This window comes from Rana temporaria, chromosome 2, assembly GCF_905171775.1.
Source record: "Rana temporaria chromosome 2, aRanTem1.1, whole genome shotgun sequence".
NCBI lineage: Eukaryota > Metazoa > Chordata > Amphibia > Anura > Ranidae > Rana > Rana temporaria.
Window position 1 is genome coordinate 197,183,453 of NC_053490.1, and position 72,089 is coordinate 197,255,541.

Consider the following 72,089-nt stretch of genomic DNA (forward strand, 5'->3'; position numbering starts at 1 on the left):
TCTTAGGCCCCATACACACGGGAGGATTTATCCGTGGATACGGTCCAGCGGACCGTTTCCGCGGATAAATCCTCTCGAGGATTTCAGCAGATTTTAATGCGATGGAGTGTACTCACCATCGCATTGAAATCCGCGCCGAAATCCTCTGGCGATGACGTGTCGCGCCGTCGCCGCGATTATGACGCGGCGACGTGCGCGACGCTGTCATATAAGGAATTCCACGCATGCGTTGAATCATTGCGACGCATGCGGGGGATCCCTTCGGACGGATGGATTCGGTGAGTCTGTACAGACCAGCGGATCCATCCGTTGGGATGGATTCCAGCAGATGGATATGTTGTGCATGTCAGCAAATATTCGATCTGCTGGAATCCATCCCAGGGGAGATATATCCGCGGAAAAAGATCCGCTGGCGTGTACCATCTATCCGCTAAGATCTATCCGCTGAAACCCATTTGCTGGGATTTATCTGCGGATGGATTCTATGGTGTGTATGGGGCCTTAGACTCAGCTTCTAGCTTAGTTTTAAAAGTTTTATTTATTGTGTCCACCACCTCCTCCCAGTATCTAAATAGCTTAGGACATTTCCACATCATGTGGATAAGATTGCCTGTCGCTCTGCACCTTGGGCATTCGTCAGTACTTCTCCACCCAAGATTAAACATTCTCCTGGGGGTATAGTATACTCTATGCAAGAGGAACAAGTGTGATACCTTCTGAGATGGGGAGATCGAAACCAATAACCCCCTCTTCAAGATCGCACTCCACTGTTCCGTGGTCATTTGACCTAAGTCTTTCTCCCATCCTGTCCTGCTCTTAATGGGGCCTGCCCTACTTATGGTTTTAGCTCCCAATCTAGAGTACAGCTCGGATATCAGGCCTTTAGTTGTTTTTGGAGAGGTTATTTTCAGGAGGGTGGGGGCCGAGGACCATACAATGGGTTGTAACCCAAACTGGGCTTAGATAGCATGTCGTATCTGTAGATATCTGTAAAATGTTTTATTTGTTATATTGAATTCCTGAAGGATTTCATCTGTTCTCCATTGTACAGTTGGTTTAAACGGCTTATCCCTTGTCTCTCCCATTCTTTACATCTCTCAATGTCTTTTAATTCTCTTAAGTTTTGATTGCACCAGAGGGGGGCGAATATTGTTATTCCCTTGTAGCCCATCAATGCTTTTGTTGTTTGCCACACTTTAAGGCTAAGTTTTATAGTTGGACATTTATGGACGAACGAACCCGCCTCAAGTGCCTCCACTATTGTCCTATGTGGTGCCCCAGTTAGCATCAATCTAGCGGAATTCCCCCCTCCCTCCAATCCGCAGTTCGCAAGCTGTTGTAGCTGTGAGGCTAGAAAATATGTTTTCGGGTGAGGTACTGCCATTCCCCCCTCTTTAGCAGGTAACTGCATGGTCTGGAGACAAATCCTAGCTTGTCCCTTCTTCCAAATTAACTCTCTGAAGAGGGATTCTATCTTTTTGAACCATTTTGAGCTATCCAGACTGGGGAGTTATGGAGGATATAGAGTAACTGGGGCAGCCATATCATCGTTATCAGATTGCATCGTCCCGCTATGGATAATGGTAGTCTACACCAGACATCTCTTTTATGTTCCCATTTAGACAAAAGAGGAATTAAGTTATTTTGGACAAAGCTATTAATGTCGCTCGTGATCCATATCCCGAGATATTTCATCATAACTACAACTTTTAACTGGGGGATTCCCTGAGGTATCTGGGCACCAAGGGGGTCAATTGGCAGTAGTGCTGACTTTTCCCAATTAATAACCAACCCGGAAAATAGCCCAAACTCGCCCACTACTTTGATCACATTTTTTAATGAGGTTTCAACGTCTCCCAAAAAGAAGAGGACATCGTCCGCAAACAGTGCGATCTTATCCTCTATAGTCTGTCTGTGGAACCCCTGTATATCTTTAGTTTTCCTAATTTTAATAGCCAATGGTTCCATCGCCAAAGCGAACAGAAGGGGAGAAAGGGGACAGCCCTGTCGCGTTCCTCTCTCTAGTTGAAAAATTTCTGAAAATTCATTGTTGATTTTAATTTTTGCTCTTGGCTGATTGTATAACAACTTCACCCAACTCATGAACCTGGGGCCAAACCCGAATTTCTCTAGGACCTTCCATAGGTAGTCCCATTCCAGACTGTCAAAAGCCTTGGCAGCATCCAGGGCTAAAACGGCTCTAGAGCCCTCTCCCTCTGTTGGAATTTGCATATTCAGGAACACTCTCCTGATGTTGGTACTGGTTGACCTATTGGGGATAAAGCCGGATTGGTCAGGATGTATAAGCCCTTGGATATACCGGTTAAGACGTGTTGCTAATACTTTGGCCAAGATCTTCGCGTCAGTGCATAGAAGTGAGATAGGGCGATAGGATGAAGCCTCTCTTGGATCCTTCCCCTCCTTATGCAAGACAATGATAGTAGCCTCTGTCATAGAGGTGGGAAGTATTCCCTGAGTCAATGCCCAATTTAGTGTCTTTAGGAGTTCTGGTAGCAGGATATCCCCATATCTTTTATAGATCTCTACGGGCATCCCGTCTAGGCCTGGTGACTTTTGAGTTGACATCCCTGCCACTGCATGTTCTAATTCTCCTAAAGTAATTGGCGCCTCCATGTTAATGTTTTCTTCCTCCGATAGGGTCGGGACGGGCAGTCCCTGGAAAAATGTTTCCAGTCCTTCAGTCCCCTCCCTTCTCTTAGAGCTATAAAGGGATACAAAGAATTCTCTAAAGGTATTTAATATCACGGTTTTATCGAAGGAGATTTCACCGTTTAATAACTTAACTGCTGTAACAGTAGAGGGGGGGGGAGTTTGTTCTAATAAGCAGAGATAATAAACGCCCCACTCGCTCTCCCTCTCCAAACTGATTCTGTTTCTGGAATATTCGTTTTCCCTCTGTTCTTTTTAATATAGTCATTTTGTATATTTGTTGTTTTTCTAGCCACTCTTTTAAACTATGAGAGGTTGGGGTTTCAATGTATCTCTTCTCTGCCTGTAGCAACGGATTCCTTGTCTCACTCTCTCCCTCCCTGTTCTTCCTCTTAATCCCTGCTATCTTTTGGATCAGGAGGCCTCGGAGGTAGGCTTTTAGGGAGTCCCATACCACCCCCACTGATGCAGTTCCCTCATTTATCTGAATAAATTCTTTAAGAGCTGATATCACCATACTATGTTCACTCATTAATTCGAGCCAGTGAGGGCTAATTTTCCATTCTCTTGGGTACCATTTACCCCTAGTTTTTATTGTCAGCTCCATTGGCGAGTGGTCAGAGACTCCTCTTGGGCCATATTCTATATTTATTACTAGTGATGCTGCCTCCTCGTTACCCAACGCCATGTCTATTCTGGATAAAGTGTGGTGAGTCTTCGAAAAACAGGAGTATTGACGTTCCTGCGGATAGCGCGTGCGCCAAATGTCACATAGCCCCACTTCATCCAAAAATAGCGCTAATCGGTCCTCTCCTTTTGTTTTAGATCTATTTCCTGGCGGGAACCTATCCTGAATCCTATCTAAGGTTTCATTAAAGTCGCCTATAATAACTATCGGTATTCCTGGTTTGTCCAATGTAAACTCGATCAATTTATGCAAGACTTCAAATTTAAATGGGGGGGGGGGAATATAGACACTAGCTATCACAAATAGTTTATTTTCAATTAAGCAAAATAAAAATATAAACCTTCCCTGATCATCTACCCTGCTCTCTCTACAGGAGAATACCAATCCTTTCCCCACCAGTATGCTCACTCCCCTAGAGTAGGATGAGTGATACGAGTGGTAAGTGGCTTGGAATTTTGGGCCGCACAGCTGTGTAGCTGTACTTGCAGTTAAGTGTGTCTCCTGTAGACAGAGCAGACCGGCACCTCTCCCCCCCCCCCCCAACATATCCAAAATAGTTGCTCTCTTGGTTGGGTCCCTCATTCCACGCACATTCAGGGATTTTATACAGAACGTCTTATCTGCCATGTGTTATAGTTAAGTTTAGCAACCCCTGACCTTTGCCCAGTTTGTATCTTGGGGACCAAAAAAAAAAAAAAGGGAAAAGGGGGGGTCCCGGTAGTAAAAGGCGGGTGGAGAAGGCCCAAAAAAAAAAAAAAAAATTGTATATACTGAAAAAAAAGAGCCAGAAAAATCACGTTCTTCCAGGAGTAATGTGTTACTATATAAAAAACCTCCCCGGGGCATTGCTTTAAACAAAAGTGAGAGCGTAATACGACTCCCCTGACACTGAAGAAGCAGTAAAAGGAAGGGCAAAAAAAAAGAGGCGAAAGAAAATAAAAATAAAAAAAAGGGGGAGCACGCAAAAAGCGTTACCCATCTCGCCATACCTTAAGACAGAAAAATAATGAAAACAATCTAAATAGGGAAATTGCAATTGTGATTAGTGTCAAACGCTTAATAGTGGTGTGTAACCCAACCGTTTCACCCCTGCCCCCCCCCCTCCCCTCCTCTCTCCCCAATACGTCCCTCCCTCCCCCCGCTGCACCCCCCTCCCTCCCTTGGCCCTCCTGGGCCTCCCCTGGGGGCTCTACCTGTGGCCTCCACACTGCACACCATTGTTGGGACCTCCCAACTACCATACCTCCCTATACAAACCACAACCATACTACCCTCCCCCCTCGCCCCACCCCACCCCCCTCCCTCTAACCTTATTTCAGTGCCTCTTACGTTCTCCCCTCTCCTCGTCCCATTTTGTGAAGTTTAAGTGCTTATAATTATGTTAGAAAAAAGATTCCCTGTGTTTTAACTAGCCTGAATTCAGCACATTAACATATAGCAATATTGCTAAATTCATGTATATATTTAAAAGTGCATTAAGTGCATTAAGTAACCCAAAAGAGAGAAAAAAAAAAATCCAAGTTCCTCTTTTCTCTCTCCTTCCTCCTCCACTTTCAATAGACTTTAATAGATCAAAAACATGTACTGAAAAACACAAATAGCTAGATTCAAGTAGGGGCGCGTATCTTGCTAGAGGCAAGTACTGTATTCACATAGCACTTGCCTCCTAACTTACGGCGGCGTAGCGTAAATGGCGCCTAATTCAAATGAGAATGGGGGGGCGTGTTTTATGTTAATGTTTGGTGACCCGACATGATTGAAGTTTTTTTACGAACGGCGCATGGACATATCCCAGTGTGCATTGCTCCAAAGTACGCCACAAGGACGTATTGGTTTCGACGTGAACGTAAATTTCGTCCAGCCCCATTCATGGACGACTTACTCAAACAACGTAAAATTTTCAAATTTCGACGCGGGAACGACGGCCATACTTAACATTGGCTAGGCCAGCTATTTGTTGGAAAAGCTTTACGCCGGAAAAAGCCATACGTAAACGATGGCATTACTGTAAAAAATGTGCCGGTACGTTCGTGAATCGGCGTATCTAGTCATTTACATATTCTACGCCAAACTCAACGGAAGGGCCACCTAGCGGCCAGCGGGAAAATTGCACCCTAAGATACGACGGCGTAGGAGACTTACGCCGCTCGTATCTCAGCCTAATTTAAGCGTATCTGGTTTCCAGAATACGCTTAAATTAACGCTGGCGTAGATTCAGAGTTACGACAGCGTAAACGTACCTGAATCTGGCTATAAATGTACCTGGAATTAGAGGTCGACCGATATGGGTTTTCTCTGGACGATGTCAATATTTAGAAATCGGGGCGGCCGATATATGATGCCGATTTTTGGATTGGGATGGATGGTGCTGGGCGTGGGTGGGGGATGCGTTGTGGAGGGGGATAGATGGATGGTGCTGGCTGTAGAGAATGGATGGAGGATGCTGGCCGTGGGTGGGGAATGCATTGTGGAGGGGAATGGATGGATGGTGCTGGCCCTGAGTGGGGGATGCGTTGTGGAGGGGGATGGATGGTTCTGGCTGTGGGTGGGGGATGCGTTGTGGAGGGGGATGGATGGTTCTGGCCATGGGTGGGGGATGCATTGTGGAGGGGGATGGATGGATGGTTCTGGCCATGGGTGGGGGATGCATTGTGGAGGGGGATGGATGGTTCTGGCCGTGGGTGGGGGATGCTTTGTGGAGGGGGATAGATGATTGGTGCTGGCCGTGGGTGGGGGATGCATTGTGGAGGGGAATGGATGGATGGTGCTGGCTGTAGAGAATGGATGGAGGATGCTGGCCGTGGGTGGGGAATGCATTGTGGAGGGGAATGGATGGATGGTGCTGGCCCTGAGTGGGGGATGCGTTGTGGAGGGGGATGGATGGTTCTGGCTGTGGGTGGGGGATGCGTTGGAGGGGGATGGATGGTTCTGGCCATGGGTGGGGGATGCATTGTGGAGGGGGATGGATGGATGGTTCTGGCCATGGGTGGGGGATGCATTGTGGAGGGGGATGGATGGTTCTGGCCGTGGGTGGGGGATGCTTTGTGGAGGGGGATAGATGATTGGTGCTGGCCGTGGGTGGGGGATGCATTGTGGAGGGGAATGGATGGATGGTGCTGGCCATGGAGGGGGTTTCTTCCTCTGCTACAGCCCGCCGAGGTGGGGGGGGGGGCTGGGCGGTGCTAGTGAAACTTGTTTCTCTTCTCCTCTATAGGGGCTGGCGGGCAGGCTATCGGCGGCACAGGTGAACGATTCATTTCTCGTGCTGCTGTAGATGGAGCGGGGCACTGGAAAGCGGGGTTTAGCGTGACAGCCGAAAATCGGCAGAATTTTCACAATAATCGGCCAATGCCGATTACTTAAAAATGGCCAAATATCGTCCGACCTCTACCTGGAATATGCAAACTCCAACCTGCTTAGGTGTGAAACAGGCAAATTTTGGCCTGTTTGAATATCTGGCAGCTATTGCAGCAGGCAGTCACTCATATAGTGGCAATATTACTACCGCCACTAAATGACAACTTCCCTCTGTGCCCTAGCAACCTTTGCATTAGTACAGGTGTACCACTTCGCAGGCAGTTTTAGGGCATCCCCAAAGCATGTAAAAGGCATAATTTCATATTTGCTTTGTAATTTTTGCATTGCTTGAGGTCCCCCAAGGCAGTGCCCAACTTCCCATGACCTTTGTTTAATTTTGGTAAGCCCCCATACCATTTTTTTTGCACAAAAAGAAAAAAAGGCAGCAGGGAAATGCCATTTGAGGACCATTATTTGTATTCTAAATTTCACTTTTGTTGTAGCACATTCCACAGCTGTGTGACTTCATTGGAAAGTTTAAGGCATCTCCCAAGCATGCAATTTAAATGAATTGCGCATTTTATTTTTTTGCATTGGCACATAATTTGTAGATTTTGGTTGGTTGACCGAAGAACGCTATTGGGGTTGTGGTATTTTATTTTCCCTCATAAATATTGGGGGGCGACTCCTTGTGTACATTTGTGAGTGAGGAAGAGGGCCTTGAATGTGACCCGATCCTTTACGGCTAGCCAATGAAGGGTCCTCAGTGACGGGGTGATTGATTGGTGTTGGGAATTGTCAAACTGGACTTTATTTATATTCACCTTTACTCTTTGACTCATATTTTTTTGCATTTATGGTTATTCATGCATTTGATGTTTAAATGTGGACTGCTGTCCTTTTATTATCACTTGAATTGGCATATAATCATTTTATGTAACTATTCTCAAATGTTTGGCACTTTAAAATAAGTATTTCTCAAGGAAAAACGCCCACCTGCTATTGAGAAAAAAATATTAATAAATCCTCTCTAGGTCAATTAAAAATCATCATTGCAGGCCATGGAAAGGGAAAATTGGAAGACAATAGAATGAATGTTTCTACATGCTAAGTGGGCGAGGGTCTGTCTGCTATAACCAGTCATTTTTTTTTGGAGGGGATTGGAGGGGGGAGATTCCCAGTTGCCATAGCTACAGAGGCAACATTTGAATATTTTGACAGGTCTAGACAATCATATCTACTTGCAGAATATATACTAAACAGAAAACCATTTTTTAACAACACTAAACAGCGATCTTAACTTTTTTCTCCACAAAAGTGGAGTTTATTTTTTAAATCATGAATTCCATAAAATTGACAGAGAGAAGTGTAGATACCATGAGAACTAGGAAAGAGGCAAATGTGTCAGTGTGTAGAAATATAAAAAAAAGGAAAACCCGATATATGACCTTTTTTGTCACACATTTTAATTATGAATATAATAAAATCAAAGTAAACATATACCCTTTAGTTGTACACCATAGTCCCAATGATTTCAAAAACCAATAAATAAAACAGAATATCTTTTTCAGCCACATGTCTACAGAAAGCACGCTCAAAACTGATTCCTATCATAAATAATGTATTTATTGCATATGGCTATTAAGACAGCATCCAAGATCAATAAAGATTAAATATAATGCACTACCCTAGGTTTTGTTTATCCAGGTCTCCAGCAGCATCATATATATTTTTATATATATCATCTCTCACATACCATACACCCACACACACACACGCCATGTCCATCGGAAGACACTGCAAGATAAGTTAAGTCTCTTGTCATACCACAATTGTAAGAAATATATTTAACATCTTGATATTCAGAAACAATATGTACCCAGTAAATAAAAGAATAAAATACTGTTTGAGAACCTTAAAATGTTACAATATCAAAATATTTTAAATTTAAGGGACTGTGGGCAAAAATGCACAAATATGTAAATATACATCATAGGGTTTCTGCAAAACCTGTACATTTTGGTTGTTTTTTTGTAAACTAAACTTCAGATTTAAATATTGCATATGCCTCATGTGAAATTTACAGAGCCAAGCTAGGTTTTACTATATGTTGCTCAACCATTAATATGACTGGTAACTCAATACTACCGAGACATTTCTCCTATAGGTCTATATTTTCATTAAAAAAAAAAAAAAAAAAAAAAAATTGACCTCAGAAGGTCACAATGTTCAGTGCCGTACATTACTTAAGGTAACAAATATGAATTATTTTTGATTTGGAGACTAAACCAAAATATTTGAGAAAGTTTACTTTTTTTTACAATATATTCATTTAGAAAAAGTATGCTGTACACGTTTTAACAGACCAGTTCTCTTAACGGTCTGTGCATTACACTATAAAGCGGCACTTCCCCTCAAGGATTGAACTATAAAAAGGAGAAATAGAAAAAGATATGAATTTACATTCACTCTTGTCTGGAAATACAATCCTTATTAGTAAGACTTTTTTTTGTTGTGTTAGCAGGAAGACGTGGTGTTTTTAAATACATTGTTTAGGAGTAAAAAAAAAAAAAAAATTGTTGTTCAGAGATGAACCGTTGTATGCATTAGGGATAACCGATTCTCCATTTGCCATTGTTCTGGGAGCCAAAACCAATGTGGTTCCCAATGGAAGCCTGTCAAGGAATGACCTTTGAACCCCCCCAACACGCCAAAAAAAGAAAAAAAAAATGTTTTGGTACCCAAATAGGAAGTCACAATGAATTGAACGCCTTATACTTAGTAGACGCCCACCACCATTTTCGGCTTTGATATGACTTGGTGTGTTCAAAAAAGAAAAAAAATCATCACAGACATTTAGCAAAATTAGGAAGTGAATGATCTACAGTGAAGTTCGGGACAAAGTCCTTTTCAGAAAATATACCTTGGTTCTGCTTGTACCTTCAAAAAAATAAATAAAAATATGGGTAATATCCCCTTCTGTAAAATATCTCTGATAAATTTTCCAGGTACAAATAGAAAGGCTGTAAAATATCTGTATATCTGATAAAGCAGTACTTAGTGAGAAAAGTAGAGTAATGTTAACAGTTTGAAATCTACAACCAGGACATTTTAGGGCCCTCCTCGGATCACTCCATTTTGTAAAACTCTGCATCGTCAAGACCCTTCCACCAACATATAACCAGATGGAAAGCATGGAGCTGAGCGCCCTGCAATCTTTCTGGCATACTCTCAAAAAGATTAGGCATGAAAGATCACAAAGCAATCTCAGGGGGGCATGTGGCTTCAGGGGACAATACTAGAGGAACTGGTCAGCCAGGAAGAGCTGTGCCAAGAGGCTAGCCCATTAACTGCTGTGTTGTTACAGCACATTAGTTAAGATGAATATTTCATAGGGTGACATTTTTTGGTTAAGCACAATGCAGTTATGTGTGCGTGTATTACAATCAACGTTAAAAATAAAGTACCTTTAAAAAAAAAAAAAAAAAAAAAAAAACATAAAAGTTGTCAATAGTAGTAATATTGTATCAACACATAAAATCTCGTCTAAAACGTACATACATTTTAAAAGTCAATGATAAAAAGCAAACAAAAAAAATAAAATAAGAAATCACCATTCTCAGCCTGTGGCTTGTGTACATACAGTAATCTGCTAGATCGAACTGTAAGGAGTCAAATGAAGCTCCGTGTAACCGTGTAGTGCATGCGTCTAACAGCATAAGAGAAGAAAACAAGTCCATTAGTCACATTTTTGGTCCACATTTAAAAAGAGAAAATGCAAACGTGCACGACTGCATTATGTTAGAGTTGCCATGCCACTTGGCGTCATGAGGTTTCCAAGTAAACTGCACAGTCCATAATTTTGATTCAACAAGCAGATGTTCTTTCGCTGTAGAATAAGGCCAAACACTTCTTCAGTAACTTCATTGCACAAAGAAAAAAAAAAAAAAATCAACATATCACCATATTTTAAATGCATTACTTTCTTTGATTCATGAGGTAGGGCGAGCAGTACCATTTTCTGACAAGATGGGTAATGTTACTGCCTTACGCGACGTCCCAGCCTACAGAATAAATAAGAAGAGTTGATGAAGGCCTCGTCATTCCTTGTGTGTTCATGGTGAGTTTCATGATGTCTGAAGCAAAATGATAGACTGTAAATAATGCCATCCAAATAGATCAAGTCTGTCTTGGTAGCTGTCTGGCACGCGTCCTCCACAGTATATACCTGAGCGGAAACCAATCAAACCGCACTAGCGGAACGAGGGAGACTTTAGCAGCATCTGATCACAAAATAGGCCCAAGGTTCTTTTCTGTAGTGTATTAAAGTTTGGAACTGGTACCTTCACTCTGAAAGGCAAAAAGAAAAAAAAAAAATATTAGACATGTGATAGCAGTCTATTTTCTTTTTAAAGGATAGCTCCACATTGAAGAAAAATTACCTAATCGATACACAATCCTTCCTAGTTCAATCTGCAGATGGCTACGATATCAAGTGTCAAAACACAAACATGCTTCCTTGTATGAGGGGTGTTCTGTATACAGTACTGTTGGTGCATAGAGGTGTAATCTCACCTCATTACAACCCTCATGTGATTATAGCATTAAAGCAGTATTAATCCCAAATGCAAACCATGCATTATATTGCAGCTTACCAATTCATAGATGGGATAGCTGTATTAGTTTCCTTGTTTAGGGTCTCTTTCTTCAAATGTTATGTGGTGATCAAGCCAGCAAGTCTGTTACAAGCTCTCCAGCAGAATGTATCAGTTTACATGGATGAGGCAAACTACTTAAAATGGTTTACTGTTGCCGATTATAAAAGCGGGATCTGAAGTTTGGAACAGTACCAGCCCCCAAACTGACAATGCTTCACTTTGCTGCTGTGCCTCCTATGTTCATTCATCCAGACTTGTATCTCATCAATACAAGAGGTGTATTATTGGCCAGCTCACCAGGTGAAAATAGGGGGGGGGGGCAAAAGAAAAGAAAACTGATGCAACCCCTACATCTAATGATTGGTAAGCTGAAATATGATCCATTTTAGTTTTGTGGGTTTAATACCACTTTAAGGCTCCATCAATTAGCACTCATGAAATAGCTGAATGAATGTTTAAAAAACGGAAAAAAAAATCAACATGGATTTTAAATACAATTCTATGGCAGAAGGGTTGTTTGTTTATCTCATCAAATGTGGTTCTATACTTGTGACCAGTGGCGGTGCATCCATAGAGGGCGCAGGAGCGCTGCCCCCTATCTCTCCTGCACCGCCACAATACATAGATTCATGCATTGCAAAAACAGGCATAAGCCAAAAACCTGTTGCCTTTTCTCAAATTATGACCAATCCGTCCATCCTAGAAACAACCAACCAATCATTGTAAGGAAGCACTGCGACAACCATTCCCAGATCATAAACAACTACCTTTGGTTAGGGCCAGCAAATAACTGTTTCCAGGATATAAACCACCACCTTTGGTTAAGACCAGCAACTACCTTTGTTCAGGACCAGCAACTGATAACTGGTTAACAACAACTAGCAACCGTTCCCAATTCATAAACATGTACTTCTAGTTAAGTCCACCAAATGATAACTATCCACCACAAAGTTTGCTCCATACTACAGAATGTTTTAAGCCTCATACACACGATCGACTTCTAATGGACTTTTCTGTGGATTTTGCTCTGAAGGGCGTTGTCCGTGAACTTGGTATGCATACACACGGTAGGACTTTTTGAGCCAACAAACGTAGTGACGTAATAGACGGACTACGTGGTTTTTCTGCCCTTTACCGACACCCTTTGGGCAACTTCTGCTATTGTTGCCTGATCTTTAGCATTGGTTCTGAGAATACGCGTTTGTACTTTAGTCCAATGGTCGGATCACCGACGTAGGACATTTGTTGCCGGAAAGTTTGTCTGTTCGCACAGCGAACATTTGTCTGATGAAAAAGCAAAAAATGTGTCCGATGGAGCGTACACACGCTCGGATTGCCAGGTCCGTCGGAGGTTTGTTGTCAAAAAGTCTGATCCTGTGTAGGGGCCTTAACTCTGCCTTGCCAAGCGGCACCATTTCAAACAAAATAATATGGTATGAATGCAGTAAACTATTCAGACCAGGAGATCAAGAAAACCACCTCTAATTCACACAACAAAACCCACTTGTTCTACAATAGCTTATTCTTGTAAATAGAAGCTGAAGAAAATGGAAGACTCCTTTCTAAACCGCTCTTCCTCTTTCCTTTCACTGAAAATGTAAAAGGAACATGTTACACTGGTTTATTCTGAAGTCAAGTAAGCATGTAAATTACACTCGACTAGAAACGCTGAAAATATTTGTTTCTCTAAAGTACTTTCCAGAAGTGTATTTGAATTATTCACCTGTGATCAGGTTACAGCACGCAAAGCAGTGGCATGCTCTGTAGGAACCTCTGCAGTGCTAATCCACTAAGAAATCACAATACCTTTGCTATGCTTTCATCTGCCTGACTGTATACAACCAGCAGGAAGTTTACAGAGGTACCTCTACTACACGCAATATATACAGAACAAAGATTGCTGCATGGTGTTCTTTGCTTTATTATACATGACTGTTGCTTATGCATGCCTATTTAAAAATCTGAGCTACCCATTATTGTGCAAAAAAAAACCTGAATTCTTTTAGGGATCAGTCACACCATACGTGCATGAAATCTGATGGGAAAACGCAGAGATCACTTGCAGAGACATCAGTTTTCATGCGCATTTCAGTGAGTTTTTGTGCAGAAAACTGCATACACGTTACAGATTCCTGCGCACAAAAAAAAAAAAAAAAAAAAAAAAAAAAAATCTGCATGCTGTGATGTGAATAGTACACACAGAGAAGTACACATGTGAGGGAAAAACGGACGTCCCTGCACCATGGTGTGAAAGAGGCCTTATGCCGCGTACACACGACTCATGTCATTAAAAAAAAAAAAAAAAAAAATTATAAAGGTGTCGGCATACCAAGACATTTTGGACCATTTTATGCTCCCATCTTTGTGTGAACAGTTTGGGGATGACCCCTTCCTGTTCCAGCATGTCTACACACCAGTAAGGTCCCTAAAGACATGGATGAACGAGTTTGGATTGCAGGAACTTGACTGGCCTGTCCCCAATATAAGACTCCAATTCATCCCAAAGGTGGAGACTGCGAGCCAGGCCTTCTCGTCCACATCAGTGCCTGACCTCACAAATGCGCTTCTGGAACAATGGTCAAAAATTCCCCATAGACACTCCTAAACTCTGTGGACAGCCTTCCCAGAAGAGTTGAAGCTGGTATAGCTGTAATGGGTGGGCCAACTCAATTGTTTTACGCCATTAGTCGCGATTACTCTCAAACGTGCCTTGCATACACACGTTCGTGAAAAAAAATAAAAAAAATGCTCGAGCAAAGCGCGGTGACATACAATATGTAGGACGGCACTATAAATGGGAAGTTCCATCCGAATGGCGCCATCCTTTCGGCTGCTGTTGCCAATTTCCCCATCTCATAACTGGCTTCTGAGCATGAGCGTTTTTTCCCCCCTAGTTAAAGCGTACACGATCGTTTTTCACGGCGTGAAGACGAGAAAAAAAAAAATAGAGCAGGTTCTTAAAAAAAAAAAAAAAATGCCCATTTTTCTCATCAAGAAAAATGCCTGTGAGCATACACATGACTTTTTTAAATTTAAATTTTAAAAATTGCATTTTTCTCGTCATGAAAAATGGTCGTGTGTACGCGGAATTAGTGTCCATGCTTACTGCCTGTGTCAGTTGAACATAGCCAACTGGAATAGATCATGTGATCTCCCAAGAAATGGTGCAAAGTTAAAATTAGGCCCTTCATTCCAATGAGCTAAAAGATTGAATAGAGTCCAAATAAGGTATGAATGGCTGAAAGACAAAACTTAGCCTTTCAGTTTGTGGTGCTCAGATAAAGTGCTGCTGTCCAAAAAGGTGTCCCTGTGTGCCTTCATCCAGAGTAGGGGCACTCTAATACAGAAGGCGTGTTACTGGCCATATCACCGGGTGAAAAAAAAGGAGGAAAAGAAAAAACAAATGCAGCTACTACATCGAATGATTGGTAAGATGCAATATATAAAATGTATTGGTTTTGAGTTAATATTGCTTTAATTAGTGAGAGACTTTAGGTCTGCTGTAAAGCATAGCTCCAGGGAAAACGTATATTTAAAGCTGGCCATACACTAGTAGAATTTTGTTAGAACATTTTAATTTGTGTAATCTTTGTCAAAATTTGTGAATGGTTCCAAGCTTTCCCCACCCTACTAATTAGTGTCCCCACTGAGATGTAGACAGATTCGAAAACCTGGCATCCCCTGGTCCAATGAGCATGATCCACTTATGACATTAAGGCAATCTCACTTGACAGTAGGATGATGGCAGTTGGCAGGGATTAGGCTGACCATAGATCATGCAATTCTCTTTTCTTGGGTCAAATGGAAAGAAAAATCCCTAGATTCCTCCATCAATACAGACATTGTTGATGAGGGAATCCCTTCTGCTGCACTACTGTATTCTGACAGTGGGAGGATTCACAGCCATCACAATACAATGATCAAGAATTGTGGGGGAAAAAAAAAAACACACACCCACAACACAGGATGAGAGGCCTGTAATTGTCATCATAGGTATACCAAAACGATGAAAGACAAAATGTAGAAACAAATCCAGACAATCACATTGTCTGATTTGGAAAGAATGCATTTGCAAATTATGGTGGAAAATAAGTATTTGGTCTCCTCTACAAACAAGCAAGATTTCTGGCTCTCACAGACCTGTATCTTCTTCTCTAAGGGCCCTTTCACACGGGCGGATCAGTAATGATCCGCCTCCGTGTGTCCGCTTTGCTCAGCGGGGATCCTCCGTAAAATCCCCGCTGAGCCGTCGGCTGACAGGGCGGTCCCCACACACTGTGCAGGGACCGCCCTGTCTTTCCTCCGCTCTCCCCTATGGGGGATCGGATGAACACGGACCGTATGTCCGTGTTCACCCGATCGGATTTGCCAGACGGAAGAAAAATAGGATTTTCTTCCGTCCGAAAAAATCGGATCATTGCGGAGGCGGGTGATTACGGGTGTCAGCGGATGGTCATCCGATGACACCCGTAATCACATAGGGACCAATGTATGTACCGTTTTCATCCGCAACGGATGGATGAAAATGCGGACATACGGTCATTACCTGTGTTAATGGCACCGGTTTGAACTTGTTATCAGTATAAAAGACACCTGTCCACAACCTCAAACAGTCACACTCCAAACTCCACTATGGTGAAGACCAAAGAGCTGTCGAAGGACACCAGAAATAAAATTGTAGCCCTGCACCAGGCTGGGAAGACTGAATCGGCAATATGCAAGAAACTTGGTGTGAAGAAATCAACTGTGGGAGCAATAATTAGAAAATAGAAGACATACAAGACCACTGATAATCTCCCTCGATCTGGGGCTCCAGGCAAGATCTCACCCCGTGGGGTCAAAATGATCACAAGAACGGTGAGCAAAAATACCAGAACCCCACGGGGGGGAACAACGCTCCACTTGCTTTGGTACGCACAAAAAATAATATCAGGAGAAAAGCCTGGTCACATAACTGGTGAAAGTCTCTACTCCAACCAGGGAGGTCTCTTTACAGCATTAAGAGAACTTTACGGGACTTTTGCAGGCTCCACATGGATTTCCACAATTCTTGAACATGGCAGAATCTGTAGTCCACTCTAAATAAGACCTTGGTTTAGAGAGGGGCACAAAAAATAAAAAAAGGGGGGGGGGGGTGAGAAGCAGCAATGCTGGCTAATAAACAGCAACAGAAGGATTCCTGTGGCATCTGCTCCTATGCAACACTTTTTTGTAAAGTAGTAAAAGTGCACTTAAATTGCTTTGAAGTCATTGATGCCTATGGGGTAGAAGGGGTTAAGGGGATTCCTCTGCGTTCTTGCGATCAGCCACAGGTCTGAACAGCTGCCTATTGCTTTAGCATGTGGCCCATCTGTCACAGGGGAAAATAAGGAAATTCCTGCTTCCTGTCTGACTTCTGTTTTCATACGGACTGAAAGATAAAAGTTTGTCAAAGGAGTTTGTTCCACTACTATTTTCTGCTTACATTACTACACACTTGATTTGGATGAAATACATTTCTAGGTATTAAACTAGTATAATGTTGACTCAATATGTCCTATGTCAACATCACACCAATTTTCACATCATATCCCATCTCCGATGACGTGGGAAAATCTCTAAACTCATCATCATCAGCGCACAACTTGGAACCTGCGATAACTGTTGCCTTTGCTTTGTGTGCATAAGGAGATTCCCTTAAACAAGGACAAGCAAAGGTTGAACTATCTACGTGAATGGAAATTATACCATTATGTAAACATTTGCATTTATAAGCGTTCCGAGGAACCCTGCCTGAGACATCATCATATTTGGAAGGAACATCCTCTTCTGCAATATTCAAAAGCTGAACACTAGACAAAAATATAAAATGCTAAATGATTGTGGGTCTATATTAAAGTGGGGGCTTCACTCACACGGCCGAGTCATTCATTCATTCACAGAGCTCAGTGTATGAAGGAACTACAAGCCACGACATACTTTGCGGCTTTCAGGTCCCAATGAAGTCCATTGTTCATGGAGTCTTCCTGTCGGGGTGAAAATGCTTGGCTGTACGATGTACAGGGCAGACCGCTCACACTCACAGAAAGTCTGCAGGAGACCTACAGATCAGTGATCTGCTGACCACATTTTTATTTTTAAAGTGAACTTATTCTTTGAGGCTGAATTCACACATGTGCGGTGCGAATTCCAGCCGTTTTCTCTGCAAAGATCTGCGAATCGGATGCTTTCCATAGAATATGTGCCTTCAATTCACACTGCACTGCCTAGAAAAAACGCACAAAGTTTTTGCAGAGTGCGAATGCAACGCACATATGTGAACCAGATGCATGCAAACTAATAGATTTTAAAATGTTATGCAAATTGGATGCAGTGTAAGCCATGGATGCAGTGGACCAATCAGGTCCGTCTGACCGCTTTTCAAGCGGACCCGATCAGGCCACCCATTGTCCTCTATGGGGCGGCTGTCGTCTGACACCCGCTGGACATCTGACCCGACAAAATCCGCTGAGAAACAGACGTATTGCGATACATTTGCCATCCGTCCAGCGGGTTGGATCGAATAGAAAAATTGACATGCAGGCCGTTTCCATCTGACCACCCCATAGAGTAGAGCGGGCTCTGTCATTGCGGAAGGAAGGAAGGAAGGAAGGAAGGAAGGGACTAAAATTTAGGGGTACCTATAGACAGAAAATATTCCAATATTTTTAGTGGTTTAACTTTTCCCAGTGGGAATGCGCACTAACATGCATACATGCATGTCGTTCCCCACCCCTTTTCCAAGTTAATTACTTTTGTGGATCAAACGCTAAAAAATAAATAAAATAAAAAAGTTTCAAAATACCATCACTCATATCTGATATTTTTAGTCTTGTATAGATTTATCAGCCCTGGGAGTTTCCACAAAGGCACATCAGAAAAAGGGAAGATGCAAACTGAAATATTCGCTGTGTTCGGGAGAAACACAATCAATACTTGGGATCAAGTGGAAGGGTGGGGACTTATAACAAGCTGTCAATTGATTGAGTTTCCTGTATTGAGGAGCCCTCATGTCACATGTGCCGTCCTGGAAGGTGATAGGCAAAATAAGTTCTGCTATGTGAATGGGAACATGAAACAAGCATAAAAAAGGTAGGTGTTATTCCAATTTGGCTGTGAAAGTAGAAATGCCCTTTGAAAAAAAAAAAAAAAAAAAAAAAAAAAGCATTGAGGTGTGTGAGATCAGTTATTAATTTGTGTTCAAAACTGATATAAAAAAATATGGGTGACAGAACATGAATTATGGCGCCGTTGGTGGACTTTACTAGTGCTGACGCAACATTATTTTCGTCTCCACTAATTGACATTACTAATGGTTTAAGATTTCCACCCAGTAATGCCCATTAATACTGACACGCCTATTAAAACAGCATGTGGCTACAGCTCTCATGGCCTTCTGCATGCTGCAAGAGGCATACCACTGTACCATCTTCATACAGATCTCAATATCCAATACATCTGAAGCCCAAGGGAATTGTGGTCCCAATGCGGTAATGTAAACAGGTCGAGCATGGCTGCTCCCTGCTATATACTAGAGACAGATAAGGAAGCAAGATAATCAAAGAGGTCACATGAAGAGCAGCGAAAATAAGGTATTTCTACAATTACCGTATATACTTGAATATAAGCCGAGTTTTTCAGCACATTTTTTGTGCTGAAAATGCCCCCCTTGACTTATACTAGAGTCACTTTTTGCACCCGATCTCCCAGACTTTGGGGACCCGGTACTAGCCAAACTTAACACACATGTAGCCCCACTCTTCCTCCATAAGTGTGCAAAGATGGTTGTTCGGGGGACCTACAGCTGGGCACCCCTTCCATAGACTCCTATGTTAAACGGTCATTTCTACCATTTTATAGATCCCTTTTGATAGAGAAAGATTTGGAAAAACACTTACATTTGGGCTCCCTGACCCATAGTCGCATTATATAGTTCATGCAAGATGTTCTAGGGACTGTTTACATGTAATGTGCTTTGTGTAAACTGTTATATATAATGTATGGAATGTACTGCCTGATGTTATATTGAAAACCCAATAAAATCTATGGAAAAAAAAAAAAACGGTAATTTCTCTGGTGACTTTGGGGACCCGGTACCGGCCGGTCATAGGCCCCATTTCTCCTCTACAAGTGTGCAAAGTTTGTTGTCTGGGGGGACCTACGGATGGGGAACACCGATTTTTCAAAGCTGGCCACCCCTTCCATAGACTCCCATGTTAAACGTCAGTCTAGTCTTGGACACAGTGAGGCATGCAGATGGACACCCTAGGCTTATACTCGAGTCAATATGTTTTCCCAGTTTTTTGTGGTAAAATTAGGTGCCTCGGCTTATATTTGGGTCAGCTTATACTCGAGTATATACAGTATTTAAAGTTCCTTTTTTGCTGTATAGTGATCTGAGACAGGAAAGCCTTGCTTGATCGGGATGTGGGTACCTGCAGTTCCACTTTAAGAGTTTACAAATAGAGAGAAAACTCATATTTTTATTTTTTAAAAAGTCTGCAAGTGTAAAAACCACATGAACAGAATACGAAGGCAGCGCTTGGCTGCGGCAATACATCAGTCCTTCGCTGCAAGTTTACCAATTAGCCTCTGGTTACATTACTATGCAAACACAATCTCCGTTTGGCAGTCTAGCTTTGACAGCCCCAAGGCTGCTACAGAAGACACACGAAGCAACAAGTACATCTATTTTTATATCTCCACAGGAAAATGCTAATCACTTTCTATACCTCTTAAATCATTCGCACCTGGGATTGTACAAAGCTGTAACTATGTACTGCTAAACAAAATTATTTTTTTACATTATTGATGTACACTTCAAGGGAGCCGATTGTGTCAGAAAGGAATTTCCTACACAGAAATACTGCCCCATTAATTAAAGAAATGTTTCCTTGTATTGTCTTGGCTCATTGACGCAGGCGTGTGCGTATTTTGTGCACGGAACACAGGTTCTTGCAGAAGATTCTGCACACAATACGCACCAAAAATTTCTCATGTTTAGACATGTATCATTTTTCGAACGACTTTACGCATTTATGCGTATATACACGCACACCAGAACGTTTTTCCAGAATCGTACTACAAAAATCGTACTTTTCGTAGAGCACATTTTGCACTGTTGTATTCGATATTAGTTTTTCCGCAACAAAATGCGAACGATACGTTGTACGATAATCAGATCGTGTGTACGAGGCACTAGACTCAGTGGGGCTATGTACACAGCTGCAGCTACAAATGAAAATGTGCGCTGTATTTGGCAAAAAAAAAAAAAAAAAAAAAAAAAAAATTTAGAGCACATCGGTGTCCGGGGCCATACATATCTGCGTATTTTACACGTATATACACATACACGTGTAAAATACGCAGATATGTATGGCCCCAGGACACTGATGTGCTCTAATTTTTTTTTTTTTTTTGCCAAATACAGTGCACATTTTCATTTGTAGATGCAGCTGTGCACATAGCCCCACTGATTCTAGTGCCTCGTACACACGATCCGATTATAGTACAAAACGTATCGTTCGCATTTTGTTGCGTAAAACTAATATCGAATACAACATTGCAAAATGTGCTCTACTAAAAGTAAGATTTTTGTAGTACGATTCTGGAAAAATGTTCTGGTGTGCGTAGCTACGTATCCGAAATGTCAAATACGTGTGACCCATGTGTCCTTCTCGTTTTCGATCATTCGTGGTGTTTTGTCTATTAATTTTTAGCGGACGCATACTGTACTGATTAAACGATTGTCGTACGATGGGCTGTCATCCGAGCAAAGTTTTCGTGTTTGTTCCTTCCATCTATCTATGCTTGTTTGTTGGGTAGCTTATGGGAGCCAACTGGTAAAAGGTTTTAGCATTTTGTCATGTATGACTGCATGCCATACGCATGGATATATCTAGAGCCATATCTCTCTCCCTCTCTCTCTCTCATGTACTGTATGCATGTGTGCACTGTGTAAATACATACAAATCTCATTACATAAAATGGAACAAAAAACGATTATTAAGCCAATTTAATATATTCATCATTTCTAAGTGCAAAATACACATTTTATTATTAATGCACATTCCATGTTTCCACATAACTAAATCATAAAAGTGCATTTGGTATGTCTACATGTTTCATGAATGTCTTTACTTCATCAGGAGTAGCTTCTACTATAATTATCTACAGGATAAAACATCATACAATTAATTTTTGGAGCATTATATTTTATTATGTTCCCTTCTTATTAATCTGACTATATCTACGCAGGAGCAAAGCACTGGGTCTGTTTTTGATGTCACTATTTTTTATTAATTTTTTATTTATTAACAATATAAATGTACACTACATTTTTTTTTCCTATAGGACTTCTTTTATACTTTCATTAAGCCGTTTTAGAAGGATCCGGGTCTACAGTTTCTATTGGAATTTGAATCAAGCCATACCCCTCTCTCAAGCTATATATTCGCTATGTGATATTATTAGCATCGTTAAATTATGTCATATTTGTGGTCTTATTTGGTGGATCCTTGCAGTAGCATCTACGCCTGATGAAGTGAATAGACATTTATGAAACGCATGAGATTACTGGATGCAATTTTTTTTTATTTAGCCACGTGAGATCTGGAAAAGATTATGCGCATTAATAGTAAATAAAATAAATATACTTAAAATGTAATAAGTATAATAAATAGGGGTGTAACGGATCGTCACCGATCCGTGATCCGAACGGGCCACCCCGTTCGGATCGGCACACCCCGCGATCCGCGGAGCGCTCCGGAGCCTAGGCCTAGGAAAGTCCCCGGCTTCGGCCTAGCTCCGGAGCGGCGGCCAGTCTGCTTGCCAGAGCCCAGCATGACATGCCTCCCCGGGGAGGCGTGTCACGCTGTGCACTGGGCTCTAGCAAGCTGAATGGGAATGTTAGCAGTGAAGCACTGGTGTGAGAGGAGGGGGGGGAAAAGGGGGAAAAAAGAGCACAATAGCAATTCACAGGGGTGGATTAAAGAGGAAGCAGGTGAGGCTGTTTGGGACTTAAAGTACAATCTTGATGTTTTTACAGCAAAAAAAAAAAAATATATATATATATATATATATTTTTTTTTTTGCTGTAAAAACATCAAGATTGTACTTTAAGTCCCAAACAGCCTCACCTGCTTCCTCTTTAATCCACCCCTGTGAATTGCTATTGTGCTCTTTTTTCGGATCAGCAAAAAAAAAAAAAGGGTCCGTTTTTTCATTGGTCCAAAAAAAATAAAAAAATATATATATATATAATTTTTTTTTTTTGGACCAATGAAAAAACGGACCCTTTTTTTTTTTTGCTGATCCGAAAATGATCCGATCCGTGACTCCTGATCCGAGGATCGATCCGATCCGTGAGTTTTTTGATCCGTTGCACCCCTAATAATAAACCAGCTTACCATTTTTAAATCAATTTTTTTTTAATATATGTGATGTATTCAATAATAAAGTGGCATTTACATATGCATGTAAATTGTTAGTCAGCGATATGCCTCAAATAAAGGTCCAAATGGGAAAAATGTATTGTGTTGTGTACTTGTTAAATAGAGATGGAGGCATACCACAACCAAAAGTTTCCACATTGTTTTGCACTTATGTATTCCTGCACCTAATTTTCTGGTCAGGATCACCAAAAATGTAGGCTGCTACAATGCAATGTGAGCTTCAATACTTTCCATTAGATTTTGCCAATTAGCATTATATAAAGGAGGGGGAAGGCACAGAGCCAAAACATGAATGGGTGATATGTAGTGGACTTCAAGTTGCCTGCTGTCCCTTTGCAGGGAAAGTAAGTAAATGCGTAAATTGATACCACTTAGGGATTTCAACAACCCCTTATATCTTTCCAAACATCCTGTCTTCAAAGACCTCCAGGAGGGCCTTTTTTTTAGCTATAAAAAACAGTCCTCCTAACACAATCCTACTACAATTTTAGAGAAAGCACCACCTTCGCTGCACATCAAGGTCATGTGAAGGTATATTGCATCTAGAAGCAAGGGGTACTTTGCAAGATCTCCTAAACTCCTTCATAGTAAAGCACCACAAATTCTCCAGAAAAAGGTCTTTGTTGTCTGGCTACACCTATGATCACGTAACAGTGGGAATCCCAGGATAAAAAAATAAATAGTAGTAGGGACACCCAGCAAAATGCTAGTTTGGGTGGAACACTATTGAAAAAGAAAGGTGTCTAAATGAGGGCAACCCCTTTAATAAACATAGAATGGGACTTGTATCATTGCACAGATCAGCACTTTGTTTGCTTTCAACAGAAAACAGAGCATGCCCTATGAGAATTTCAAATGGCAGTGCTTTAGTTTACTCTGTAAACATTTGCAAGACGGGATGCGAAACTTGTTCGGTAGTAACCTCAGCGGTATGCACCTCATCTTAAACAGAAAGCCATTCCTTTTTACAATCACTAGTTTGGGGACACATATTAAAGGTGAACCTGTGCATTGCCTATGCAGGGCGCCTGAAGGGGTTCAAATAAGCCAAAAGAGGACTTTGGTGGCAGCCCCTAAGAAAATTGCATGGTATTTCTGGCTATGTAAAGCAGGCAACTCAGTCCCCCTCTCATGTGGCAGTGCAACTACCGGGCTGTTCGGGCACCGAGCACTGCCATGGGGTAGGTATTTCACAAGGCTACCTCTCTCTGCTCTCCTAGGGACCAAACAGAATGGTGAGAGCCAAGGGAAGGGAGTTAAACTGCCTGCTGGGCTGCCATTCAATAGAAAATGAAACTTTGCTATGCATGGGCAAAGCATGTTGAAGACAAATTTATTGTAGCCTACTAGTTCGATGGCTGCTAAGGTTTTTTTATTTAGGTAGAAGGTGGTGTTTTTTTTAGCACTAATCCACATTGCAGAACAGGGTGACAACACTGCAGTTCACCAAATATGCAGTACATGTAGTGTGTTATTGGCATTTTATCAATTGAATAGTAAGAAAAATTTAAATAAGTTGCAGCCACCATATCTAAAGCTTGATAAGCTTTGGGGGTGTAGCCAACCCATGTGTAGTGAAGACACATGGTACTGTTATTACCCATTATTGTCTTGATAAATGTGCCAAATATAGTTTTACATAACCCTGAAGTTTAACGCTCATGCCATCTAGTAGTTTACAAGTTAAAGTTTGGGTGCATTTTTCTGCCCGAGAGATGCGTACAGTTGCCCCATAGACTTGAATGGCTGTTCCTGTACTTGTGTAAATGCACATAAACATAATCCCCAAGTACAATCTATGTTCAGGCTTTTAAGTCTGTACATATACGCATTTTTACACATTCTGAATCTAAACTGAACAGTAGGAAAGAGCCAACATATATAAATGTATTTATTATAATAATAATAATAATAATAATAATAATAATATCTGATGCTACCGTGTTCCTTGTGATCAGCAGTTTCAGATGCAATTCAGTGCTTTTATTCACCCCCCCCCCCCCCATCTATTCACATAAAAACACATCAATCAGGCGCTATGCTCCTGCCTAGGTAGCCTTATGGATAATCTCACTCCGTTTCTGGCTACATACAAGAGAAACCTAGGACCTGCAAGGAGAAGCGACAGCAATAGAATGGAGGATCAGATATGCCTCTGCCAGGGGCAAGAAAGCAAAGCTCCATATGTCTGGTCCCAGATGTTGTCACCACCTTGCTGTGCCCGAAGCATGCTGAACCACAGGGGACCCAGGTGGGGAGTAGAAAGCTGAACATGAAGGAAGCCATTTCCCCCCTCAACCCTTACCAGTGGATGGAAGAGGTGGGCACTGAGCCAAAGAGGCTGTACGAGGTGGCATGGGAGAGAGAGAGACGGGAGTGGAGACAGCGCCACAAAGAATCAGGGACAGGCAGTGCAAAAACTTAAAGAATGTGGAGCCCACTTTCATGTCCCCAGGCTGTCCTACAGACGTATCACCCAAAAAGGCAAATAGGATTAGAAAAAAAAAAAAAATACTTATGAACACAGCACAATAGGATCTGATTGGGGGATGGAGGATCTGATTGGGGGATGGAGGGGGAACAACTGAGGAATGTGAAGGCACCAGGGGGTCACAGATAAGAAGGTGAAGGAGGAATGGCTACTGATACTATAATCAACAACTGAAAAAAAAAAAAAAAAAAAAACTGAATTAGGCAATCACCAGAAGGCCAACAAAAATGATGCTGACAAATCAAAAAACAAAAAAACTTTACTCTTTTTTTTTTTTTACTATGAACAAAATCGCATGATTACTTCTAAAGATAGAAAAAAAAAACTGAAAATATTTACATCGAACATATAACCAGTACAAAGAAAAGTGTACACCTGTGTGCTGTAATGAGATGCAGAGCCAAAAATGCCCCTAAACCAAACACAAAGAAAATGATCTGCGATATCATGAAGGCTTACAGAAATTAGATTTATTTAGATATGTCTTTCAAGTTGCTGTTAACTTTCCCTGTTGATACTGGTATCAACTAGTTTGGTATTAGACTAATGCCACCATCTCTGACCCTTTCCATTAAACCAAGCTGCTCAACAATGCCTAATCCATGCGTCATATAATCCTCCTTAATACTGTATAAACTCTGGGTGATGTTTGGACATTTTTTTTTTTCTTTATTTAGTGAGAACATCTTGGCCTATTTTAAAGAATAGACCAGTATCAAAACATTTGCACCATGGAGCAAGTAAAAAATGGCAAATGGGGAAAAAAAAAAAATATATATCACTGAAGAGGCTAATCAAAACACACAATAGGGAATGTACTAGAACTGAAGCATAGTAACCAATTAACTCCTAGCTTCAGTTTACGCTTTAAAAATGAAAGCTAAATGCTGACTGGCTGCTATGCATGACTACGAAGATTAGAGTAGACAGGATCTGGAGCAAACTGTCCCCGGCTAGGTTATCCTAGCTAAAAATGTCAAAAGCAATATACATAAGTATACATGTTGTTCCTTGTTTTGTAGCTTCCCGTTTTACTTCCTGTATGTGTTAATCATGCCTCTGCAGTTCAAGAGCCATTATTCAAAGTATGGACATTTATAAAGGCATACTCGAAATCATGCTCCCCATCAACTGAATGAATGAATGACTTGTATAGCGCAACTCATGCGAACCGAATCGCCTCGGGGCGCTTTTTCCAGCCAGAATCTGCTTGGCTGGTGCGGTCACTGAGCCTAGTTGTGTTAATCCTGACTTAGTGCAAGTATTCCTTATTCACTTTGCCAAAAATGACTACAGCCAATTTGATCAAGGACCCACCTTCCCCAACAGCTAAATGTAAACAAATGGGCCTAGCTATACTGGCTGATATTACCAATACATGGCAATACCCACATTTAGACAACAATGGGAATTTCCTGCCTGCCATCTGAATGGTGCTGGTGATTAACTGGTTGGGGAGTCACTGGTTGCTACTACATTGTCATCTTGGCAACCAATAATGCTCTGTAGCCGACAGCGTCTTCGCAACAAAGGATGCTCTCCTGCCGGAGGCATTAATGTGCAGTAAGGATAGAGTGTCCCTCTGGCCTCAGTGCCCCCCGCCCCCTCCCAGTGTCTTGATGCAATTTCTCCAACGGGTACATGAACATGCAATGTTTTGTGACAGTTATTGTGCAAAGGCACCACAAAATTTGAATAAGTGTTTACAATACGATTTATGTATTCCAGGGCTTATTGTGGCTCTAAAGCAGTTCTAAAGGCTGAAGGTAAAAAAGCTGTGTGCAGCTGCCCCTCCCAAATACTTATCTGAGCTCCCTCTCGATCCAGTGATGTGCTCTAGAGCAGCCTTTCTCAACCAGTGTGCCGTCAGAGGTTCTCAGGTGTGCCGCGGTGTCGGGGGAGAGAAGGGCTGTCAGAAGAGCCCGATCTCCTGCCGAACTATACTTTAGCACTGTGAGAAGCTCAGTCGGCCTCAAAAGTGAAAGTAAAGTGCAGAAGAGTGTGCTGTGCCCTCTGCTTCCCCCTAGAGTGCAGTACCCGACTGAATGAGGAAACTGGAAAGGTACCGAGCTAGAAGCTAGATTCATTTTAAAGTGGCTTTATACATGTGTCTGTGCGTGTGCATGTACAGTAGGTGCCGCCGATTGTGTCAATCTCGCCACTGCTAGCGGCGAGATTGACCACCTGCGACCCCCGTCGCGGGAACCAGCGTTGAGCTATTGGGGGTGGTAAAAACAGCTCAACCATGTGGTTTTACCGGCCCTATGACATGTGAACAAGCCCTTAGTTCACATCTGTGTAGCTGCGTGCAGGGCAGCCCATTCATTTCAATGGGCTTCCGTACCCACAAAAAATGCAGGGAAACAAGTCCAACATTTTTTTTTTTTTTAATTGCACTGCAGCAAAAGCACCCCACATTTTCCAATGTGTGGGGTACCATTAAGAATAGTACCCCTAAAGAGCAGAGCATTTGTCTGTCAGGAACGAGCGCGATTTTGCGCATGTTCTGTGACACACTGTAATGTGAACCAAGCCTTGAACTGGGGTGCCTCAAGACTGAAAATACTTTTAAAGGGCACCCCGACTGGAAACAGGTTGAGAAACACTGCTCTAGAACATCAGCTCTCTGTAGACTCTCCCTCCTAAATCAGCTAAGACAGCAACAGGAGCCATTGGCTCCCACTGCTGTCAATCACAGGCAGTGAGAAGAGAATCAACACGAAGAGCAGCAGCTCAAGAGCATGCCTGCGTTAGCAAGCTGCTTGCTCTGGGGGCACTGGACAGGGGGGAAAGAGCAGGAGCGCTGGCGAGGGACCTGAGCAGAGGAGGATCGGGGCTGCTCTGTGCAAAACCGCTGTACAGAGCAGGTATGTATAGTTTTTTTTATTAAAATTTTTGCCTTCAATATCACTTTAAACTGAAATCAGTTGGGCTTTAATAAACCATATCATTTAAAGAGACACAATCAATAAAATGCATTTTAAAAAGGGTACAACATAAAATAGTATATTGTTAACACAAAAAAAAAAAAAGGAAAAACAAAAATGACTTTTGTACCAGAGTGCGTTTAATGGTACTGAGAATGTTTAGTAAATTCCTACTTGTTTTTCTAAACCCTTTGAACCTGCTCAACAAGCTTGTGCATTCCATTTTTCAAGCACATTACTATAGATAGTCTTGAATTGCACTTTGACCAGCTTTTGAAAAAAAAAAAAAAGTGCAGGAAGCACAGGGGGTTGTGTATTTCTTTCAATATACCACAAGCTGATTAGAAAAGATCACAGGACTCCTCACTATAGTCCAGATGAGAATGCAAAAAATATATATATAAATATATATATATATATATATATATATATATATATATATATATAAAAATAAATAAAATAATAATAAATATATATTTTTTAAATTATATATATATATATAAATATAAATTTATATAAAAAAATATATATATATAATATTATTTATATAAAAAAATATATATTTATTATTTATATAAAAATATATATAATATTATTTATATAAAAAAAAATATATATGTATATAATATTATTATTTATATAAAAAATATATATATTTTCTTCCAGTGTAGTAGCAGGTTACAGTGAACATGCTCCTAAGAAATTCCCAGGGGTTCAAGGCGCCGAATGAAAGTGATGGCTCTTCATGGCTTGGACTAAGCTCCTTCCAAACAAGTTGTGCACTGCCCCCTCTGTCCTCTAATCTTGCTTTGTCACCATTGTCTATATTAAAAAAAAAAAAAAAAAAAAAAAAATCTGCCATTCCCTTGTTGAAGAAATCCGTTCTTCTGTTTTCTACTAGGCCTGGGAGGCAGATGGTATGCAATCATTAGCCTATTGTCAGCAGCAGTGCTGGGGTAGATTACTAGTGTGTCTTGCTTGTCATGGCAGGTGCATGGCCTTGAGGCTGCCATCTGCCGAGGAAGGAAGTGTTCTCCTGGAAGATGGGACATACAAAAAAATGTAAACAACAACACTGAATCTCCATTGATTGGCAGGAATCTCTGGTTCTCTGTACACAGCAGAGCCAATTTCCATCAAGAATATTTGTGATGATGATTGCTACAAGAAAACCTGTAAAACACCTTCACTAATACATAATCATGGCATAGCAGGAGCCGCTATCTTAGGGCAAATTGGCTTTTGCTATTTTCATCCAGTTCATAGCTTGCCCCATTCATCATCATCCAGACAGGAAGGAAAGAGAAATTACAGACGATACAGAAAAAAAAATCAACATGATGCGATACATAATTCAATAAGTGATTCCAAAATGAAGTTAATTATGTCAGTTCAGCTCTAGTGAGACTGATAACAGACTGGTTTGTTGTAGATCTCTGTATAGCCAAATCCAGTCTACAAATTTGTATAAAGAATTAACAAAAATAAATAAAAACACCCTCCACCTTAAACTACACGCATTGCCCTTTGTCCTGTTGTGCCAACACCACACAAGTCTAATAATCACTGATAGTGACTAAATCTGGACTATATTGTTTATGACCGATGTACAATAATCTATAGCACTAGTCTGCCTTCAAAAGAATTTTTATTACCTGTAAAAAAAAACAAAAAAAAAAAAAACACACCACACACTAGAGACTGTTAACTTACCTATAAATCAACAAATGCACGTTTGTCAAACTATACTTATTTTATGAGGATCTTACCCATAGTAAAATGATTTTAACAATATAAAAAAAAAAATAAAAAAAAAAATGGAATCTGATCAGCGTAGGCATTATTCCAGCCATCACAAGGTTTTTGTAAAATAAAATAATAAATATATATATATATATATATATATATATATATATATATATACACACACACACACACACACACACACACACACACACATACACATACATACATATATATATATATATATATATATATATATATATATTTTTTTTTTTTTTACATAAATTGTGTAAAGCTTTGTATTTCCAAAAAAAAAAAAAAAAAAAAAAAAAAGAGATACTCGAGACCCGATTCTTTTTATTTGACAAAAATAAATAAAAATAAGGACCCCCAAATTGCATTGCTCGCATCTGCTCAGGCATAATTACATGCATTGCAAGCAAGTACCTTTCCTCTCCCAATAAAACAGATTAGCTCCCTTCATTCAGACATCCACTGACCTTGAATACATTTTTGGCACTGTGCACATGCTGAGCCTCAACACACACACTAATCCTGAACTCACAGGCAAAGCCTGGGGTCTTTTCAGGGCAGCATCCTTCCTCGTCTTTATTAGAGCTATTTATAATCATCAAGGACTTCATTATCAAGGAGGTGTTAGTCAAATTTGCACATTCTGGCCGTTAAATTGTGTCCTATTCAGCCTAAAAAATATAAAAAAAAACACTAAAAAGCAAGCACAGAGATGGCTTTGGGCCACGTTGGTTTTCAGGCATAAAAGTTTTAGAATGAAGGGTAGTCTCCTCTACCGGCAATCCCCCCCCCTTTATTATTACCTAAAACGTAGCTTGTGACCTTTTGTACCACTGTCCTACACGGTGTCAGATATGAGATCACTACACATTCTCCACTGTAGGATACGTATACAGTATGAGTAGCTATCTTTTAAAGTGGTTGTAAACCCTGTTACACCACTTTTACCTACAGGTAAGCCTAGAACAAGTCGTACCTGTAGGTACCTTGAATATCTCCTAAACTTGCACAGTTTAGGAGATATTCAGTATATGTGCTACTGCAAATGTCATTGGTGCATGTGCACTGAAGAAGAAACGGCCGCTGGTGCAGTTTCTTCAGTAGCTGTGCCATGACCGCCATCTCCCGCGTGCATGCCAATCACAGCACCGGAGCAACGAACCCAGAAGTACCTCCCGTAGAAAAATGTCCGCACTGTAGTCGGAGGGTCAACGCCAATCCAGGGCATCGTTCCAAGGCAAGTATTTCATAATGAGCTAGTATGCGATGCATACTAGCTCATTATGCCTTTGTCTTGCAGGGTTTGGGTTCTTTCCTTCCAAGGTTCACACCCTCTTTAAATGCACACTACTTAGCCTCGTACACACGACCGGTTTTCCCGGCAGGAAAGCTGTTAAGTTAGTACAGCAATCTCCCCCGCTGCGTTATTGTGTTCCGACAGGGGGACACCCCCCTTACCAGAACATGGCGGCTCCGGCACTGGCCGAGAGCTCGGACCAGGAGCATGACCTTTTTCGGCCATTATCCTGTGACAGAAGCTAGCCAAATGGCAGGCTTCGGCCGGACCGGCTGCCGTACACAGGCCTAATGATGGCTGGTTTCTATTAAACTGGCCAATGCCACCCAACATTTGGCTTGTGTGTACAACTAGGAAGGGGGGTTTGAACCAAGGCTGGCCACAGGCAAGTCTAAGGCTGCATTCACACCTTACCAGAGCAACTTTTTATTTGAGAGTGTGAGCATTTTTAGAAGCATATTACAAAAAAGTGTTTATACAGCTTCTGGGGTTCTTGTTTAGCAAATAGAATCTGCCAAAAAGAAGCAAAAAAACAAAAAAAACAAAAAAAAAACAAAAAAAAAAAGGGAAGGAAGAGCACCATGTGGCAAAAAAATAAATAAAATACAAAAAAAAAAAAACCCACACACACACCCAAGCTTGGTGGGAAATTGCTGGCTGAATATTGATGGATATCAGATGCAGTCATCGTTTGATGGCATGCCACATTCTGTATACAATGGCGGCAGTGGAGACTTTGCCATCCATGCCGATAAGCTGGTCATACATTGATCGAATTAGGACTTTTTGCTGCTGAATCGGATGATTCATAGGTGGCCCTGTCAGCGCCACCCAACTTCAAGTCGATATTAGTCAAAGGAGCCAAGTGGAAAATTGTCAGATCCAATGAGATGCGGGTACTGTTCAGGTGACAGCTGCAGGTGCCAGCTGTCAGAATACAATAGTCAGCAGAGGAGATTTCTCCATCCATACTGGTGATGGATAAGGCCCCTTTCACATTGGAGTGGGAGCCACAGTGGCGGTATAGCGCCGCTAAAAATAGCGACGCTATACCGCGGGAATCGTCCGCGTGCAGTATTAACCCCCGTTAGCGGCCGATAAAGGGTGAATACCGCCCGCAATGCACCTCTGCAGAGGCGCATTGCGGGCGGTATTGCCGCAGTTTCCCATTGTTTTAAATGGAAAGGAGCAGTGAAGGAGCGGTATACATGCCACTCCTCTCACCGCTCCAAAGATGCTGCCGACAGGAGATTTTTTTCTCTCCCGCCAGCGCATCGCCTCAGTGTGAAAGCCCTCGCTGTACCGCCTGAAAAACTCCTCAGTGTGAAAGGGGTCTAAATGTGGGAAATCCCCTGCTTTACCCGACAGGGGTTCAACAAGAGAAATCTTAAGCTGGCCATAAACGTTATGCAGGAACCAACCGAGATTCTAACCATATATGGGCAGGTTGAATTTACCCAAGTTGATTGACCGAACAGCTTGAATGCAATCAACCTGTCGGATTTTACATGCGATTATTGCTAGCCGCCAGCAATAATCATTGTGTTGTCCCAGCGAGGACGGCTCCCCCTGTCCAGAGAATACAATGGCTCCGCAGGAGGGATTCCCCCATCAACACAGTCAATGGAGCGATTTGGCCATCTTTAGCGTGTTTGGGGGAATTGATTGATTTTCTCTTGCTCAGCCCACAGGACTAGGAGGTCTAAGCTGCAATGCTCATCTATCTGAAATATTACAGCTACCAGTTAGACACCCAGGAAGGTTGTGTCCTTTGGATTATACAATGTCACACATACCTCATGTTCAGAACAAACAAACGACATACAGATAGAAAATGACGTGAATACAGCATAGGGAGGCCTGAGAACCTAGACAGGTCAGGAGTTTTATGATTCCAAGAACACACATGCATGTTAATTAATCCCAATCTGACTAATGGTTCCAATCTAGCTGGTTCGAATGTTTTTTTAGTTCCTCTTTAGAGTCTTCTTTTTACATACCACCGGTTTTTAAAACACCGTTCATGTTTTGACCCGCCTGCATTCCTTTCAAGGCAGTTTACAGCAACTGTTTGTCAAATGCTAAAGGAAAGTTATGAATCATAAATTCCAATTTCTAGTTCTCATGGTTGAGAAAACAACATTCTCACCACTATGCAGCTCTGCATAGATTTTTTTTAGAAACTGCATTGGCTATAAACATTTATTGCATTTTTCAGAATGTTCGCTATGGTTCCGTATTTCATCACAATACAAAAACAATTTCAACTTTTCTGTAAACTCAAACATTTTACACATTCCACTGAATTGAAGCCAATCCTATTTTCTACAGACACATGATATGACAATATATGCGAGATACAACCAGATACGAAACACCTCTTCGGAAGAAGCTCTGAATTCTCTGGCAGCAGGTTGGAGGCTTGTTTTCCCTACATATCAGCACCTCCAAGACCTGCCCACTAAGACCTCAATGCTGGTCGCGTGACCATTGTTAGAAGCCTAGGGAAATATTTTTTTCAGGAAGCCAACTATTTTACACCTCCATGCATCCTACATACCGTATTTTATTGCAGCACTATCGTTACTATAGTTTATTGGCCTATAAAAGAACAAGCCCACTTTTAGCTACATGTATGCATATGTAGCATTTTTCAGCAGTTTAGAATAAAGCGATATTAAAGTGGTTCAAAAGGCTTTACAATCTTTACCTTAAAAACAGCAAAAAAAAATTATTAAAGTGGAGTTCCACCCATAAATATAACATTACATCAGGAGTTTTAAAAAAATGTCATTAGTCCTTTACGAATTTTTTTTTTTTTTAGATGCCTTCAAAGTGTTGTTGCTAGGCAGAACAGTTAATCTTCCCACTTCCTGCACCTAGGTGCTTAAGCTTCACCGCACAGACTCCTGGGAATGTAGTGGGTGTAACTTTCCAGGAGTCTGTGCAATCCCCAGTCTCCAAGAATCATGTGACTTGGACAGCACAGGTGCTGAAACCTGATCTGACACTGCTTGTGCAGCACTGAGCATGTGCGAGATCTGCAAGGCTGAAATCCAGGAAGTCATACAGTCTGTCTTCATGATGCACACACTTAAGATGGCCCCAGTCAATTTCTATTTTATAAAGTGTCTAAATGCTGTAACAACCTAACAAAACAGACCTTAGTTTACAGACTAACTTTACTAGAATACATTATGCTTGTGTATTACAGGGGTATTTATATTTAAAAAGTGAAATTGTGGCCGGAACTCCGCTTTAAGTCAGCAGCTACAAATACTGCAGCTGCTAACTTTTAAAAATAAGGATAGTTACCTGTCCAGGGCGCTCGCGATGTCCTCACCCGAAGCCGACCCCTCCCTCAGCTACAGGTGGAGACGTGGGCCTTGCGGCTTCAGAGCCTGGTTCCCTACTGCGCATGCTCAAGTCGCGCTGCGTGTTCTGAGTGATCCTTGCTGTCTTCTGGGATCTGTGTGTTTACCAAAAGACAGGGGGGGGGGGGGTAGAGGAGGGGCCGGACATGACGTTGATCCCTGTGGATACTACGGCAATCTTTCACTGGAAGTATGAGCAAATACCTGTATTAGACATATATCTGCGCCCCCCAAAATGTGACACCGGGGGAGGGGGGGGAATATATCCGGACAGTGATAGTTCAATTTTTTGGTGGAACTCTGCTTTAATGAATTGTATGCATAAAGCAAAAAAAAAAAAAAAAAAAAAAAAACACACACCACACTCCAATACAAGTTCTCCCCACCCCGTCCTTAAACACGTACCCGAGTTCTCTCTTGATCCAGCACTGTCCCAGTTTGCAGCCCCAGTCTCCTCTTCTTCTTATGGGAGAATCGGGCAGCAGTGGTAGCTATTGGCTCCTGCTGCTTTTAGTTAAATCCTGTGAGGAAATGAGCAGGGGGTGAGGGGCGAGCCACGCTTCATGGTCTCTGGGAGCTCACAGCCTGACCGCGGAGTGCACCCATAGCACATGACTTCCTATGGGGGCACTCCAAAAAAAAAAAAAAACAACGGACGACGGAAAACCCTGGTGGGAGAACTCAAGAGAAGAGGAGGTAAGGGACTCACAGGGCAGGTAAGTATACAATCTTTATTCTTTTAAATTAAAAAAATAATATAAAGCTGTACAATCAGTTTAAAGCATTTTCAGCAGCTGATTTAGCCGTGGTTCACATTATAACATGTGAATTGCACAGGGACAGTTGTGCATTCCTGTGCAATTTAGTGTGGCGCGATTTAAATCCATTCATTTTGAATGGGCTCAAATTGCACCACAAACCAAAGACAAGCAGCCACACTGCAATTGATTGCATGGTAGTTTTGTACCAAGTGATCCAGTGCAGGCAAACCACACTGCATTTGCAATCAACTTAAAGGGGGTTCAACTTTGGATTGACACCCGCATCAGACTGAAAACACATTGCAATTCAGTGTGGGAAACACGCAGGAAATGTGGCGTTTTTTTTTTTTTTACACCGCATGCGTACGAACCAGGGTTTAATCATTTAGGGCTCACATGCCGAAATTCCAAGTAAAGCACCCCTGAAACATCCCCATTTTTTCACAAGGAAAAACGTGTCACCATGTGAACATGCCTATAGAAGTAGAAAGACCTATGCATGATTCCTTTACCGTGAAGCAATTCATTTAAAAATGTTCTCTGCAGAAACAGTGCTATACATTACAACTGGAGTTAATTAGTATATAAACTATTCCTAAGTGGCGCTTAAATATTATTTCAAATCCCCTTTTGATCACACACACACTAGCGATGTTAAGTGTATACTTTGTCAGTAAATGCGGACAGATCAAATATCTTCGATGTTCAATATGTTGTTTATATATAGGGAACAAAATGAATGTAATCTTGTCTTGCCATCTTGAAAGTAATCAGAGGCAATCCTCAGCAAGCACTTCCTGTGCCTTAAGCAGCAACTGTTCTAGGTTCACTTCAGAACAAACGCGCCATTCAGAAAATTCGACTGCATTCTATTTTAAACTCAAAAAGGTAGACCGGCACAGAAACAATTTAACTATTTAAGAAACACTACATGTCTACTTAGTAGAAAGTCACATGCATTTATCAATAATTAGTGATCTTAGGAAACACATTCTCACCCGACATTGAGGAAGGCATGGCAGCAGAACCATTGAAACTCCCACATCATATCATAGTTGCTCAGTAGTTAGCATTGCTGTCCTAACGCTCTGGCATGCTAGATTTATTTCCACAAGGGTTATACATCTACAGAATCTTATACAGTGGAACCTCGGATTGCGAGTAATACGGTTAACGAGCGATTCGCAATACGAGCACTGTATTTTGAAAAATCCTGACTCGGTTTGCGAGTGTTGCCTCGCAAAACGAGCAGGATTCAAGCCAAAGCGGTGTGCAGTACCACTTTTAGCCTGAGGTGGGGGGGGGGTGCCGGAGCCGGTCCAAAGACCTCAGTAATACTCTGTTTCTGAGCCTTTCCAATTTCAGCCGAGCTGTCCTCGGCCTTTCCGAGTCTCTGGCGCCTCCCACCTTTGGCCACATGCGGTATTGCATGTCATTCAAGTCAATGCAAAACAAAAAACAAATTATTTTTGTTTCCACTGACTTCTATGGGGAAACTCGTTTTGATATGCGAGTACTTTGGATTACGAGCATTCTCCTGGAACAGATTATGCTCGTAATCTGAGGTTCCACTGTATTAATCTACGATTGCGCCATTTTCTCTCTCAATACCACATGCCAATAAAACAAGGCCTTGGTGTGTGCCCATCCTCTATGTGGAGGGAGAATGCATGGAGTCAAATGGCTCAGTATATAAGTACTCAAAGCATTCATTTCAGGCAGTCTCTATATTATATAGATGTGCCGCAGTATTAGATGATGGTGCTGTAGCCGATGCCTGGAGTAAAACTCTGGAACGGTGTGCGAGGCATGCATCTGTAATACATTGAGTGATTCAAAACACAGGAGATACTTGTTCTCCAGACATCCATGTTGCTAGAGAAGCATTTCTCAAACCTTAACATGGGAGAAACTATTGAAATTTGCTGGTGCCATCATGATAGCATGCAGCCATGGCCTGGCACCAGGAAAGGAAAATTACGCTAAGTACTTTATACAATTTTCTGGTCCCAAGGGCCCCTCCTAATATTTATATCTAAAGGTCACAATACATTGGTGTGATGGTCAATGAGACGAATGCTCATTTCCAGTCAGCAAGAAAATTCCTTCCCTTAAAGATAACCACTGACATCAAAGGAACATTGGCTATCTTCTAACAGGCAGAAGTTGCTCAGAGAACCTCTAGCCACCTCTGGAGGAACCCAGGTTGAGAGGCTGCGCTCATGTGAAGGATTACTGTAAAATCGCTAGCGTGTAAGCACCAGGTATGCGTTATTAAAAGGAAAATTTAAATTTTGAATGAAAAAATAAAAAAATAAAAGATGGTGAAGGATAGATATATCAATGATTATTAAACACGTATACAAGAAACACAGAACGGTTAGGCCCCTTTCACACGGGCGGATAGAATTCAGCTTTTAGCTGCGGATAGATCAAGTTATCTACCACAGAAAAGGCTTCCCTAAGTCCCCATTCACACACTGCGTTTTGTAACGGTTTCGTTACATGGGGTTTGGTGCTGCGTCCACGAACGATTGATTTATTGCAGCTATCTGCACATAACTGCAGGTACTCGCAGTATACTATTAAATTATTACTACTAAAAAAAGAGGGGGAAGGTAGATTTTATATAACGTAGCCAGTAGTAAAAGAATACAGGCCGAAAAATACCCACAAATACTTTATAAAAACTTGCAGAACATGGAGAAATCCCAGTGTTCATCACAATTATAGAGCAATGGTTGCCCAGTTATATTTCCTTGGGTTGCTCATGTCCTTGAGAAGGTGAAGCAGAGTCTCGGTGTATACTAATTTAACCTAGTATTTTTTCGTTGTAGGACGTTGCCTATGATAGAAGTAAGGTTTTATGTGCTGATTTAGTCACTGAGTTTTAATACAATGGGAAAGTCAAAAGAAAAAAAAATAGGAGGAGTGGAACATGATGTACCAGGTGAAATAGAAGAAACAATGGTCTAGTTCAAAGGGAATATTTGTGTCTGATACTAGCTGGAAAGCAGACACCAGAATCATCCTGCTGTGACAGGAGAGTACAAGCTAAACCAGAATGGGTTAGTTATCATTACTGCTAAATAACTGATGCACTTAACTTGTGTAAGAGTGACTATGTCTGAAAGTCACATGTTCCCTTTCCTTGAAACGTAAATTATAGTTTGTAGCAAGTGCTCCTGAATACCTAATGCAACAAGGTAGACCAACACTACTACTGAAGTACCTCAAGCGAACCCAAGTGGAAATTGAACATACAAAAGTAACACAAGCTGCAGGTAGATGACCGTATTGGCTTCCAGCATATACTGCACAACCCTAAGCAGATATGTTAAATAGAAACAGTTTTCTAAAATCAATAATATAAAAGCACAACCCCTATCCCTATAAGGAAGTTCTTGCCTTTCAAGCCCTCAAGGTGCAAGAAGGTCACAACCAGTGCTTTTTCTTTCAGCTGGAACTTCACCACCTCTGGCTCAGGCCCTCTGCTTCCTGTTCACCTCTATCGCTTGTAAACACAGAAGTCCGGCTTCTGCGTTTACAAGTGTCAGTTTGTCTCCCACTGAGTGCAAGATGGGGGACAAGGAATATGCAGGTGCCCAGGGTACAGTGCAGATGCCCATACCCCACGTGATGATCTCCCCGCATCCTGCCCCTTTGAGACCCTCCCACTGTTAGTGAAATTTGACCACAACCACAATTTGATGCGGTTTGGAGGGTGTATGTGTGAGGGGGGTTGTGGTTATGTTCCTGTACCTATTTTCTGTGAAGAAAAGCCCTGGTCACAACAGTTATCTTTTATGCTGTGTATGATTTGGGGGGGGGGGGAAACAGTTCAATTGCTGCATAGGCAAAGCTTCCTATTGTCTCTCGTTTAGAATTCTCTCAGCCTCCTTCTTCCAATGGTTGTCCCTCCTTTACATCCATTGAAAAAGATACAAATATAGTTTTTGTAAAAAACTTTCACCAAGGTCTCCAGTGTAGAACAAAAGTGGTAAGTGGCTTTGAACCAGCGGTCTCCAAACTGCGGCCCAGGGGGCGCATGTGATTGAAGTTTACTGGCCGAAATTTATATATTATATATATATATATATATATATATATATATATATATATATATATATATATATATATATATATATATATATATTTATTATATAAAAATAAAATAAAAACACCACATAGTGTTTGTCTTCTGCCAAGGGACCTGGGTTTTTTTTTTTTTTTTTAAGCCCAGTGTGCATGGAGCCTTAAGTGATCTTCGATGGTTTGACATGATCATAGAGAAGGGAAAATTCGAAAGCAGGGAGAACTCAGGTAATCATGTAATTGATGAACACCCAATGCTGTAGCCATATCTAAACACTAGATGTGTGCCAAGGTGCAACTGCACTAAAGCAATTTAGGTGCACAAGTTTAAAATAGATTCTGCAGCACTAGAGGTCCTTCTGGCGTTCAACCGATTACCTGTGAGTGGACTTGGCCAAGGTGCAATACGGTATCCATATTTGAGCACTAAAATGTTGCACTCCAAAGTGCAATTAAAGCAACTTGGCTGACCTGTGTACACACACACACACACACACACACACACACAAAATAAAAAAGTCTGCGGCACACAGCCAAGAACTGTGACTTTTGGCAACCATGTTGCCAAACAGGCAAAACAGCCCGTTTTGTTCCTCAGCGTTTTCTACCTGGTGTTACTCAAGGACATTTTCCTAAGGCGATTAAAAAGAGTAAATACAATACATTACATATAACAGTCATTCAAGGAGGTAAAAATCTAAATCAAAGAAGTTTCCAGGCCTTTTAACTTTATTGGTCCTTTTTTTCCCCCCAGGTAAAGCATTTTTACCTCAGCTAAACTACACTGAAACATAGCAAGCCCCATCAATTTACAGACCCAGAAACAATGAAATCCACATGTTCCATGAATATATATTTAATCTATTATGATGAATCACTGCAAATTCACATAGAGTCTGCAATAAGCTTACAGATGTTATTTTGTTTCTAAACCCTGAACCATAACATGACGTGGCCCATCTAAAGAATGCACTGCCTGGATCTGGTCCCAATAAAAAAAAAAAAAAAAAAATTTATACAGGGGGATGTTGTTGTGCATTCCTATTTAACATGCCTGACTCACTAGGCCTAGAATGGCAAGGGATATGGGATCAAATTGTCAGTACAAATTACTACAAAAGGGTCTCAATGTAATCCTAATAGGCCATAAACGGAAAAGCAATTGCTCATACAGGCTGCAGTTTCCTTAACATGTGCAGCGAAAAAAATGTATTTTTTTTTCCCCACCCAAGCTATACATTTTCTTTACAAGTTTGAGAAATAAACAAAAAAAAAAAACCCACACACAGGCTACTGCCACCACACTTTTGACAATCTTTAAAGAAGTGTTACATTTAAAGCATTCTACCCTGCCAAAGAGGTAGGCCCGTAAAAATTTAGACTGGGACACTTCATGGATTTCTCCCAAGCTGTCTTGCCCACTTCTGCCATACACACCCACCTAGCAGGTATGGGGATGGTACAGGAGGGGTAAAATAACCCATAACTAAACTATGGACCCAAGGAGTTACAGTTTCAGTGACACTCAGCTGGGTTCCACACTTGGCTACCTTTACACATCAGCCACTATAAAAACTACTTACAACAGTGGCCTAAATTATTCATCTTAAAAAAAGGAAACCTGTACAGAGGAAATAAAATGGCTGCCATTGCTGAAAGCCTTCTGAAAATGCCAACAACTTGGCTGCCTTGTTTCTTGTACTCCTTACAGTGGTAGTAAACTCTTTTATACCACGTATACCTCTAGGTAAGCCTAGAATAAGGCTTACCTGTAGGTACTGTGAATATCTCCTAACTTGCACTGTTTAGGAGATAATCAGAGTGCATGCAGCTGTTGGCATCACCGATGCATGCACTCTGAAGGTCCAGCATACAGTGCTGGACCTTCAGAGCCTGGGCCGTAAACGGCGGGTCCCGCACACATGTGGGACACCGTGGGAGTGACGTCATTGAGCCCCCAGCCACTCATGCAGCCAGAGGCCGCAAACTCAGAAGACCAGAAGGTGGAAGCCCTCAGTGGTGACAGTGCAGCGCTGGCGGGCTTTGTTTTGAGACAAATCTCTCATAAACGCGCTAGTATGCGATGTATACTAGTACATTATGACATTGCCTTTGCACCCCCCCCCCTTCCTTTCAGCAGTGGTTTACTACCACTTTAAGAGACCTGGAACAAGTATCAGAGTAGGACAGGGCTCCTCCTCTGCATACTTGTTGCAAGCTAATGATTTAGAAAGCAATGAAGCCATTGGTTTATTATGATAGCCCTAAAACCAACATTTTTAGAAGGAAAGGTCAGCAATGGCAGCCTCCATACTTCCTCAGTTGTAAGAGTGAAACAAAACCCTAACCCTGGATTACTGCAGATATCAAAGGAATTTGCATATAAAAAAAAAAAAAAAAAAAAAAGTATTTTTTTCCTGCTTCTTAATGGTTGAAATTTAAATAATTTCTGGTTGCCGATTCATAAAATTCTGTATTTCGCCCACTCCGCCAGTATAACATTTCATAGGGACCTTTACTATGTTCCATCTCTTCGGTTTACTGTACGACGTGTTATGCTTTGCAGGTCCCCTTGGAAAAGGAGTAGTACACAATTCACAAGAGTCTCCTACAAAGCAAAACAATGATGAACCCCTCCCCATTTCATGCTAATCTCCGACAAGCTGATCTTCAATGGCAAAACAAGCAAAGCGTAACTAGCAGAAGCTATTCTACTACAAGCCATTTCCTTGTAGGAGAAAGAACACATTCATAAACCTTTTAAACATGGTAACAATGTTATAATTACAACTGTAGAATACTGGACTAAAGAGCTATTCACACGTTCCCCTACATGGCCGAAAGTGTATATGCAATCGTAGTGGAAGTATTCTGCTTATTTAACCTTTCCCTTATAAAATAGGATTACATGACTCTTCCAGTGCCTGTAGAGTGTAGACATACCTTACGAAATTGGCTTCAGACACATACAGGATCATTTATCAGTTATGGGGAATGGAGAAAAAGTGTAGGAACCCCACCCCCAACCACATTTCAGTTTACTATAGCCTAGTCAATTCATTCTGTTTGGTCTCCTACGCCAAAACGTCACCCGATTTACTCATGGCTCCATTAAACACTTTTTTGAATATATTTTTATATGGAAAAAAAGTATTAGCTACATGCACCCAAATAGACATTTCATTTAAATAATAGACTGCACTTGAAGCCATTACTTAGGAACATCCTTCAGGTTACAAAAGCCAAGGTTTTCCTATTCAGCTGTGCTAATACTCGGATTAAAAATATGATCCTATAGTTAAGAAGGTGACAGTACTTATACGTACATAAAAGTGCACAGGAAGTTTTCTTTTTCTCCTAATAGGATACATAGCATGATTAGGTATCCATGATACTATATGAAACCAAACAATTGAACTACAATGATGTCGGACAAAAATATATATATATATATATATTATATATATATATATATATATCTCCAACATTTTCCATTTTGAACAGATTTGCATTTTACAGCATTAACTGTAAAAATATTTTGCAATACAGAGCCCAAATCTATGCGACATCACAATGTCAAAAGAGAAAAGTGTCCATCCCCCTTTATCCATATGTCAGTGAGTGACAAGAGAACTGGGGGGGGGGGGGCTTTGTGCTTCCTTTCTGGTTAAAAGAATGTGTGGCTTTGATGTCTCTGTAAGCGGAGACATGTGGGCTTTGCATTGTTTGTGTGAATCTGAAGAAAAAGTAAGTGAACCTGATTTTACTACAACCAGCCAGTGGGATGTGCCTGCACCCACTGTTCATATAAATCAATGGAAGCCATGCAGTTGTGGGCTTTCCTTATTACAGGCTACACCAATTCATTAGAACTATCCAATTGAACCGACTCCAAATGCAGATTGTTTGTAAATATGTTTGCTGTGGAACACATTTAATTTTTTTTTAGATTAAAAAGGAGAGACAACATACTCTTGAAAAATGCAGTGGCAAATATGTTAAAATAATCAATGTATTTGGTAACAGACAAAATGCATTTATGTATACACCTAGGATTATTTACAAAATAGCTGGACACATTAATTTTAGATTCACTAAATTATAAAAAAAAAAAAAAAAAAAAAAAAAAAAACCCCCACACCCCACAAACCCAAAAATTTAATAAAAAAGGGGGAGCAGTTAAACAAATTTTAAAAAATAAAAGACCAAAAACAAAAATTAAAAAAAATGTTGTTATCGTACAAGATTAAAGTGGGTAGCTATTTTACTGTATACACTTGTAAGTGGGGGTTATTTACTAAAGCTGGAGAGTGCAAAATTTGGTGCAGCTCTGCAGAGTAACCAATCAGCTTCCAGCTTTTATTGCCAAAGCTTAAAAAAGCTGATGCTAGGAGCAGATTAGCTACCATGCAAAGCTGCCCCAGATTTTACACTCTCCAGCTTTAGTAAATCAACACCAATGTAGACCATTCTCACCTCTGACAGTGGTGGCACCCTTCATTCCATGTCCCAGGAAGTCAAGACTTGGATAGGACCCAATGTTCAAACTGGCAAGTCCCAGAGCAGGCAAGTGTCCTCTGGTAGAGGCTTGGGATAGCAGCAACAGGTTTCTATCTTCAGGTGACAAGTCAATGGCAATGTAATTAAGTCCATTCTGGAATCCTGCTGAGGTTTCCCTGCACATGGGGCTGCCACATTCGCTGGCTTCCAAGGTTTCTCCAGGCCTCAGAGACACATTCTCCACTGAGGCCGAGCTGTGCCTCTTGGGACTATGCGCAAAGGAAGGCGATACAGGAGTCACTTGAGTGGTGGATGAAAAAGTCTCTGAACTGTGGCGACGGCGCCCCCCTTGGGAGTCTGCTCGGATGACCTTAGCCCCCATATTTGGATCCGGTGGAGGGCTGTGCAGGCTAAATGCCCCATTCATCTTGTCCATAAGCACTGTGAGGCACTGTACACTGGAAACTGTACTCTCTAAAGGTAATTTTGCAGCAGTAGGTGATGCCAAGGGGTCAGATGGCTGTGGTGAGGTCTTCCTTGGGCTCATTTCTGTATAGTCAGAATTTGGGCATAAGCTAGGTGAGGGTTTTGGTGAAGGAGGCCCAAAATCCAAGTTCATATAATCTGAAATGGGGGAGGGCTGAGGCCCAGACCCAGACCCAGACCCAGAAGAGGAGGAAGATGGACTGCCTGCAGCAGACATAGGTGCAGAGTCTGAATGGGCAGTTTTTGGAGGCAAAGGCAAGGAATCTTGTGTTCTTGTCTCTCCAAAGTATATGTGAATATATTCCCCACCTGGAGGGCTTGGAGGTTCTGGTGGATGCTCACTCATGCTCGGCAGAGTGCGAAGTGCCAGGCGAGAAGGTCGAGCAATTCGACCATGTGGAGAAGAGGAAGCTGGAGACCTCATGAAGACATAAGGCTCAACATCTGCTGGGCAATTATGTTGAGGTGCTGTTGAATGACTCTGGCAACAGCAATTTTTAGGCTGCATGAAGAAATAATCAGGGGGCGTAAAGGATAGCGACTCTGCAGGGGAAAGTCTCTGATGTACAGGTACTGGCCTCGTTTTAGATGCGCACCACATTGGCATATAGCCATCTGGTGAATCTTCCTGAGAACTGCCATTGATGCATGTCCGTGGCTGTAATATTTGCTGAGGGGCCGACACGCTTGCTGGGCTCATAGGAACATAATCATTGGAAGAGGAAACAGTAACAGCTCCATGGTTCATGGGCATATACCCATCATCCTTCTGACGCCCAATTTCTACATCCGCATAGTCTTCTGGATAAGGATGGCATGTTTTAGGAGAGGATGACAGAAGACTAGAACTACCCTTGTATGTGGCACGCACAAGGGTTGCCTCATCCAGGGAAGCAGAGGAGAGTTGAGGAATTGCAACTTTTTGTCTTCCAGGCGTAGTTAAAGAATAAGTTCTCTTCCTTGAGCACTTCTCTATTGCTGAACATTCCATGCGTCGGGAAAGGCATTGGCAACCACCACAGCAAGCTCTATCCATTGACATGTACCCATTCATGTCTCCTGTGTGTGGTGGAGTACCAGAAACGGAGTCTGGAGTGCCACTCCGGCAACTTAAATACGCTCGAGCTAAGTCCCCTGGACTGGAACTATATTCATCCAAAGACATGAAACCTGGGTCATTAGGTGACCCAGATGCAGATGCGTTACAGCTGGAAGGACGTGGAGGGTTTAGGGGGTCACAAGCAGATCCATGGCCACTACTCCCAGAGGAGATGCTAACTGGACTGGCAGCAGATGGTGGAGAATGCGGGACTGGCATGGACATAGACCTGCTGTGTTGAAGGGGACCAGGAGCAGGAAACAGTTTCCCATTTCGACCACCCAAACTCAGTGTATGGGAACGACTTAGTGGAGCACGAAGCATACTTGGACTTAAGGGACTACTTAAGATTGTCTTGTTGCTTAAATTATCTCCTTCGCTAGCAGTGCGGAGACGAGAAGACTGATTTCCAGGAACACTTGATGAAGTTGAGGGGAAGTCAGTGCGGGTTCTCCTGGCCAGCCCAGTCTGACTTGGTGGCAGCTGCGTATGATGTCGTCTTCCCGGTACACTGATGGGGTTGGAACTTGAAGACTGGCTTTTGCTGCGAGGCCTAAATTCAGCCAACTCCTTCATAGCCTTCATAGCCTCTAGAATAGTCTCATGAATGCTCTGGGCAACCACACTATCATCAACCTGCATCCAGATCTCTCCAGGCCCAGTGGACGCCGAGCGCCCCACCTCCACGAAAAAGTAGTTGTCTGAGTGACCGCAACGTCGAATGTTCATTAGCTGAAGGGTCACTGAAGGAGTTTCACTATTCAGCCGTACAAAGCTGATACTTCGTGCAGACAAGCACAATCGGTGCACACCAATCAAACTTTTAATTTGGCCCAGACCCCTTGGTTTCAAGTTTACTTGCCAGACCTCTCTGTAGGCTGCGTTGGCTGGCGTAATCAGTCCATAATTTGGGTCCTCAACCAACGCCAGGTGACTGCTACAATTAGTGCCACAGCTGGCAGTCCCGGAACAGCAGCATTCTCCTGTACTTCCATTTTTGTCTTTTTCTCCTCTGCCGCTACCAAGCAGCTCGGTGAGAGCCCGATACCAGCTCTCCTGTTCTTGCTCCGTCTCAGCCGCCACCGCAAAGTACTCGTCGCGGGTGTAAAGGGCGATCAGGTACTTGTTCTTAGCGTCCGCTCTCTTGTTGATGTTCAGGCAGCTATCCAGACAGATAACCCTTTTGGCCGCGGCCGACTTGCTCCTCCACTTCTTCTCGCTCTCGTAGTACTCCAGCCTGGCGGTGGTGCACCCCTCCCCGGGCTCCTTCAGCACGAAAAATCGCTTGTGGCCGTGCTTCTGCTTGCGCAGGTAACCGCATTTTTTGACGATGTTGCCGTTGTTGTTGTTGTTGTGGTTGAGGTTGTTGGAGCCGGCGGGGGGAAGCGGCTGCCCCTGAGCGGGAGGGCTGGCCATCCTCTTCTTACCTGGATGCCGTATTTCCCCAGTTGATGCTTGGCTCGTGTTGCGTGGGTGACGAATGTTGGATTTGTAGGTTTCCACTTGCTCTACCGTGACCTTCAAAAAAAAAAAAAAAAAAAGATTTGTGTAAGATGCAATAACGTACAGATGATCATGTTTTGTTTTTTTTCTCCATAAATAAATAAATATCACAGGCAAGTTTTAGTCTACTACGAAGGATGCAGCGATCCTGAGCCACCCAGATGCTGCATTGATGTGACGTATATGACACATAAACATTCTCTGAATGAAAACAACATTGAAATCAGGAGGTAGGTACCCTGATCATTACATAAACACCGATCACTTACCTTCCAATGCAGCCGATCAGCTCCGAGTAAACATGCTGAGCTGTCCTCCTCATAGCCGGTGAGTGCAGCAGCTGATCGCCGGTCTGCTGTACTGTCTAGCCATGCCGGGGGATCATCAGCTGCTCTGACCAGGAGATCGCTCGCTCTCTGCAGACACCGACACCACGTACAACACACTCCAATCCGCGTACAACAGTAAATAGCACATCTCAACGACTACCCGGGCTAAAGAAGCAAAACAACATGTGACGTACCAAGTTACCGACCTGAGGGGGGGAGGAGGGAGGGAGACACATCTACACACATACCAGGGGAGGAGAGTGGGTGGGATCGTGACTTGGGTGGGCGGGACTGTCCATCAGCCTGCGTCTCCTGCTATAATTGGTCAGAGGGTGGAAGAGGACGCTGGCGTGCTCCATCTATGGACAAAGGAGGCGGGGCTGCCGGAGCAGACGGCAACTTCTAACGCCAAAGCCCGCCCAGTGTCTACCTTCAGCTCCGGGACTCCGCCCCCCTCCTCTTCCCCACCCCCCACCTAGAGCTGTCAAGGACCAACGCAGGAAAATGACTGCCGGAGAACACGCCGCCTGTGTAGAGGGACTGCAGAAGGCGCTGGGCGAGCATGGTGCCTGCCCTTCACTGGGGTCACTAGAGTCCGGGGGCTGGTGACCTTACTGCACCGTGCAGCCAGGGCGGGGACAGAATGCAGACAGGCTTTCTGCAGTGATTCATGTTCTTACTGCAAAGCAGGCAGGGAGTGTGAAGGGTTAACAGGGGCTTCTGAGGAGGGCCCCTTCCCCCACTACCATTAATCGCTATTGCTTCTATAGTATCCCAGACAGTGCATGTCTCATCACCGTGCATGCGACCGATCAACGCACATTCACGCCTTATTCATCCATGGCTGTGTGTGATTAGACGCAGGTGTGTGACGCAGAATGTTAGCGGGGTACGTCTGTATGCATGCACAGGCTGACGCATAGACCGCTTTATAGCCATTGATGTCTATGGCCGGCTGTACCCAGCACCAGATTATTATTATTTATATAGCGCCAACAGTTTGCACAGCGCTTTACACCAGATGGGGAAATGCTCCAATATTTTACATGGTGGGGCTGCGTGCATGAACCCGTGATGCGATTTTATGTTTGGACAACAATGGCGATTTTTCTCAAGCAATTATTTAGAAAATATGAACGACGGCATTCAAATAATGGCTACTTTGGAGGAGACTTTGCACCCGATGACCCCCCTCCCTCTAAGACTAGGTTTGCACCGCATTCTTGTTCAAATTACGTGCGATTCTTTGCAGTGTGATTTGAGCACCCCCCCCCCCCTTCTCTGCATGTGATTCGGACAGGAATCGCACCATGTTTCCATTCAAATCACATGTGATTCTTTGCAGTGCGATTTGAGCCTTTTGCACAGCGTAGAAAAGACCTTGGAGGGCACTAAAATCTCCACACATTGACTGCACCCCCCTTCCCTCTGAGACTAGGTTTACACTGGTGCGGTGTGGGTCCCGCATATGATTTGGACAGGAATCGCACCACATTCCTGTTCAAATCACATGTGATTCTTTGCAGTGCGATTTGCGCCTTTTGCACAGCATGGAGAAGACTTTGAAGGGCACTTAAATCCCCACACAATGACTGCACCCCCCTTCCCTCTGAGACTAGGTTTACACTGGTGCGGTGTGGGTCCCGCATGTGATTTGAACCCCCTTCAATGCATGTAATTCGGACAGGAATCACACCACATTCCTGTTCAAACCACATGATTTTTTGCAGTGCGATTTAATACCCATTAGTTTTGCACAGCCCAAATTGCACCATGCGATAAAGACTTTGGATGGAACTAAAATGACCACCCAAAGACTGTCCTCCCTTCCCTCTGAGACTAGGTTTACACTGGTGCGGTGTGGGGAACCGCATGTGATTTGGACAGGAATCGCGCCATGTTCCCATTCAAATCACATGTGATTCTTTGCAGTGCGATTTGAGCCTTTTGCACAGCGTAGAAAAGACTTTGGAGGGCACTAAAATCTCCACACAATGACTGCACCCCCCTTTCCTCTGAGACTAGGTTTACACTGGTGCGGTGTAGGTCGCGCATATGATTTGGACAGGAATCGCAACACATTCCTGTTCAAATCACGTGTGATTCTTTGCAGTGCGATTTTAGCCTTTTGCACAGCGTGGAGAAGACTTTGGAGGGCACTTACACCACTGCACCCCCCCCCCCCCCCCTCCCTCTGAGACTAGGTTTACACTGGTGCGGTGTGGGTCCCGCATGTGATTTGGACCCCCTTCACTGCATGTAATTCGGACAGGAATCACACCACATTCCTGTTCAAATCACATGTGATTCTTTGCAGTGCGATTTGAGCCTTTTGCACAGCGTGGAGAAGACTTTGGAGGGCACTAACACGACTGCACCCCCCCTCCCTCTGAGACTAGGTTTACACTGGTGCGGTGTGGGTCCTGCATGTAATTTGGACCCCTTCACTGCATGTAATTCGGACAGGAATCACACCACATTCCTGTTCAAACCACATGATTCTTTGCAGTGCGATTTAAGCCCATTAGTTTTGCACAGCCCAAATTGCACCATGCGATAAAGACTTTGGATGGAACTAAAATGACCACCCAAAGACTGTCCTCCCTTCCCTCTGAGACTAGGTTTACACTGGTGCGGTGTGGGGAACCGCATGTGATTTGGACAGGAATCGCACCATGTTCCCATTCAAATCACATGTGATTCTTTGCAGTGCGATTTGAGCCTTTTGCACAGCGTGGAGAAGACTTTGGAGGGCACTAATATCCCCACACAATGACTGCACCCCCCCCCCCCGAGACTAGGTTTACACTGGTGCGGGAATCCGCATGTGATTTGGAAAGGAATCATACCGCATTCCTGTTCAAATTACGATTCTTTGCAGTGTGATTTAAGCCTATTCATTTTGTACAGCTCAAATCGCACAGCGCAGAAAAGACTTTGGAGGGCACTAAAATCACCACCCGATGACTGTGCCCCTCCCCTCTAAGACTAGGTTTGCAATGCATTCCTGGTCAAGTCACAATTCTTTGCAGTGCAGTTTAAGCCCATTCATTTTGCACAGCCAAAAACACAATGTGCAAAAAAGGCTTTGGAGGGCACTAAAAGGACACTGCTCATCACCCGCTAACCCACAGAAACAGGGTAAGTGCTGGGCAGACGATGAACGGGCTGTGCTTGATTATGTAAAATCAGGACCTTAAACTAAGCTCCTGAGGGCCAGGACTGATGCTGGTAGGTTAATTGGCTCCTGCCTAGGTTGGCCCTAGTATGCATTTGAGATCAGAACCTTAGATTATAAGTATATGAGGACAAGGACTTATGTGACTGTACAATATGTAAAGCGCTGCAGAATATGTTGGCGCTATATGAATGCCTGCATAAATAAATAACAATTCACATCCTCCTAATAGATAAATTACCTTAGAGTGGACTGTCACTCAATTGTGGCTGTTTGTGAAGGCAGGGACTGATGTGAATGTACAAGACTGACCATTCGGGCACTGCCCGAGGGCCCCATGCCACTAGGGGGCCCCATCAGGGTTTCCGGCCTCAGTAAAACCAGGGACAGTATGTAAAAATCTGTGTTTTAAAAATAAATCTCAAGATTATAGCTGCCCCGCCTCTCCAGTACCTTTTCAGTGTGCGTATGTGTATATTGTGTGTGTGTGTATACTGTGTGTGTATATTGTGTGTCTGTGTGTGTACATTGGGTGTCTGTGTATACTGTATATCTGTGTGTGTATACTGGGTGTCTGTGTGTTTATATTGTGTGTGTGTATACTGTATGTGTATTTTGGGTGTCTGTGTATACCAGGGGTGCCCAACCAGTGGCCCGCAGGGCCCTCTGATATGGCCCGCGACCTCCTGCTCTGGGATGGCTAGTTGGCAAGCCCAGATTGCAGGTTGCCGACCTGTTATCCGAGAGCAGTGTTGTAAATGAAGCCGGCGGTAGAGGAAGCAAGCAGTGTTTCAGAAAGTGCACCACACCTGCAGGATATAGATGTCTATGGCAAAGTGCAGCTAACCGGCGTGAAAACCATAGGTACACTGCGCCGCAATAGACTGCAGACCAACAGTTTAAAATTAGCCTTAGGCTCCTTTCACACAATCTGTCTGACCCAATCAGACCCTCCATTCACCTCTATGGAGCGGCAGATGTAAACTGACTTTTGTCTGTTTAAACCTGCCTACCTCCAATCCGATCTGCTAAAAAAAAAAAAACAGAAGTGGATCTGTCCCCTTCCACCTGATTGGATCAGAGGGCCCATAGAGTAGATTGGGCTGTGTCTACTTTGCATATACAGACTGGTCATCTGCCCACTCCGCTCATTGTAGCCCGCGACTGGTTACTAAGTCACTTAAGTGGCCCTCGGCCTTCAAAAGGTCGGGCACCCCTGGTGTATATTGGGTGTCTGTGTGTGTATACTGTGTGGCCCCATAATCTCCTATTGCCCTGGGGCCCCCATAATCTCCTATTGCTCGGGGGCCCCATGAGTTGTCAGTCCGCTCCTGATTGCAATACTTTTTTTGGGGGGGGAGGGTATCTATTTTTGGAAGAAGGCAGCTAGAGCTTCCTCCTTTCTTGCCTAGGCGAAAATGATGTCCCCTCTGCCCAAAGCAATGTGGAATAGCCACGTGACGTGTCCCATGAGGCTTTGGGGCCATGTAGAATACACTGCGCATGTGCTACCAAAGACCCCAAAGAGAGAGCTGGCATCACAAAGATGATGGTATCGTGGGACTTGGTGCCGTGGCTTTTGGTGGTTTACAACTGGACAGCGCTGTATTTATTGTGAAGGGTGTGTTTGCTTTTCTATCTAAACTTCATATACAAGGTAAGAATGGGTTAAAATAAAAAAATAATGCCGGAGGGGGTGACGTTGCTCTTTAAAAACTCTGTGTTTGCTTGTGACGCAACTGATATGAAGAATGAGGGGCTACTGTCCTGCGATCAATCACTGGGTTGCCCTAATCTTGCCTAAAGAGCTTGCTATCGGTGTTGCAGTGAAGGCGATGAATTGGCCAATGTTTGCTCAGCCTTCTGCGTCCCCTGCTGTGTGTTATAGCAGGGAAGTGTCCTGGGAAAGATGTCTGTAAACAAATGTAAATGGGAGGCTCCCTTCTTGTTTACCAGGATGAAAATGAGTCATGCTTCTCCCAGCAGATCTCTAGTACTACGGCTGTACATCCCAGCGCTGGCTACACACCAGCATTAACCCTTCCCATGCTGCCCCATTGCGTATCCAGCACAAAGTGCCGTGTAATGCTGGAATGACGGTTCCATTTTTATTTTTTTCCCGTAGGCTGTCAATTCGTACCGGTGGGTGGAAATGCCAGCTGAACCCACACAATGTCGTGATCGGCTTTGTACCACCTAAAGTAAGGGGGACCTACTGAGTCACCCTTGTGGGCTGTTATGATGACACACATGTTTATATTCTCTGTGCTTTTATTCTTGCAGGGGATCCTATTGAAGTCATCTGTTTTGAATGAGCGTAGTTTCCACCGTGTATGGATGGGGCGGGATTTGCTTTCATCTCCCTCACAAGGCAAACCGTCAGAAAAGCACCAACCCTGATGATGAAGAACAAGCAGAGAGCTGTCTTGTGCTCAGTATAGGATGGCAGATCAGCATCTCCCTCCCACCGTCAGGAGAAGGCCACAAACAAAACATTCTTCACCGCTCCATATATGGCAACACTCACACATGGCTCTGTCTGATGGATTATTAATGGGCTTTAGAGCACTATACTACAGCTCTGCCCGCAGGAGCTTACAATCTATAGCCGAAGTGTGCGTAAACCAAAAATCAATATTTCAGGATCTTTGGTATCGTGTCTTGCTGTACGCAGTTTTCTTAAAGATATATTCCACTTTTTCCCGGAAAAAAAGAAATGCACTCATATTGCAGAATGTGCATTATTATTATTATACAGGATTTATAAAGTGCTAACATTTTGCACAGCGCTTAACAAAATGAAGGCACAATTTGGTACAGAGAGCACTGCTCGTTAGAGCTTACAATCTAGGAATGTGCATTTTTTTTTTTTCTGCTTTGGAGCCTACAAAGCATTGCAGCTGAAATCAGAAGATCACAGGTGCAATGTGAAGGCTCTTGCAGACTTTTCCTCTAATTTAAGGCCCCTTTCACATTGGACCAGGAGCCGCGGTGGCGGTTTATCGCCGCTAAAAATAGCGGCGCTATGCCGTGGGAATCGGACGCTAGCGATGTGGTATTAACCCCCACTAGCGGCCGATAAAGGGTTAATACCGCCCGCAATGCGCCTCTATAGAGGCGCATTGCGGGTGGTATTCCATTGTTTTCAATGGGAAGGAGCGGTATACACGCCGCTCCTCTCACCGCTCCAAAGATGCCGCTGACGGGAGATTTTTTTCTCTCCCGCCAGTGCATCACCTCAGTGTGAAAGCCCTCGGGCTTTCACATTGAGTAGGTAGTGAAGGAGTTTTTCAGGCGGTATAGCAGCGCTATTTTTAGCGCTGTACCGCCTGAAAAACTCCTCAGTGTGAAAGGAGTCTAAGACACCTTTCACACTAGAGGCGTTTTTCAGGCGCTTTGGCACTAAAAAAAAAAAAAGCCTGAAAAATGCATCATCTGCAGTCCGTTTGCAGGACATTAGAAAAAGTCCTGCAAATAGCATATTTGGGGCGGCGAAGGAGCAGAGTATACACCGCCCCTGCCCATTGGAATGCATGGGCACCGTTGCCCAAGCGATTGGGCAGCGGTGCTACACGGACGCTTTAAACTCCGTCATGGATGGATGGGCCATGAATGGATGAATGAGCCATTGATGGAGCATATATGAGCCATGGATGGGCACTTCAGATCAAGCCTACAGCACTGCTGCACCGGCTTTCCCCCTCTCCTCACATACGGTACCGATCGGTGCGAGGAGAGGGGAGGCGCTGAACCGGACAAGCTCCAGTTTGTTGACATCTGAATGCTCAGTCATTGGACAGAGCGATCACGTGGTAAAGGGTTGCTGTCATTGGCCCTTTACTCCAATCTGTGACATGCCAAGTCTGGAAGGTGGGCAGGAGTGCGATTTTGGGGGTGCTATGCTGGCAGGACATCATAAAAAGTCCTGCAAGCAGCTTATTTGAGGCACATAAGGAGCAGTATATACACTTGCATTGCAAATAATCAAAAATGTTTCTCTATTAAAAACTCCTTGCAAGATGTTACAAGCATTTGGCATTTCAAATACCTCTGAACATCCGTCCTGAATGCATTTTTTTATTTTTTTGCTTTCCAAAAAATACTTCTAAACTCAACGGACTATAAATGACCCTGTGTACATGTACTTATAAGATAACATAGAGGAGAGTTCAGGGGCAGCAAAAAAAAAAAAAAAAAAGGCTCAACTGCTCCTAAACGTCAGTTTACCAGCAGAAGTGTACATTAAGATTTAATATAAATTACATTTACCTGTCCAGGGATCCAATGAAGTCGACATCTAAGCCCATTATTCAATCGTAATCAGGTGCAGGCGCTAGGCATGTTGGGTAAGGCCTTGCAGCTGGTCTCCCACTGCGCATGCGCAAGACGCACTGAACTTTGTGAATGGTCCCGCAGTTTTCTGGGACCTGTGTGTGTGCCGTGGCTTTCTGACCCACAAGTGACACATGGCTCATGAAGGGGTGAAAAGTTCTGCGTGGCTCCGAAACATCGCAGTTTGCAGTAATGATGTGATCTCTGAATAAAGCTTTGGACCCATTTTTGATGACCTATGGTGTGCTGGTGACATCTCTCGCTCTGACCGGAAAATGGGAACAGGTGCCTGTCAAAACCAGATCCCCCCCCCCAAAAAAAAAAGAAGCCAAATGTGGCAGTGGAGGGTGCAAACAAGCAACGCTTCCCCTTTTGGGTGGAGCTCTTCTTTAAAGTGTATTTTAACCTTGTGGTATAGTGATGCGACTCATGTACAGAGATATGGACCTTCGGTTATGGGGTTGGAGAAAGTATTAAAGGATTACAAGTGCAGAGACATCACTCTGTTTGTACTCCATTGAGAATTATAGGGGATATTTACTAAATCTGGTTCAGCAGTACATGGTAGCCAGTCAGCTTTTAGCTTCAGCTTGTTCAATTCAGCTTTTAGCAATGAAAGCTGGAAGCTGATTGGTTTCAATGCAGAGCTGCACCAGATTTTGCACTCTCTAGCTTTAGTAAACAACCCCCTATGAGTCCCTCTGCTGCAGTGGCAGAGGAGATTTGTAATTTTTCCATTCACAGATCTTGTGCCTGCGTAGCCGCTCTGAACTAAAAAATAAAAAAAGATTGAGAAAGTACCTAGGACTCTCTCAAACAATATGCAGATTTTGTGGGCACAACACGAGGCAGGAGTATATTTATAAAAAATGGTACCGTATTTTCCGCCTATCACGGACGAGATGACATCCGTGATAGGCGGAACACTGAACAGAGGCCCTGCATTCCAACTATTTGTTCCTATCCTTCCTGCATCTGAAGGTTTGGTTCCTGTGGTTCCTGTTGTTCCTGGTATTCATTTCACCTGATCGAGAAACGTACCACCATCCGGGGAATCCTTGCTGCAGTGACCCAGGTCCTTAGAGGCCATTAAGCGTATTAGACTTACTGTTGCAAAAGAGTTGAGTCCACAACACATGGTAAGAGTACCCAATTATTTATATTTGATGCCTTGGTGATCCCTGCAGACAACTAGACATTCATCACTCAATGTCAGCGATTGGAGAGTCACATATATTTCTTTTATATACGGACTATTTCACATATAATGTCTTATTTTTCCAGTATCACATTGTTTGTGATATCTGGTCCTTGCACATGGACTTAATTATTGAGTCACATTCATTGTAATTTATGTCACATATTTGATGTCCTTATTAATATTGTATTTTGATACATCTTAGCGCTGCACTAATTATCCTTATTTTCTATTGACTTTGTTTGTTTGAGTGCCGGCTGCTTCTTTTTTTCTGTGGGTTAGCGCAGTTTTTTCCCATTTTTCTAATATCTAAATTCAGATCATTCTACTTGTTCTTACAGGCTTGAGACAATCTGCGGGGAGACTGCCACTGCTGTTGTCAATATACGGTACAAGTACACCGACAAGGCAGATATCAATGTCCTCTCAAACAGATATGTATCCATAAGGGGATAACGAAGTCCGCAAGAGAGATATAATGGGTTTCTCTCGTTATGCGGACTTCACTTCTCTAATGTGTATAGTCATTGGAAAGCATGCAGTCCAGCGCATTGCGCTTGATATCTACAAACCAACAAACGCCCACACACACACACAGAACACGTTTCAATCCCATAAGAAGGTTTTCATACTGACCGTTTTTACCGCTGGTCTCGATTCAACCCAAGGGCGCTCTGCTGGAGCGCTCCTCGATTAAACATCAGACACAGGGAGACAGATGACAATCTATAAAAAACACATCCTAGAATAAAATGTCCACATATATAAAATTTCCACAACAAGGGGATGTATAGTATAAAGAGCAAAATATGCGGAAGGAATAAACCCAGATTTGTATCGACACGCCACAGTGCTTACCATAGATAATATTGGGCACTCCTCAAGAATAAAGTTGTCTCTTTAAATAGTAAGAGCTTATCAGCCACCAGATATAAATGTAGGAGAGCCTATAAAATAGATCAAGGTATTGTATAGAAGGACGAAATTAACAAGAATAGATTTGTACATATATAGTAGAAGAAACATAAGGGTGAATCCCAAGGGACAATAATACACACCTTCTAGTAATATATTGGTTATCCCCCACTTGGGAGATCACTATTGGAGCTAAGTCAAACACCCGATAGAGTAGGGGCACCTGAAGATATATAGAGAAACAAGGCATAGTGTAAGTATTAAGTGTATCAACACATTTATCCATTGCATCAAATGGCATTGCCATGGTTTAAAGATCGATAGGGTGTCAAACAAGTTAAAAGCGTTATCTATATCCACATCATCCATATAATAAAAATTATAATTAAAGAGACAAACAAAGAATAAGGAGGGGCGATGTCTTAAATATAGGATAGATTATCATGTATCCAAAACTGGGGCTTAAAGTGGCCAAGTGTCTAGTTAAACTAGACAACAAGCACTAACTAAAAGAATTAGGACAAAAGATGAGGATACAACCAGGGTCATTTTGACCTACAACCACCAACATCCCTGTAGTCAAGGAATAGTGCAGAAACATTGGTATCTACTTATCAACGATCCTATCCTTAAGAAAATATACAGGTGACAAACTCAAAATCCCTTAGGAATAAACTGACTGAAAGTCACTTTGTAGATACAGAAAAGGAGGATCAAACGTTGAGGGGTACATGGAAATGTATTTTGTGTGTTTAGTTTCTCTCACTCCCCGTATCGAGCCTTAATTGATTTATATTACTCCAAGTGGGGGATAACCGATATATTACTAGAAGGTGTGTATCATTGTCCCTTGGGATTCACCCTTATGTTCCTTCTACTATATATGTACAAATCTATTCTTGTTAAATTCGTCCTTCTATACAATACCTTGATCTATTTTATAGGCTCTCCTACATTTATATCTGGTGGCTGATAAGCTCTTACTATTTAAAAAGAGACAACTTTATTCTTGAGGAGTCCCCAACAGTATCTATGGTAAGCACTGTGGCGTGTCGATACAAATCTGGGTTTATTCCTTCCGCATATTTTTGGGGCCCATGCTCTTTATACTTTACATCCCCCATACTCTCTTTTATATATATATATATATATATATATATATATATATATATATATACACACATACAGTACAGACAGACCAAAAGTTTGGACACACCTTCTCATTCAAAGAGTTTTCTTTATTTTCATGACCATGGAAATTGTAGATTCACACTGAAGGCATCAAAACTATGAATGAACACATGTGGAATTATACATAACAAAAAAGTGTGAAACAACTGAAAATATATTTCATATTCTAGGTTCTTCAAAGTAGCCACCTTTTGCAGCAGACACATCTCTAGAACTGTTAAGAGGAGACTGTGTGAATCAGGCCTTCATGGTAGAATATCTGCAAGGAAACCACTGCTAAAGAAAGGCAACACGCAGAAGAGACTTGTTTGGGCTAAAGAACACAAGGAATGGACATTAGACCAGTGGAAATCTGTGCTTTGGTCTGATGAGTCCAAACTTGAGATCTTTGGTTCCAACCCCCGTGTCTTTGTGCGACGCAGAAAAGGTGAACGGGTGGACTCTACATGCCTGGTTCCCACCGTGAAGCATGGAGGAGGAGGTGTGATGAATGAATGAATGAAAAACGTATATAGCGCGGCACATGCGAACTAAATCGCCTCTGGGCGCTTGTTGTTCCTGTCTCCTTTGATATCAAAAGAGATGCGTCTTGGTGTGGGGGTGCTTTGCTGGTGACACTTGTGGGTATTTATTAAAAAATGAAGGCATACTGAACCAGCATGGCTACCACAGCATCTTGCAGCGGCATGCTATTCCATCCAGTTGACTACCTCTTGAAGCTCATCAAGAATGCCAAGAGTGTGCCAAGCAGTAATCAAAGCAAAAGGTGGCTACTTTGAAGAACCTAGAATATTAAATATATTTTCAGTTGTTTCACACTTTTTTGTTATGTATAATTCCACATGTGTTAATTCATAGTTTCGATGCCTTCAGTGTGAATCTACAATTTTCATGGTCATGAAAATAAAGAAAACTCTTTGAATGAGAAGGCGTGTCCAAACCTTTGGTCTGTACTGTGTGTGTGTATATATATATATATATATATATATATACACAATAACTCTGCCTTTGATAGGTCATTTTATTCCATATAGATACAATTTACCTAGAACTTATACATTGAGAAATATTTCATAAAACAATGCCCATCTTATAAATATAGCCACCAGTACTATCTGGTTACCCTGGAAAGTAGATCTTCGTCCATCCGGGTGTCCAATGTGGGATTTGAACGCTTCATTAGTTGGGTTTCTGTGGAAGGATTGACTTCACTCTTCTCTGTGTGGTCTCGCCCACTATCTGATCTTCAGGGTCAATCAGGCAAGCAGATACATGTGTGTGTGTGGTTTATTGTTTTGTTTTTTCCAAGATGCATATAGATACAGTTGTGCTCATAAGTTTACATACAGAATTTATGATTGGCCATTTTTTAGAGAGTATGAATGATAATACAAAAAACGTTTCTTTCTCCCATGGTTAGTGTTTGGCTGAAGCCATTTATTATCAATCAACTGTGTTTACTCTTTTTAAATCGTAATGACAACAGAAACTACCCAAATGACCCTGATCAAAAGTTTACATATTCCCAGTTCCCAGAACAATGGGCAGCTTTACCTGGGCAGATAAAGAGCTTCTCATTCACAAAAGCCACAAAAGACTTCAAGCTGTCATTGATGGGGGCAATACACGTAATTAAGAACTGGTGTATGTAAACTTTTAATCATTTGGGTAGTTTCTGTTGTCATTATGATTTAAAAATAGTAAACACAGTTGATTGATAATAAATGGCTTCAGCCAAACACTAACCATGAGTGGAAAATGTTTTTGTGTCATTCATATTCTCTGAAAAATGGCCAAGAAATCATAAATTCTGCCAGGGTATGTAAACTTATGAGCACAACTGTATCTATATGCATCTTGGAAAAAACAAAACAAAAAAAATTACACTTAAATATAATGTAAAATAGTGAGTGTACAGCTTGTATAAGAGTATTAATTTTCTGTCCCCTCAAAATAACTCAACACACAGCCATTAATGTCTAAATCGCTTGCAACAAAAGTGAGTACACCTCTAAGTGAAAATGTCCAAAGTGGGCCAAATTAGCCATTTTCCCTCCCCGTGTCACATGACTCAATAGTGTTACAAGGTCTCAGGTGTGTTAAATTTGGTGTTATCGTTCTCACTCTCTCATACTGGTCACTGAACGTTCAACATGGCACCTCATGGCAAATAACTCTCTGAGGATCCGAAAAAAAACAATTGTTGCTCTACAAAAAGATGGCATAGGCTATAAGAAGATTGCCAAGACTCCGACACTGAGCTGCAGCATGGTGGCCAAGACCATACAGCGGTTTAACAGGACAGGTTCCACTAAGAACAGACCTCACCATGGTCAACCAAAGAAGTTGAGTGCATGTGCTCAGTGTCATATCCAGAGGTTGTTTTTGGCAAATAGGTGTATAAGTGCTGTCAGCATTGCTGCAGAGGTTGAAGTGCTGGGGAGTCAGCCTGTCAGTGCTCAGACCATACGCCGCACACTGCATCAAATTGGTCTGTATGGCTGTCGTCACAGATGGAAGCCTCTTCTAAAGATGATGCACAAGAAAGCCCTCAAACTGTTTGCTGAAGACAAGCAGACTGAGGACATGGATTACTGGAACCATGTCCTGTGGTCTGATGAGAGTAAGATAAACGTATTTGGTTTAGATGGAGTCAAGTGTGTCTTGCCTACAGTAAAGCATTGTGGTGGAAGTGTCATGGTCTGGGGCTGCATCAGTGCTGCCGACACTGGGGAGCTACAGTTCATTGAGGGAACCATGAACACCAACATGTACTGTGACATACTAAAGCAGAGCATGATCCCCCTCCCTTCAGAGACTGAGTCGCAGGTAGGTATTCCAACATGATAACGACCCCAAACACACCTCCAAGATGACCACTGCCTTGCTAAAGAAGCTGAGGGTACAGGTGATGGACTGGCCAAGCATGTCTCCAGACCTAAACCCTATTGAGCATCTGCGGGGCATCCTCAAATGGAAGGTGGAGGGGTGCAAGGTCTCTAACATCCACCAGCTCTGTGATGTCATTATGCAGGAGTGGAAGAGGACTCCAGTGGCAACCTGTGAAGCTCTGGTGAACTCCATGCCCAAGAGGGTTAAGGCAGTGCTGGAAAATAATGGTGGTCAAAACAAAATATTGACACTTTGGGCCCAATTTGGACATTTTCACTTAGGGGGTGTACTCACTTTTGTTGCCAGCAGTTTAGACATTAGAAACTGTGTTGAGTTATTTTGAGGGAACTGCAAATTTACACTGTTATAGAAGCTATAACACTCACTATTTTACATTGTAGCAAAGTGTCACTTCTTCAGTGTTGCCACATGAAATATATACCTGTCTAATACAAATGTGTACAGCTTATATACTGTTGTTATTTAATTTTTTTTTTATATACTTTTATTTTTTCCCCTTGTAATTGTGTATCAGCACCTACCCAGTATGTCCTGAGGAAGCATTTAGATGCAAAACGCTTTGACAAGCAAGCATGGAGCAGTTCATGGACCCAACTCTTTGATACATCCCTTATTGTATCTGCACAGACTTCTTATTAATCCAAAGAAAGGATCCATGCCTCCATGTCCGTATTAAGTATCTGTTGACCTTGTCTAGTAGAGGGTGCTGTCTGGGTCATATCTATTTAAAGTTTTTAAAAAAAAAAATTGTCATAAAGATAAAAAAAAAATTATATATACTCCTGCCACGTGTTGTGCCCACAAAATCTGTATATTCTTTGAGAGAGTCCTAGGTACTTTCTCAATCTTTTTTTCTAAATAATTGGACGTTGGCATGGTGGGGTCCTCCCTTCTTCTGAACTAAAAAAAAATTACAGGGAGAAGAGTCCTGCATTTGAGGTGGGTTAGGGGGGCTGTTTGAAGTTGGGGGGTTGTAGAATGATTCCTTAATTTTGGGTGTAACATCAAATGCAATATGAAAGCTGAAATTTGACTATAATCATACCCACCTAGGTGGATGGATCATTAGTCTGATGCTGTATCTGTCTTCTGTCATCTCAAAGACCAAGAACGCAGTGATCAAAGACCCCTGATCGCTCAGTTCCCTGTGAGCAGAAAGCCGGTGACTGTCAGTCACCGGCTCTCTGCTCTGCCCCTCCAGCGCTCACTGCCGAGCTGTGGAGGGGGTGGGAGCAGCTGACTCAGGCCCTCGGTTGCGTGCTAAGAGGCTGAGTCGAGGCATCTGGGTGAATCCCGACATTAAAGTTGGGATCCCTGCAGAGTCTGAACCAACTTAGTGACATAAACCAAGAGCAGACATCAGCCTGTGACCCAGAGGAGAAGTAGCTTTGGCCCTACTTCTCATTTAACCACTTGAGGCCCAATGCCTATTTCTGCCCAAATCGCCTTGAGTCCCAGGGCTTTTTTTTTTTTTTTTTTTGTGATGTTTTGGTTACACACATCATGGGGTTGATTTACTAAAGGCATTTTTGCTTGCACGTGACTGGACGATGGAAGTCAGCAGAGCCTCCCGTCAATTACTAAGCTCTGCAAAGTGCACAGTCTATATGCGTTTAGTAAATCAACCCCTATACCTAACCTTTTTAAGGTTTTGTAGTTTACCCTAACATATACTGTACATTGCACATACAATTTGGTAGATTTGGATATATACAGTATAATTTTATTTTCTTGTTAATTATTGGGAATGAATGGTAGAAAAAAAAGAAAACTATTTGCAGAAAAATGCTGTCATTTTTCCCACTGCAACGTTTGCATAATTTACACACCTGCATATATTTACCACAAGATATAATCAACAAAGTCTGTTGATTAAAATGATTTCAGATTAGTGCATATTATATAACGTACCGGAATTGTGAAGCTCAACAGTGAAAGCACACAGTTTGCTTTAGGAGAGCTTTAATCCCTTTTCAATGCTATATTGAGAAATACAAAACCAGTTTGCGTAAAGTCGGGTCGATTAGGGCACAAATTGGCACAACAGATTTTTCACATTAGATCACTCAATGTTGTGACCTAGTGATTTATTTATTTTTACTTCATGGGTGGGGTCTGGACTCATATCGGAGCAATCGGTATCTCCAGAGATTTAGAATTTTCATCTTTCATGGTGAATATACAACTTCTTATCATCTACTGTGTCTCCTTACGCCCCGTACACACGGTCAGACCTTTGTCTGACCAAAATTCACAACGGAATTCCGACAGAGGAAAAGAGAACATGTTCTCTATGTAAACTCTGCTGAATTCATCGGAATTTCCGATGGAATTTCTCTGATGGGGCATACACCGTGTGTGTACAGGGCATTACTGGTCATTTAACCACTTCCATGCCAGGCACTTACGCACCTTCCCACCCAAGCCAATTTTCAGCGCTGTCGCACTTTGAATGGCAATTGCGCGGTCATGCTTCACTGTACCCAAACAATTGGCATCCTTTTTCCCCACAAATAGAGCTTTCTTTTGGTGGTATTTGATCACCTCTGCGATTTTTTGATTTTTTTTTTTTTTGCGCAACAACTAAAAAAAGACTAAAAATTTTGAAAAAAATTATGTTTTTATTTTTTTCTGTAATTTTTTTTGTAAAAAAGTAAGTTTTCTCATTCAATTACGGGCACTGATATGGTGGCACTGATGAGATGGCACTGATGGACATCGATGAGGTAGTGCTGATGGGCACTGATTGGCGGCGCTGGTATGCGGCACTGATGGGCACTCATGGGCGGCACTGATGGGTGGCACTGATGGGCACTGTGGGGTGGCACTGATGGACACTGTGGGCTCTTCCTGTTTACATCGTGATCAGCCGTGATTGGACACGGCTGATCACATGGTAAAGAGCCTCCGCCGGAGGCTCTTTACCGAGATCGGAGATGCAGGGTGTCAGTGTGACAGCCCGCAGCACCGATCGCCGCCCTGCGCACCCCCACGCGGCATGAAATCCTGCAGGACATCAATAGACGTCCAGTCAGGATTTCAAAACCACTTCCCGGACGTCAATCTGCTATTGACCGGGCGGGAAGTGGTTAAACTATAAGTAAACCCCCTATCATTTTCAGCCAAGGAAGCTGCCATCTTTGCCTCTGTTTAATCTACAACTGCTATGATGCTGCACATGTGATCAGTTATGACACCAGTCATTGGATGGTTTGACAGTTTGGTTCAGAGCACAGCCAATGGGAGTGTTACATTTCCGACACGTACCGCAAATGAAACTGTTTTACGGATGGGTTTACTTCCGCTTTAATAGGATGGGTCACCACACTGATCAGAAGTGAGGTGCGGCAGAGCTTAAGTGCCGGTGTCTTATCGATCTGGTTCCGCCATCAGATAGGTTCCGGAACCGACTGCGCAGACTCTGCGCATGAGAAGTAAGAGGCCACGAACATAGCCGAACTCAACAGCTGATCGTCAGCTGTTCATGTGCTCGCTCATGTATTCTGTATAGAGGCGTGTATAACCAATAAAAAAAAAATGTTCAATATCACATCCGCCCCTTCCTGCCCCCTTGCTGTATAGAGCGGCGTCGTGTATTACCAAGTATTGGCGGCGTGTATTATAAGGCATCGGGAGCGAGTGCATCTACAGCTGTTCCCGCTCTGAGATTTCCATCGGCTCGGATTTCGATTGCGCACTGCACACGGAACCATATCGATAGCAAGAACCAGCTCGGCAGTTTACCGGTTCACACAGGGGCAACACGACTCGGCAAAACGATCTGCACACAACTTCAGAGGCGACTTGCAAAATGACTTCTGTATTGAAGTCAATGCAAGTCGCCCTGAAGTCGTACAAGAACCTTTTTCTAAGTCGGAGCGACTTGAGTCGCTCCTATTAGAACGGTTCCATATTACAGAACGGATCGCAACTTGTCAGGCGACTAATCTATGATTAAACACTAAGTATAGTGTGAAACGCGTCAGCTCTGCCAGTGTGCAATTTTTATTCGGAGTGCGGTTGTCCAGAAGAATCTGTTCTTTTGTTTTGCTAAGTCGCCTGACAGGTCGCCCCTGTGTGAACTGGCTCTAACTCAGGTTTTATGGGAAAGTCGAGATTTCCATGTAAATTCAGCTGCGTGATTCCCTGTTAAAAAAAAAAATTCAGCTGCGTGTATCTATGGATCTAAAGGTTACCTCTGCTTATACAGTTTTCCTTGCTATGCTTGCATTGTCTAGTTTGTGACAGGTCTACTTCAAAGAGCAGTTTGCTTGCCTCATAGGGAAGGTAAGTGCATTTACAGACAATCACAGGATTGCCAGAAATTTACAGACTGTCTGTAAACAATGCAGGTAGATTGAGGATGTCAGTTAAAAAAAAAATGCCCATAAAAAATATTGATCCCCTTCCCCTTGCTTTTAAAACTAAACTCCAAGCAGACATAAAAACTCAATTTAACACAGTTATGTGCTCATTAAAAAAAGTACACAGTAAGTACCTGAATCTATCTTGATATTAGCCTTCTGTACTCCAGGTCAGAACATCACAAAGATTGGGAGAAGGAACATTTTGCCTACAGGGGTCATGCATTAACCTGTGCAGTTCCATGCTGAATTCCCTTATGTTTCTACACAATCAGAAACTTCTGACATGGTAATGTGAAGATGTCTTCTACCATAGACTGTGCGTACAAAGCAACAAATGACACTATAAAACTACATGATCCATGCACGTCTTATGCAGGTTAAAAACACAAGGTGCAGATAGGAATGTTTACAATCCCCAGAGTCATCCTGTCCCAACCAATAGAGGACAGAGAAGACCCAAAACCCAGCAGAAGCTTATGGCAGTGACATGGCGTGGGGAAGCATGGACGTCACATTGCAGATGGCGGCCATTTTCCTATACACCGGTAACGAGCGTTTCGCAATATGAGCACTGGATTTAAAAAAATCCTAACTCGGTTTGCGAGTGTTGTCTCGTGAAACTAGCAGGATTCAGGCCAAAGCAGTGTGCAGTACTGCATTTGGCCTGAGGTAGGGGGCGCCGGAGCAGATCGGCGCTGTTCGGTAATGCTCAAAAAGATACAGAAATACTCGGTTCCCAAGCCTTTCCGAGGTCAGCCGAGGTATCCTCGGGCCTTTCCAGACGTTTTCGGGACTCTCTGGGCCCCCCACCTATGGCCACATGCATTATTGCATGCCATTGAAGTCAATGCGGAACAAATTATTTTCGTTTCCATTGACTTCAATGGGGAAACTCGCTTTGATTTGTGAGTGCTTTGGATTACGAACATTCTCCTGGAAGAGATTATGCCGTAATCCGAGGTTCCACCGTATAAAGGTTTCATAATATGTTAAGTTTCTGTGCACACAAATTATGGCAAGGGTAAAATGTCCCTCTTTAACTGTTTGACTGGAGTTCAGCATTATAGGACAGCTGTCATAAAATAAATAGGGAGGCTGTCATTGCCGTTCTCTGCTCCTCAAAATGCTAAATGCCTGGCTTTCATTTTGATGTTTGTCAATAATTGTAGTCACTGGCCTGAAACATTCACAGAGATAAAGAATTCTCACTTTCTTTTGCTGCGTTTGCAGTGGGAGACGTGCAATGGCAGCCTTCATATTTCTCTCATGACAGGTGCACTTTAAGTGTAAACCATGTAATTTGTTTTGTGATTTGATAGGGTGGAGCACATTACTTGTTCAGATAATAGTAGGTTTATCTAATCCATTAGTGATTTGGTAAAATGTAGACAAAGTGACTACTGAACAGTTCAATGAGTGTGGGGGGCATTCAAAGAAAGCACAAGTTCCCTCCTCTGGATGACCTGAGGTCAGCTTCCAGTGTTAAATGTGGATCCTGCTTTTACATCCTGGATTATGGAGGGAAAATCCCCACTCCCTTTGATGTCAGTGTCCTGAAAGAAGTAGTATTAGACAATATCCTAAACAGAACGTATAGACCTTTCTCACCAGGGCAATGGTGTCACTCGGTGGATGCCTTTTGTTTGGTACCACTGCCGTAATAAGGAAGAAACAGTTGTGCTCATAAGTTTACATACCCTGGCAGAATTTATGATTTCTTGGCCATTTTTCAGAGAATATGAATAACGAAAACTTTTCTATCACTCATGGTTAGTGTTTGGCTGAAGCCATTTATTATCAATCAACTGTGTTTATTTTTTTGTAAATCATAATGAAAACAGAAATAACCCAAATGACCCTGATCAAATGTTTACATACCCCAGTTCTTAACCACTTAAAGTGGTTGTAAACCCACTTTTTTCACTTTTACCTACAGGTAAGCCTATAATAAGGCTTACATGTAGGTATAAAGAATATCTCCTAAACCTGTACGGTTTAGGAGATATTCCCCTCGCAATGCGGGCGGCGCATGCGCAGGGGGGAATCCACGGCGAAAGGACCGGCATCCGCCGGACCCTGCCGATTTTAAATCTCCCGCGCACTCGCGCGGGAGCGGCGATACCCGGAAGACACGCCGGAGCAAGATGACATCTCGCTCGGCTTGAACCAGGTAAGTGTAATTCACCTCGTTCCGAGGTAAGTATTTCATAATCAGCTAATACTAGCTGATTATGCATTTTGCCTTGCAGGTTTTTAAAAAAAAAAAAAAGTTTATGCGGTTTACAACCGCTTTAAGGACCGGCTCATGTACATATACGTCATCACTTTAAAGATGAATATCTCGGTAACGGCAGCAGCTGCTGCCACAACCGAGATATTCATCTTTTCCGTGGCCGGTCCTGTAAACGGTGGTCTCCGCGGCGACTCTGAGATTTTTAAGGGTAAAAGTTTGACGCCATTCCACGAGCGGGCACAATTTTGAAGAGTGACATGTTGGGTATCATTTTACTTGGCGTAACAATATCGGTCACAATATATAAAAAAAAAATGGGCTAACTTTACTGTTGTCTTATTTTTTTTTTATAAAAAAAAAGTGTTTTTTTTCCCCAAAAAAGTGCGCTTGTAAGACTGTTGCGCAAATACGGTGTGACAAAAAAGTATTGAAATGACCGCCATTTTATTCTCTAGGGTGTTAGAAAAATATATATATATAATGTATAATGTTTTAAACTTGTAAACACCGAGTATGAAAAACAGGCTCGGTCCTTAAGTGGTTAATACCGTGTATTGCCCCCTTTAACATCAATGACAGCTTGAAGTCTTTTGTGGTATTTGTGGATGAGGCTCTTTATCTTCTCAGATGGTAAAGCTGCCAATTTCTCTTGGTAAAAAGCATCCAGTTCCTGGAAATTCTTGGGCTGTCTTACATGAACTGCACGTTTGAGATCTCCCCAGAGTGATAAAGTAAATTCTGCCAGGGTATGTAAACTTATGAGCACAACTGTACTTGTCTCTGTTGTACAGCACTCTACAATGTGATGTGCCATTGTCTAAGCACTTGTCTATTACAGAGAATGCTTAGTGTTAATACATAAAATACTACTATTTTAGCATCTTTGTTGCAAAGTAGAGGATGAAGTATAGTATCCTTTTAAAGTAATTCTAAAGGGAAAGAAAAAAAACAACCAACATGTCATACCTGCTCTGTGCAATGGTTTTACACAGAGCAGCCCTGATTCTCCTCTTCTGGGGGCCGCTCCTGCACCCCCCTCCCCCTTCCCTGCTGAGTGCCCCCATAGCAAGCGGTCCCTAGCTGACTTAGGACTGCTCTGCACGCAGAAGGTTTTTAATGCAGAGAATGCATTAAATCGGAGTTCCATCCAAAAATGTAACTTCCGCTTTTCGGAACCTCCCCACTCCGTGACACATTTGGCACCTTTCAGGGGGTGCAGATACCTAAGACAGGTATTTGCACCGACTTCCAGACATAGACTCCCATGGGACTCTATGCTACTCCCCCCCCCCCCCCCCCACACTGTCTCCTGGGAAACGCACTGTTCCCAGGAGAGAGCAGGGACCAGTGACGGCGCGCCGCGCTACTCGCGCATGCGCAGTAGAGAACCGGGCAGTGAAGCCGCAAGGCTTCACTTCTTGATTCCCTCATTGAGCATGGCGGCAATTGCTCAGCCTCGTCTGCCGACATTGTGGGCGAGCCGGGCAGGTAAGTGTCCATTTTTTAAAAGTAGGCAGCTGCAGTATTTGTAGCTGCTGGCTTTTTAAAAAAAAATACATTTGGGTGGACCTCCGCTTTAAGTTAAAAAAACTTGTACCTTTAGAACCACTGAAGGTGTTCCAGTATGTCTGCACAGTGTTTCAGTTGTCTGTACCTTTTTGAATTTCATCTTTAATGGTTGTTTGGCAGCTATATTCTTCAGGTTTGCTTTGGCTGTCTTTCTATGTACTGCTGTTATGTGTCTGACGCACCCAGCTAGAAAATGCAATAGATCTTAGCCTACAGGATGTGCACACACTGTGCAATGCATACAGCGGCTTACACACAGTTCAACACTAGTGGATAGGAAAAGCATCTATGAATAGATGCTGAGGAGCTGCCATGAGCAGATGATGGGGGTTATTTCTTATTGTCACATAGAGAACTTTTATATAGAGTCTGTTTGATATCAATATAGGATGCACTCTGCGTCCTGCATTCAACAACTGATTTACTAAAGTGAAGTGATTCAACTAAAGTGGAGTCCACACAAAAAGTGAACCTCCGATTTTCAGAACCCCCCCTCCGGGGGTACATCTGGCACCTTTCAGGGGGAAGGGGGTGCAGATACCTGTACAATAGGTAATAGGTATTTGCATCCACTTCCTTGCACATACTCCCCCCCCCCCCCCCCCGCTGTCTTCTGGGAAACACACTGGTCCCAGAAGACAGCATGGACCAGTAGGGAAGCGGGAAGTGAAGCCGCAACACTTCACTTTCTGATTCCCTCAACGAGGATGGTGGGGGCAGCCGGGAGCCAAGCGATTGATCGGCTTCGGTTGCCGACATCGCGGGCACCCTGGACTGGTAAGTTTCCATTTATTAAAAGTCAGCAGCTGCAGTATTTGTAGCTGCTGGCTTTTAATATATATATTATATATATATATATATATATATATATATATATATATATATTAAATTTTGTTTTTTTTATAAAATTTGATCAACTGATGCGTTCTTTCCCCTCTTTTTTTCCTCATCTCAGTTCAAGATGTGCATTCTGGTGTGTTGTTTTAAGCATTTGTGATGCGTTTTGCCACGCTCCAGATGCATTCCATATGGAATAGACAGTACGTTCTACTTTTGTTGGTTACACTGGTGTGAACTGGGATCATTGGAATACACTGGAAAACACTGTGCATGAGTTTTTTAAGCAGATTAAAAATGCATTGGACTGCATCTGGTGTGAACCAGTCCTCAATCTGTAATCCAGGTATGGCAATTTTTACATGGTTATATTGGTCCAGCTTGGACTAATCTAACTCTGCATATTCCATACCTGTGGGATCCTTGTGAAAGCTGGAAATCACTGTTAGTATACAGACCTCCTCCAGCTTCCAAGGCCAGTGCCTCGCAACTGCACTGTAAACATAGGAGGTTGCTCATTTGGCGCAGACACAGGTGCCATTCAGAGAACACTTTTCATTTTCTTAATGAATGCAAAGTATTCTCCGATTGGATGAGGTGGTGCAGTGACGGCACAAACTGCACCTCGTCCAATCAGAGAGCATGTTGCATTTTTTTAAAAGGCAAAAAAGAGTTCTCTGAATGGCACCCATGCCAAATGAGCAAACTCCTGTAAACAGCAGGGCAGCCGCTCGGCACTGGACCTGGAAGCTAGCAGCAATTGCTGTAGTTGCAGTGCCTACTACAGTGATCTCCAGCTTCCATGGGGATCTCAAAGGCATGGTGTGTACTTACATTGGTCCAAGCTGGATCAATGTAACGATGTGAAAATCGCCATACCTAAATTTCAACTTTAAGGTTAGGAAAGTGAGGAATCTACCCCAAAACACTGGTACTCACCATGATTTTCTCATGATCTTGTTGTGCATATGGTAAGGGAATAATTTGATTTTCTCCAGGAAAATGATCATTACTAGTTGCCTAGGGACTTAGCAGTGTGCCATGCCTTGACACTGCACCCTGGTAATTGTGTTTCATCAATAGCTGGAGAGCCATGGCTTAATCACGTATGTTGTATAGTAGATGTTTCTCCTCCTTTGTGCCCTCGGTACAATCATACTGTTGTCTATTCCTATATATGTAAGTATATTTAGTTGCCTACTCGTAATTCACATAATCATGTATAAACCTACGGATATTGCTTTATTCTACACGGTCTCTGAGTCATATCCCAAAACACCTTTGATGGTATGTTTCCTAATGTGAATAAAGTGGATGTGAAGCATAAACTGAATAGCTACATCAAATAATATTGACAAGCTAAGGTACTGTACTCATCATTTTGCTTTTATTGTTATCATCCTTTATTTATGATGCACTAACCTATTATGCAGTATTGTTCATTAAATAACAAAAAGGGTGCAAACTGTAAACTCCAAACAAAAGTACTAAAACATGGGGATAAAAGGATGAGGTGACTAAATTCTACTGGATTAGATGTGTGTCTGCATACAGCTAAAATGCTGGAAGTGTGCCTCCATCCATAGGTGTATTGCATTAGGATGTGCACCCCAAAGCTCAAAAACACATTACCGATAACTCACAATGTTCATTCAGAAAGGGAAGGGGCCGGTGAATTACATATTTACCGGCCTCTTCCCCCACTCATCCTAAAACATCTTCACAGTAACAGCTGGCGGGGAAGGAGAGGAAGGAAGCCAGAAGCGCTGTGGGTGGAAAGGGAGGGCAGTAGTGGGAATCTGTGCTGCACAGGGTGATTAGGGTGTGCCTGGCACACCCTGTGCACACGCCTATGCCTCCATCACATTTGGAGAAGTTTCATTTTACAGATCCATTTTAATTATCTACAACCATAATTCTGTGGCACGTTTTTT

General features: G+C 42.6%; 1 protein-coding gene across 1 annotated transcript; it reads right to left on the reverse strand.

The window, feature by feature from the left end:
* Positions 1 to 8,099: 8,099 nt before the first annotated feature.
* Positions 8,100 to 47,689, reverse strand: IRS2 (insulin receptor substrate 2). The gene is made up of 3 exons (XM_040336207.1): positions 47,363 to 47,689; positions 43,982 to 47,108; positions 8,100 to 11,005 (listed from the first exon to the last, which is right to left on the reverse strand). The coding sequence occupies exons 2-3, from the start codon at positions 47,004 to 47,006 to the stop codon at positions 11,001 to 11,003; spliced, it is 3,030 nt and encodes a 1,009-aa protein (XP_040192141.1). The 5' UTR covers positions 47,007 to 47,108; positions 47,363 to 47,689; the 3' UTR covers positions 8,100 to 11,000.
* Between the last annotated feature and the right edge of the window lie 24,400 nt (positions 47,690 to 72,089).

Coding starts and splice junctions, on each gene's coding strand:
- IRS2 (XM_040336207.1), bottom strand. CDS start 47,006: ATGGCCAGCCCTCCCGCTCAGGGGCAGCCGCTTCCCCCCGCCGGCTCC.